The sequence below is a fragment of the Polypterus senegalus genome, chromosome 10, assembly GCF_016835505.1.
Source record: "Polypterus senegalus isolate Bchr_013 chromosome 10, ASM1683550v1, whole genome shotgun sequence".
Classification (NCBI taxonomy): domain Eukaryota; kingdom Metazoa; phylum Chordata; class Cladistia; order Polypteriformes; family Polypteridae; genus Polypterus; species Polypterus senegalus.
This window is the reverse complement of record NC_053163.1, coordinates 135,811,024-135,883,112: the sequence shown is the minus strand read 5'-3', so window position 1 is coordinate 135,883,112 and position 72,089 is coordinate 135,811,024. Positions and strand designations below refer to the sequence as shown.

The 72,089-nt window shown below is 41.1% G+C and overlaps 3 protein-coding genes across 6 annotated transcripts; 1 reads left to right on the top strand and 2 right to left on the bottom strand.

Moving 5' to 3' along the window:
• Positions 1-16,033: 16,033 nt before the first annotated feature.
• On the bottom strand, positions 16,034-29,713 carry LOC120537683 (mast cell protease 1A-like). The gene is made up of 5 exons (XM_039766788.1): positions 29,627-29,713; positions 28,809-28,968; positions 25,341-25,473; positions 17,831-18,085; positions 16,034-16,511 (listed from the first exon to the last, which is right to left on the bottom strand). Exons 1-5 carry the CDS (start codon positions 29,694-29,696, stop codon positions 16,326-16,328), a joined length of 804 nt encoding a protein of 267 aa, XP_039622722.1. The 5' UTR covers positions 29,697-29,713; the 3' UTR covers positions 16,034-16,325.
• Positions 29,714-43,035: 13,322 nt separating this feature from the next.
• LOC120537686 (granzyme B-like) lies at positions 43,036-59,677 on the top strand. Of its 2 annotated transcripts, XM_039766793.1 has the most exons (6): positions 43,036-43,153; positions 45,755-45,878; positions 49,455-49,611; positions 56,168-56,303; positions 57,169-57,396; positions 59,023-59,677. In XM_039766793.1, exons 2-6 carry the CDS (start codon positions 45,827-45,829, stop codon positions 59,197-59,199), a joined length of 750 nt encoding a protein of 249 aa, XP_039622727.1. In that variant the 5' UTR covers positions 43,036-43,153; positions 45,755-45,826; the 3' UTR covers positions 59,200-59,677. The 2 variants fall into 2 exon arrangements, with proteins under 2 accessions (XP_039622727.1, XP_039622726.1); XM_039766792.1 differs by lacking the exon at positions 43,036-43,153 and having other exon boundaries at positions 45,498-45,878.
• Positions 59,678-59,685: 8 nt separating this feature from the next.
• On the bottom strand, positions 59,686-67,512 carry LOC120537684 (granzyme-like protein 1). Of its 3 annotated transcripts, none has more exons than XM_039766790.1 (5): positions 67,381-67,512; positions 67,089-67,212; positions 63,399-63,534; positions 62,437-62,664; positions 59,686-61,347 (listed from the first exon to the last, which is right to left on the bottom strand). In XM_039766790.1, exons 1-5 carry the CDS (start codon positions 67,430-67,432, stop codon positions 61,171-61,173), a joined length of 717 nt encoding a protein of 238 aa, XP_039622724.1. In that variant the 5' UTR covers positions 67,433-67,512; the 3' UTR covers positions 59,686-61,170. The 3 variants fall into 3 exon arrangements, with proteins under 3 accessions (XP_039622724.1, XP_039622723.1, XP_039622725.1); XM_039766789.1 differs by having other exon boundaries at positions 67,056-67,212; positions 67,381-67,509; XM_039766791.1 differs by having other exon boundaries at positions 67,056-67,212; positions 67,335-67,429.
• Between the last annotated feature and the right edge of the window lie 4,577 nt (positions 67,513-72,089).

The following is a 72,089-nucleotide window of genomic DNA, read 5'->3' as shown; positions in this document are numbered from 1 at the left end:
TTAGGTGAGCTGAAGAGGCTGGGAATAAGCTGGGTCTGGCTGGTGTAGTCTCACTGACTGCTGCAGGTTTTAATTCTTGTGTTATAGCCTTGTTTTAACCTTATTGGGATTTTTATCTTTTTATTGGATTATTTAATTAATGAACATTTGACTGCACTGCACTAATTATTTGGACACTGTTTTTGGTTTTGTTTTTAATAAAAGCACTTTTGCACTTTATGCACCATCTACTTGTTTTGATGTTTCTTCACTGTCCAGCTCATCAGGTAACATTATCGATGGTGTCAGGTTCAAGAGCTCCCAAACTGGAGACGGGAGCCTGGAGCAGAACCCACATCATCACACACACATCCATGGAAGATGGGATTTTCTACATTGACCCTACAGAAGAACACAAGGAGAAACAAAGTGGACACTGAAGCTGACCTCAGCTGTGCACTCACTCTTGTCATCCCATATTTTAATATACGTACGAAAAGAAGACAAGTCTGAGCTCTCCATTAAAAATGCCTCAAATGTAAGCCAACTATATATGAAACATGGAGTCCTAAATCAGGTTATCAGTTCTCAAAGTAGTAATATCTATATTTCCTTCGTTATGCCTACTGTAGTTAAATATTGAGGGCCTATTTACTGTCATTATTTGTTAAAGCGTGATATCCGAGAGAACATGCTGGCTAGCATAACAAAACACCACCAAGACAGAAAACTCACTGAATATGATAGATAAAAACAGGTCACCAGGACAAAAAGGTTGAGAATGTAGGAATGGAGGGCATTTTTCTAGTAGTTGCATACAGTATAAAAGAGACGACCAACACCTTTAAATATTGAGGTTGTTCAGCCTTGTTTGTTACATTAAACAGAAGCCGAGATAACAGATAAGACTGGGGGGCTACAATTTTTCCTGTGACAGTGACTGTTTTGATTTTAAAACTGAAAACTCATATCACCTTACTGATGATAAGATAAAGTGGAAATGAGACCACCAGTCTCCAAGCACTTGAAGCATCACACAATCACAGACTTACAGCTTTAGTTTCATCTCATCTGAGTCTCAAACTGGTTTGCTCCAATTTAGGAGAGCAGAGGGCCCGTGTCTAGCCCAGCAGCACTGGGTATAAGTCAGGAAATAATCCTAGACAGGATGTCAGTCCATCACTGAGCCACTCATACCAAGAGCCAGTTTGGATTCATTAATCAGCCTAAGCAGAACACCTCTGAGGATGAGGGAAAAACACTGACACAGACATAGGAGGAATATGAAACTCCACACAAAGCACTTCCAGAGATGAGATTTGAGCTCGGAGAGTTGGATCTGAGAGGCTGTAGCACAACCCACAGCGCCATGCTTTGAACTGAGATTCTAATTAATAGTTTTGTGTATCAACGTGGTAAATAAATATCTTCTGTCCCAGGACTGTCTTGTGCTGGTTTTTGCTGTAGGTTTCCAAGGACCTGATTAGAAAAGTGGATTCTTTAGTTGGTGGAAAAGTGAAGAGTGGGTTATAGGACTTAATGGGTGAACTGATGACAATTACAAGTGAAGGCCATAAGGGAAGGTGACAGCAATGACTCTTCAACATGATTATCAGTGCCAAAGAAACAAGTCATATGCAGCCTAACCTACTTATTCCATCACAGAATTGCATGATGCTTGGATGTTTAAGTAAGTGGTTAACTCCAGGCTTAGTGGTTTGTCAGCAGCTCAAAGGTTTACTGTTTCATTTCCCAATCCATTTTAGGCTGTAGGCAAATATTTAACTTTTCTATGATCAAAAGGCTCCAAGTCAGGCAGATCCCAAATTTTTGTTTAATTTCAGTATCATACAACAACATAGGCAATTTAAGATCTCTGCTTTGCCCCTGATCATCTGCTACCTCTAGTGAATCAATCAGCCATCAGAGAACTTTGGTTTGGTTGATTGTAGTTTTTCTATGAATCCTGAAACTAACTATAGTGCTACAATTACTGTAAATGTTGATGTCCATTATTTGTTATCTATGTATGTCTACTTAGTCAAATGTATTGCACAAATATTTTGTAAGTCACTTGGGACAAAGGCATCCATTAAATAAATTAAAATAATTACAAAAATAACACATTAACATTTATATGCAGCAATTCAGTGTGGCTCTGGATATGAGGATTGTTTACATCTCTCGGACTGACCCAGACAACCTGACATTGTATGGAAAAAACTTATCAGAAACTTCAAAACACTTTGTTGGACAGTTATCTCATCAAACGATCTTCACTATACATTGGGCTCCTCTCTTGCTAACTGAATCTTATCTTGGAGAGGTCTATTAACTTTTTACATTTAAGATATCTCACTTACAGGTTTTCCAATGCTGTATCTGTGAATTCCAGTCTCTGTATTACATCTGGCCTGAAGAAGGGGCTTGAGGTGCCTCAAAAGCCTGCATATTGCAATCTTTTTAGTTAGCCGATAAAAGGCACCATTTTGCTTCTCACTACAATTTACAGAGCAGGAAGAACAACAGTGAATAATATAAAATGTGTATCGAAAATTAAAACCACTGACAGTAATGTTAAAAATCGTAAAACAATGAATTGTGCTAAAAATGAACAATTGGATATTGTTATATATCACTGGTTTGTTAAAAAATGAAGCCAAGGAACTCCACTATCGGGACCTATAACAATTGCAAAATCTATTGAGATGTATAAAAAAATTTGATGGGGATCATCCATTCAAAGAAAGCACTGGATGGTTGGAAAAAATTAAAGTTCCACCACGGTATTCGACAAATGGGCATTGTTGGAGAAAAGCTGAGTGCAGATAGTACAGTGAGTGTTGATTACTGCAAATAACTACACAAGGAAATAGCTCACCAAGGTCTAGTTAGAGACCAAGTGTATAACTGCTGACACCATTTCTCTGTTATAGACTTTGCCATATTTGGAGATCAGCAGGAACCACAGGAGGCCTCATAGAACGTAGTGTTGGCCCTGGGAAGTACAACAGCAGAGTGTTGCACAGCGCTCCCAAGTCTCATTACTGGACAATATCAATGTGAAGGATATCTTACAGCAGGTAAGCAACCTGTTAATAAAGGAGATCTTAATAATAATAATAATAATAATAATAATGTTTAATTTATGTAGTTACTTTCATACACTCATGGACACTTTACAAATCAATAAACACATTAATAAGAGAGTATAAATTACATACAAGAAAATGAATAATACTCATTGAAGTGATGTGTTTTTAACTGGAGTTTGAAATTAATAATAGATTTTCCTTGTGAAGGCTGAGAGGAAGAGAATTCCAAATTTTAGGGGCTATCACACTGAAAGCTCTGCCACCCACAGTTACTAACCTGTATTTAGGTACAGTGAGTAAGTTATCGTCGGATGATCTTAATGCACAAGCTGGAGAGTAAGGAAGCACCAGCTCAGACAGATAATGAAGGGCTCAACCATGAAGAGCTTTAATATATATTGATTCTTGAAAAGACTGGTAACCAATACAAATCATAGAGGACAGGAGTGATGTTAGCAGATTTTTTTAGTGTGTGTAAGTAAAGGAGCAGCAGAATTCTGAACATATTGTAATCTATTGATATATTTAGCCGGGAGGCCATCAAACAATGCATTGCAATAGTCCAAATGGGTAGTGATGAAAGCATGAATGAGTGCTTCAGTATCCTTCACACTGAGGAAAGAATGCAGATGAGCAATGTTGTTGAGATGAAAAAAAAGCTGTCTGTACTATCGAGCTAACATGTGGTTGAAAAATAAGAAGTTGATCAAAAATGACACCCAAATTACGGACTGATGCTGAGGGTTTAACTAGGATCCCATCGACCTCAATTTTTAGCCCATGAAGAGTAGAGAGGACAGATTTGGTACCAACTAATAAAATTTCTGGTTAATCAGGATTAAGTGGTAAAAAAATATCTGTCATCCAATGATTGATTTCCCAAATGCAGTCATTCAGTGCAACAGGTGAAGATGTAGTTGCATCAACACTTATATAAAGTTGTGTGTCATCGGCATAGCAGTGGAAGCTTAGACAATACTGAGGAATAATCTCACCTAATGGGAGTATATAGATATTAAAGAGAATTGGACCGAGAACTGACCTTTGAGGGATACCTTGTGTGAGTGAAGTAGCGGCAGATTTGTGTTCCCTAATGAAGACGTAATACTGACGATCACTGAGGTATGATGTGAACAAAGAAAGAGCAGCACCAGAGATACCATTCTTCTACTCACTTCAAGACATAGACATTAATATCCCTGTTGCATATCATTTTTAAGCTGTTTTAGTAATTTGCATTGGCCTGGTGATGCAGTGGTGTTTAAATCTTCTGTGAAGTTTGCATGTTTTTTCCTTGGTGTGTTTCTTTCTAGATACTTTGCCTTTTCTCTCACATCCCCTAAATGTGCAATTTAAAATTGACCCTGTATGAATGAGCATTAATACACAAGTACTGTAAGTGTACTCTTGGATTAAGTGAGTTCAGAAAATGGATAAATAACTATTTAGCCTGAAGGACATTGGTGACCCAGCTGGTTATTACTTTAATGGACTTTGTCTTGACTACCAGGCAGTTAATCATAATTATGTCTATTGTATGCTGTCACGTTTCTTTGTGATTGGAAAAAGAGAATTTGAACAGAGATGGCTGGTTGCATCTTGAACGTGGTAGAGGACCAGGGTACAAAGTGGTGCTCTAAAGTGCAAAGCTGTTCATATCCAAGGGATCTCAATGAGCTTCTATTGCAACATGAACACACTGAGTGGATGATCTTTGTGTGTGCAAGTGTTCTCTGGTTTCAAGTTCTGGTTATTGTCTCTGGAGAGTGTGCTTAGCAGAAGAATGGGATATTAGGGCATTAGAAAAAATATTACATGAGGAGGCCACTCTGCCCAACAAGCATGTCCAGCCTATTCACCTAGATTACATAAAATAAAATCAAGTAACATTTTGAAGGTCTCTAAATTCCTACTCCAAACCTCACTGCTTTGTAATTCATTCCATTTGCCTGTGATTCTTTGCGTTAGGAAAAACTTCAGAACATTTGTGCAAAATCTGCCGTTAACAAGTTTTCAAATGTGTCTGGCTGTTGTTGCAGAATTACTACATCTTTCCTGAAGAAGGGGCCTGAGTTGCCTCGAAAGCTTGCATATTGTAATCTTTTCAGTTAGCCAATAAAAGAGGTCATTTTGCTTGACTTCTCACTACATTCATGTTTTGTCTTGGTTGAGTAATATATTGCTCTACTTTCTCCTTTTGTATTATTATTATGTAGCCTCTGTCAGAATGCCTCAAATCTCACAGACTTAACACTGTTTTTAAGGTATTGTATCATATAACTTCTCCCCACCTTCCCTTCTACATCTATAACCTCAGGCAAACAGGTGTAGTAAAAGGCAAGCAGGAGTTACATTACAGTTTAAATGATGTATTACAGTATTGGTAATATTCATAAATAATAACAATATGCAAAGTACATTTGAAAATTGGCAACCATACAACCTGATAAAGGTTGATGTGTAGTTTCAGGTGGCACACAGACTTGTTAGTTACTTAAAATGTCTCTAGTTTTTGGTCAGCTTTCTTAAGAACAGGCCACATGCCTGTCTCAATATGACTGCTGAACTGTGCTCTTCATTGTGTTGTCCTTTTCAGTTCATGGTGTGAGATGGTCTTCATCAGTTTGGTAAGAGATAGAGAGGGTGAGGTAAAGCAAGCAAATTTATAGGTGTTCTGTCCAACCCATGCAGCCAATAGGGCATTGTAGTACTTGAAGGTTTCTGATACAAGCCAGTTCTAAACAGCCATAATTCAGACCAATATCTGCCCTTCAAACCATATGTTAAGGTAGATGTAGCTTGAAACATATACTGTAGTTTGAAGCCCTTCTCATTTTTAGCTCCTGACATTTGGCACAAAGTTTGAATAATGCGACTTACCATAAGTCTGGGCACGTCTTGAAGTGATTGGGTGAAAACACCACAGCTAGTCTGTTTTTCTATCGGTGCCAGAAGTGCAGCAACTGGCTGACGAAGAATCCGGAATAGAGTGTGCATATAGCTTATTGGCATCAGAAATCGTGTAAATCATTCAATGGAGGTCACCCGCCTTGTTTCAGTTGGTTGTAGCATAAATGCACCTGTATCTGGAAGGTCCAACTTGTGGTGGTCAGTATGGTGGCCTGAGCTACACAATGAAGACAAACAAACACTTCAAGAGAATCCATGAAAATGAGATCGAAGAACACAAGACAATGGCTTGAGACAAGAAAAATGAATGAATCATGTCACAGAAAGACAAAGTCAAGGTGATACAATCCCGTATTTAAACAATTCTGATGATATTACTGGACTAACCATTAACCCATGCTGTCTTCCAGCAGAAGACAACAATTAATTCAGCTGCAAAAGTACCCAAACAAAATAGCTTACGTTTAGGGACCACATAAATTTGAAGCCACAGAAGGGAATACTGCAAGACAGAAAGGAAGGTGACAAACGTGTGTCCAAAAAGAAAAGACAGGAGGACAGTGTCAGAACATGTGCTTCTTACCGGGACTAGCAAAAAGTCTGTGAAGAATTCTGAACTGCGTGTGCTGATAATTTGGCTTCCTAGAGCAAAACTTTACATTGGAGAAAACAGTGTCCCATGAGATGGGTGAAGAGAGAGTAGAAAGGTCTCTGGACCAAAGAGAAATCAAGGACAGAAGTTTTATAAGACGATTTACAATGTAAAGAGTAGAATGTAGACACAGTTTTTTTTTTCTTGGGAAAGAAAGACCAAAACAGAGAGCACAATAAGTGAATTGATGGAGGGGCAGTCAGCAAAACCCGACATGTTCTGAGCACTGATCAGAGGTGTAGGTAGAAAAAGAAACAAGGGAAATTAAAATGCTCTTGTAAAGACTAGAACGTCATAAGTCCTGAACTATTAAACAGATCCCCCAACAGACTAATACCCATATGTTGACAAGGAGGAAATACACAGGGTGGGCCACCTATTGAGAAAGCAGGGTTGTGAAATATTGGAGTGAGAGAGTGCCATTTACCAGAGGGTGCAAGTAACTCTCCCATACGGTACCAGATGTTGCATGCATATGACCAGATAGGTCCCAAGGAAATTTCGAAGCTTTAGACTTTAAATAACATCAAAAAAGCCAAATTAAATCCACTTAGACTCCATGTTGTATATGAATAAATGAAAAACTTTGAAGGGGGTGAATACTTTTTATAGACACTGTATAATGTTATGAAGCTCTATTAGTATATTTGTTTACTAATCAGAGTGTAATTTGTTTTACTATACACTCAAACTTATCTTGTGTGCTCATACATGTAAATAGTTTGTGTTTTGTGGCATGGCGGCTGGAAGCTTGTGCAAGTGCTCTGAGGCTGTGCCCGCTGAAGAGCGCTATACACAAATGAACTGAACCTGAAATTGACTGGCACTCCATCCAGCAGTGGCCCGATGTTCCTGAGATACCAATAAAAGTAACAGAATAAATTGTTTACTTGAAGTCAGGTTTTAAGCACTTGAACTCCAGTAGTTTAATTTAAACATGTGCTTTTCAACACTAATGGTTAAATAAACGTCAATGACCGCAAGGCCTCTCTGGGCACTTCCTGTGTTGTAAACACCATCAAAGCATGCAATATTATAACACGATTTCAGGCTGGGCTAATGACCCCCAGATTAATTTGAATCACCCCATCAATGACAACAAAATCATTGGTTGGATTTGCTGTAAAAATGTTGTGGGAATTAAATTATAAAATAAATATCTGCAAATGGACCGAATTTTAATTAGGGAAACTCAAGTCTCATAATCGATGTATCCATTTGTCCATCCAGTCATCAATCCTCCCATCTTCTGAACCTGCTTGCTGTTGAAAGCATGTCAAACATTTGTAAATCCTGTAGTATTTTCTGCTTATGTTTGTCAGTTTTGTCATGTGACCTTTGCATTTCAATTATAAAATAATGTATAATGAAGTTATTAGGTTGTGTTTAATGTCCCATAAATTCTGCAAAGAAACATCAGCATTTGTTTGAATACTGCACTTCCTTTTCACATACTGTACCTCAGTTCTGATTGGCAGCAGGTACTGGAGGGACAGGGACTCAATATCTTGTCAGACTCAGGGTCCTGTTAACTTAGGATCTGTCCATGAGACATGGGTGCAGTGATTAGCAAAGTTTCAGAAGATTGGGTACACTTCCTTGAGGAGATTACTTTTGTCTTCGTATCTTTTTGCTTTTTTTTCCACTTTTACTATAAAAACCCAAAGACATGTAGGGTTCATATATTGACATCTCCAAACTGGCACATTGGCCTTGCAAAATGGGCCCTGAGATGGATTGGATGACAACCAGTTTAGGGCTGGAAGGCTGGACCATAGACAAGGCCTGAATTCTATTTCAGAGATGTCCTACCCTCTAAATAAAATTGCTCAGTTTTAGATAGCAGCTCATACAAAACATAAAAACCAAGAACACCAACAGCAGGTCAGGACATTGACCTCAGGAAGCAACCTGTTTATTAATACGCAGAACTAAATTAAGGGGGTAGCATGGTGGCTCAGTGGTAGCACTGCTGCCTCACAGTAAGGAAACCTGGGTTCGCTTCCTGGGTCCTCCCTGCGTGGAGTTTGCATGTTCTCCCCGTGTCTGCGTGGGTTTCCTCTGGGGACTCCAGTTTCTTTCCACAGTCCAAAGACATGCAGGTTGAGGGTACATTGGAGATCCTAAATTGTCCCTAGTGTGTGCTTGGTGTGTGGGTGTGTGTGCCCTGCAGTTGGCTGGTGCCCTGCCCAGGATTTGTTCCTGCCTTGCGCCCTGTGTTGGCTGGAATTGGCTCCATCAAACCCCCTTGACCCTGTGTTAAGATATAGCGGGTTGGAAAATGACAGACTGACTGACTAAATTAAGACTCCAAACAAAATGGATATTAATAAATGGAATTGGTCTGGTCAGTTTCAAAATATCGAGTGGTGCATGTCAACTTACATGAGGAGAGATCACTGGGCATGTCAGATTATGTGACTGCATGACAGCTTTCAGCAGTTTCACTCTTCCAAATAGCTGCATGCTTGCACCTTTTTGTGATGGCCAATAATGCACTGCCTGACAGATCCATTGCTGTACAAAGGGTTAAGGGTTTGGGTGAGTTCATCTACAATCTCAGGCCTTTTTTTTGCATTTGCTCCATTCTGTTATACAGTAGTATGTTACAAATAGACATCAGACAGACAAGCTTCCCTTTTGTTTGCTTAGATCAAAACACCCATAATCCTTGTAGATACACTATATACATTGCAGTTCTGGGTGGGCACTCATTGGCTGTCAGCTCTCTTGCACACATAGCCTGCCTCTATGACTGTTTGAGTATGTCAGAGTGAGCCACAGACTAGTTGGGGAGAGTCTTTGTGTATGTCAAATTAGATGAATGGCAATCATGGGAGTTCCTCCATCTTCCTATGTGGCCACTAGGGGACGTACCAACACCCCAAACCCCCAGACATGATTGCACCGCAGCCGTCCAAGTTCAATTAAAGTGCTTTTAATTAACTCAGCAAAATGGTACAACTCCTTCTCTTCTTGTTCTTCCTTTTTTTTTTTTCTTCAATTATACTTTTTCCTCCATACCTGACTCCAACTCCCCCTGAATCCAGTGGAGGGTTCGCTTTTAACTCCAGAAGCACTTCCAGGTCAGGCAGGACCCCAACGGTCCTTGTGTTGTCATTATCCAACAGTAATAAAATACTTTTATTACTATTCGGTTTATTATTATTTTCTCTCTTCTTGTATTTTTAACTCTTATGCCTCAAACTGTGTTGATTGCACCTTCAGTTTCGTTGTTCCTTTGTAAAAGTGACAATGACAGTAAAGATCTATCTATCTATCTATCTATCTATCTATCTATCTATCTATCTATCTATCTATCTATCTATCTATCTATCTATCTAACTAACTTGTGGGAGGAAAGTGGAGCAAATCAAGGAAACCCATGCAGACCCACATGCAAACTCCATGTATGGAGTAAATGGGACACATCCCCCAGACACCTTATCAGTGCATCACCATGCGCCTGCTTTATTATTAACATAGTAACTGTTAAAAAATGGCGAGGAAAAAAACTCTCTTTACCATTGTCACAGATTAGGGCTTTCTTGCACTCTTATACCCTCAGACCACACGTCAGACACCAGATAAATGTCCCAAATAATTATTTATTATAATAATAAAGTGAACAAAGCACGCTCTTCTCCACAATTCTCCAATAATAATACACAATAACAAATCACAATAAATCAATCCTCCACTCCCAGACACGTTGCCATCCTACCACCCAGCTCAGCTCGTCTGTCTGGGATCTCCCACAGTCCTTTATACTCCTCAACCTGGAAGTGTTTCTGAGCCCTCAGTCCATGCGATTATCCAACACTTCCGGGTCGGGTAATCTTCTCTTTTCTTCAGCCCGGAAGTATATCATTTCTTCCATTTCCACGATTGTGAAATACTGCCGGGTTATAGGAAAAGTACAAGTCCCTGGGCCTCCCTGCAGCGTCCTCTGGTGGCCCCCATGGTATCCAGCAAGGCTGTGGTGAAAAACTCCAAGTTCCATGATGCCCTGCTGGAATTCGGGGCCCTTCCATGTTGCAGGGATGGCTCCATCTGGTGGTTTGGGTTTGTTGACCGGGATACACGGCTGGCAATCCCTCACACCAAACATCCATCCATCATCCAACCCACTATATCCTAACTACAGGGTCACAGGGGACTGCTGGAGCCAATCCCAGCCAACACAGGGCACAAGGCAGGAAACAAACCCTGGGCAGGTGCCACACACACACACCCATACACTAGGGACAATTTAGAATCACCAACACCCCTAACCTGCATGTCTTTGGACTGTGGGAGGAAATTGGAGCACCCCTAGGAAACCCACGCAGAAACGGGGAGAACATGCAAACTCCACGCAAATACTCTTTACTTGAAACTTATTTTAGTAACATAGTGGATCAATGGGGTTGCAAATCCACCCATGTCAGTAATACTTTAATTTCACCTTCACTGAAGTATTGTTTCCTCTGTTCTGTAGTAAAGACCACATTCAGGAACAGGAGCAAAGATATATGATGATCAGGGTTTTAATATTCAAAAAATGGATTTTTTTTATTTTTTTTTATGTATTTATTTTATTCATTTTATTGCACTCTATACAAAGCAATCAAGTTTTTACAAAAAGAAAAATTATGTTAAGAACAGATCGATCCCCACCCCTGAGAGAGAGAGCAAGCTAAACGGTGTAATATTTAAGGCTTGTAAACATACCTAAATTAATAAATTCTCTGTGCTTCATGAACTTATTTTAAAATATTACCGATTAGATCCTGCCACGTTTTGAAAAAAGTCTGTACGGATCCTCTGAGTATTTGATTTTTTCCAGTTTCAAATAGTATAACACATCGGTTTCCCACTGACTTAAAAGAGGAGAGTTTGGGTTCTTCCAGTTTATCAGAATAAGTCTGCGTGCCAACAGTGTAGTGAATGCAATCACAGTTTGTTTGTCTTTCTCCACTTTAAGCCCCTCTGGAAGAACCCCAAACACAGCTGTTAACGGGTTAGGAGGGATTGTGAGTCCAAGGCTGTCTGAGAGGTAATTAAAAATTTTTGTCCAGAATAATGTTAATTTGGTGCAGGCCCAGAACATGTGACCCAGTGAGGCTGGAACTTGGTTGCAACGCTCGCAGGTTGGATCATGCCCTGGAAACATTTTGGAGAGTTTTAGTCGAGACAGATGTGCTCGATATATAATTTTGAGTTGTATAATTGTATGCTTTGCGCATATGGAGCTCGAGTGAATTCTCTGCATTGCTACTTTCCACTCCTTTTCTGATATATTAATTGAGAGATCTTTTCCCAGTGTCCTCTTGGATCTTTGAAAGGGAGGGATTGTAAAATGATTTTATATATTGTAGAGATGGAGTCTAAGTCCTTGAGATTGAGCAATATTTTTCCAGCATGGATGAGGGTGCAAGATGAGGAAAATCTGGAAGGTTCTGTTTAACAAAGTTCCTGATTTGAAGATAGTGAAAGAAATGTGCAGCTGGAATGTTAAATTTGGAATGTAATTGTTCATAGGATGCAAAGACGTTGTCTATATAAAGATCTCTAAGCAAGTTAATTCCAAATTTTTTCCAGATATTAAAAACTGCATATGTTTGTGAAGGTTGAAAGAGATGGTTCTCTTGCAGAGGTGCCACAGATAGAAGCTTCTCCATCTTAAAATGCTTTCTACATTGGTTCCAGATTCTAAGTGAGTGGAGCACAATTGTTATTTGTATATTGCCGATAACGTGCGTTTATTGGAGCACAGAGCAAGGAATACAAAGTAGTACTGCAGGATTTTACTTCTATTGCGGTCCATGCCTGTGTATGTTCTTCTATTTGTGTCCAGGTTCTTATCGACTGTATATTTGCTGCCCAGTAATAAAACTGGAAGTTAGGTAGAGCCATGCCGCCTTCTGCCTTTTGTCTTTGTAGGGTCGCTCTTTGATGCGTGGATGTTTTGAATTCCAAATAAATAAGGTTATTGTTGAATCTAATTGCCTAAAGAATGATTTATTAATGTATATTGGGATGTTTTGAAATAAAAAAGGAGCTTAGGAAGAATATTCATCTTAACAGTGTTAATTCTTCTAGCTAGTGTGAGATGAAGGGTTGACCATCTATGCAAGTCTTATTTTTTTCCATTCAGACGATGAAATTTTCTTGATAAAGAGCTTTATGTTTACCCCAAGGTATTTAAACTGTTCTGCAATGATAAAAGGTAGGGTATCTAATCTAATATTATATGCTTGAGAATTCACTGGAAAAAGTACACTTTTATTCAGATTAATTCTGAGACCAGAGATCTTTTGAAATTCTGTGAGTGCTGTTAAGACTGCAGGCACAAAATTTTCTGGGTCCGGTATATACAATACCAAATCATCTGCATATAATGAGATTTTTAAGCTGTACATGATCGTGTGTGTTGTGCACGAGTGTGTAGTTTAAATCTTTTTAGCATTAGACCCGAACGTTACCCAAGCATCACGAAATGTCTCATATAAGACCCAGACTGTAAAAGTGCCAACAGCATTAGTGCAATGGCGTAGGCAAGTCTTGTGTAACTGGAAGGCCCGAGTGATACCTGGGCAACGGTGTAGACGCGTATTTTCCTAGCCTCATAATGTTGTCTCGTAAGAAACGCCTCTCATCAACAGTGATGACGAGACAAATCTGTCTTCAGGCAGTGAAATTCAAATGGACATTAATACCTAAAGTGATTCTGATTTGTACATATACAGTGTGCTGTTCATAGTATTATTATCATGTATCATTATTACTATTATTTGTATCATAATTATTCTTTCTACACTTCTAACTTTGTTCTTTTAGTGTTTGCATGTTTCACAGTAGAAGGATAAGATTTCAAGCTCAAAAATGCAACACATTTTACATTATTTTTGGGAAGAAATTTAACTATAAGAAGGTCATATTTGTAAAGGAATTTACCATGGCATGTGGCGTACATATGGTTTTATTAATTGGATTATTTTTGTGAATGTGCTGCTTTTGCTTTTCAAGTATAAGCAACATTTAAGCATGGAATCTAAGCCAGCTTTTATAAATGTACAAGCCATTTTGTGCTCTTATCACAACTCAAGAGGTCATCCATCAGCAGTGTGTCTGTTTGTGGAGAGAGTATCGACCTTGTTGAGAGGTTTACTTATATTGGCAGTGACACTCATGTCTCTGGTGACTCTTCCTATAAAGTCAGTAGATAGATTGGGAGAGCATGGGTGGTCATGGGGTCGCTGGAAAGGACGGTGTGGTGCTCCCGATATCTATGCAAAAGGACAAAGGTCCAAGTGTTTAGAGTCCTGGTGCTTCCTGTCTTGCTATATGGTTGCGGGACATGGACGTTATCCAGTGACCTGAGACGAAGACTACAATCCTTGGGTACCGTTGCTTTGACTTTGTGTCATATGAGCGGTTTCTCATGGAGTAATGAATGAGACACATTACCTGCATTGTGAGGGAGCATCAGTTAAGGCACTACGGCCATGTCGCGCATTTCCCAGAGGGTGATCCGGCTCGTAAGATCCTCAATGTTGGGGACCCGAGTGGCTGGACCAGGCCAAGGGGTTGCCCACGTAACACCTGGCTGCGGCAGATAGAGGGTCATTTCTGGAGGTTGGGACAGGACCCTGTGTCTGTCTGAGGGGGGTTGCAAACCGGGATCCTGAATTGTTTTGCCGTGCAGTGGGTGCAGCAACGCTCTGTACCAGTGCATGCTCCCCAACTTGACTAGTCTCATCACAACAATTATAATGTGTAAAATATTGATATTAAAAAACCTTATATGCCAAAACAAAAGCAACCTGGTAGTGCTAGATGTTCAATCTTTCAGCCAGCTCTGTCATTGCATCACTGCTTAATGTCTTAAGTTCTTGTACGTTGCACTGTGGTGCATCTGTGGTTGATGGATCTTATCTGGATCTCTCTTTTATGGATCTTATAAAGCAAATCTGATTGTGCTGTGGTCATCCTATCCTTGTTGAAATTCATAAACCTTTTCCTGTCTCCAAAGGCACCATTTGCCTTTCATTCTTGAGCTCTGTCTCTGGGATGCGGAGGTCATAAAACTAAACTCACCCTTCTCATGTCAGAAGCAAAGAATGCTTTTGTTACTTTGCACTCACAAGCAGCACTTTTAGAACATTAGAACAATCTAGACGAGAACAGGCCATTCAGCCCAACAAAGCTCGCTAGTCCTATCCACTTGTTTCCTCCAAGTAAACATCAAGTCGAGTTTTGAAAGTCCCTAACGTCTTACTGTCTACCACACTACTTGGCAGCTTATTCCAAGTGTCTATCGTTCTTTGTGTAAAGAAAAACTTCCTCGTGTTTGTGTTTGTGAAATTTACCCTTAACAAGTTTCCAACTGGGTCTCTGTGTTCTTGATGAGCTCATTTTAAAATACAAGTCTCGATCCACTGTACTAATTCCCTTCATTCATGTCACATCTTAATCTTCTTTTTCTTAAATATAACATAACAGGCCACTTTAGCATTCAATTGTCTTTTTTGTAAAAGTGCACGTCACACTTCTAAACATCTCTGTTCCTTCTTGAAACAATCAGCCATGTGGGTGTGCACAGTACCTGAGTACTGGTGACTGGCACCAGGATTGGTCCTGACCTTACAACCAATGAGTCTGAGATTGACTTTGCTTGTCTGTGACTGTAGTAATTGTGGACGAAGACTTTAGACAAGACAGCAGGTGTGGTTATAAAGCAGCTTTATTCTGCAGAGTCACGGTGAGAAGAGTTTCAGAAAAGCAGACAATCAAATATACATGACCGTGTCAGGGCTCTTCTGAACCCCGTCTGTTGGGTGAGGCAAGTTTTTATACCCCTAGAATGTGTGATTTAATATCATTATGAAATGTAACAGTCAACACTTTATTATACACAAACCTTTAGCCCTTTTAACGCCCCTTGTGCAACTTGATTTCTTGGCCCCTTTTGTTATGGCGTTCAGATGTAAGCTAAGGGACAACGTGATAAGGCAGACTCATGTGTGGAATGCTCAGACCTTGAGTCCTTTGTACAAATATTTTTCTGTTTGCTAAAACAAAGCATGCTGTTACTTGGTTTCGTAAAGCTTACTTCTCAGACATGAATTAGTACAAGGGAACGAAGAGAACATTCGTCTTCCACATAATCAAAAAGCATGTAACTAAAAAAAACAGATGTGCTTTTGTTTTTTATCAATTTTCTTTTCCTAAATATTCCATACTTTGAACTTAAGTATAAATTAAGTATAAATCTGTGACCTCTGAGCCTTGCCACTAACAAAAGCTGAGCCTGTCTAAATAATCAAGGTGAGAGTGGTGAAGACAAAAGGGCCTCAGAATCTCTCATGAATGGCAGTGAATATAAAGTGTATTAAATAACCAGGAAAACTTTTTATCTTTAGAAACCATGTAAAGTTTAATTCTACTGAGTTGCATATTCTTAAAGAAGTTGAGGCTGAACTCATAAACCAGAGACAGAAAACTTTATTTATGCAAGCTGGCAGGCAGTTATATTTATTAGCTGGCATTACTGCGGGATGCTGACTAAGTCATTGTGTGCTCTCCTTTCACTAATGCAGGCTGGCACATTGTGGATGTGAGTGGCATGGTATATATGCTCATGGTAGCGGGTAGATCTTTGCTGGGGAGCTCAGATGGCTTACTTCAGTGTGGTGTCCTCACCATCATGGGTTCGCCTTGATATTCCTTCTAATCCACTCCAGGTAGGCAGACACTTTCACATACACATTATCGCTGTTAGGGTCTTCACACTTTTTCATTTCATTAGCATAAATAAATGATGCAATCCCCACAGCTTTTGGCAGACAGGCTGAATTGACTGGACAGACCAATGGACCTCCAGAGTCACCCTGAAATACAAATAAAGGACTTTTCATTTAGAATATCTGAAAAATAAAAGGATGGTCATACCAAACGAGTCACTTCCTTTCCACTCTACGTTTATCAAAATTCTGGCTTCCTAGTTCAGACTAGTTGTAGAAGCAGGTCCTGGCAGGAACCAGTTCATTGCTAGACCCATTCATGATCACTTACATAATTTTGCTTTACGCCCTCCCCCACCATAACTTATTGTCTATTGGGGAAAGTTTTAAGTCAGCGAAAGATTTCAATGTCCAGTTTTCAATGGATCTCAACATTGTAGGTTCCCCTGAATACCAAAAACATTGATATCTTGATGATGAGTGTGTGCCTGTCTCTGTGTATGTGTGTGTGTCTGTGAGTTTCTTGAGGACGGTCTGAGCTAAAACAGCTGGATGGAAAATACCAAACTCGAAACTTAAGCCTGTGATGAGATGACAATGTGCTGATTAGTTTTTGAGCCAAATGGTGCAAGAGAAAGAGGCACTCTAGAGGAACCCTCAAATACTGTAATTCTGCAATTAATTATGAATTCTTCTCGTCAATTGCTATTGTAATGACCTTTTTTATGAACAGAAATATCAGCATCAGAGTGGTAAATAATTACTGAAATGTTATAGAATAGTTCAGGTAACTTGGTTCCTAGGGTGCAAAGCCTACTGTCATTCACCTCTGAATGTTTTGAAATTAATCTAATATGCACACATTTTGGATGTGGGGGAAAACCCTGTAGAGTAACTGAACAAACACAACATGAAGAGAACATGCAAATTCCACAAGCTGTGCAAATGACCAGAGGGTTTAGATCTAAGACGCAGAATCCATGAAATAGCAGTGTTAACCACTGTGTCACCCAACTGTAGTTGTACTTTGTTAAGAATTGTGAGTGCTTGTATTTATTGGCTTTTGCAGTTCTTTTGCAAAAATTGCTCTCTAAGTGACCAGTACACTTTGGGTATCTTGTTGACATACAATAGTAATTAGTAGCACCATGTCACAATTATACAGTGCATAATTCAAATCCTAACTTTTTGTGTGAAGGTTAGTGTTCGTGTGGGTAGTAAACAGACGACTTAACTAGGGACACAGGGGTTAGCATTCAAGGTTGCTCAATAAATCACATGTCTGTTTCTTTTCTGCAGTCAGGAAGAAACTGTCCTGGAAGAAGACCCATGACCTTGGCTAAGCTCTGCTGTCCACAATCTCTCTTTTTCTGCCTACTGGGGTATATAACAACCATGGATTCTATGTCTGCCATCTATTCCTTCTATCAATGGGAGTTTTTGTTGAAGCTAAGATGTATACTTACATTACAAACCCCTTTAATGCCGGTGCCTCGTGCGCAGATTGCTGTGGCTGTTAAGTTAAATTTTCTTGCGGCCTTGCAATTGCAAACGTCTTGAACCTTGACTTCTACTTCTCTCAGCACATCGCTGCTGCTCCCATTGTTGTTTGTTTTGCCCCATCCTAGCACAGAGCAGCTGGTGTTGGGACGGATGTCCACAGATGTGTTTGGAATCTTGATGCGTTGCACCTCCCTTGTCCATATGGCTTTGTGCTGCAGCTGATTAAAGTGAATTAAAGACATGTTGTGGTTAGTCTAATCAGTCCCCAAAGCTAACTGACTTGCAGTGTTAACAGAGTCCCACTTAATTCAACTCTCAGATCAAACTGAGAAGAAATCATGGTCTTCTTAACTGCGTAGTGTCAGCTAATGAAGGGATCTCCAGGTGGCACAAGTTTACTAGAGCAAGGGAAGCATAAAGTTGATAGGATCTACTTAAACGTTATTGAGAGCCTTGGAGAAAGTAGGGGAGGTCCTTCTGGGGTGAATACAACTGCAGTTCTGCTGGTGACCTCTTATGCTTAATCGGCAGGGCCATCAGCAAGGGAAGTGAGAAATTTATTTAGGGTGGAAATATTTGGGGCTGAGGTCACCGAGGTGGTTAAAAAACTCCTTGATTGCAGGGTCCCGGGGATGGATGAGATACGCCCGGAGTTCCTCAAGGCTCTGGATGTTGTAGGACTGTCTTGGTTGACAGTACCTCTGGATTGGCAGACCGGGGTGGTGGTCCCCCTCTTTAAGAAGGGGCACCGGAGGGTGTGTTCCAACTACAGAGGGATCACACTCCTCAGCCTCCCCGGAAAAGTCTATTCTGGGGTTCTGGAGAGGAGGGTCCATCGGATAGTCGAAACTCGGATTCAGGAGGAACAGTGTGGTTTTCATCCTGGTCGCGGAACAGTGGACCAGCTCTTCACCTTTAGCAGAATCCTGGAGGGTGCATGGGAGTTTGCCCAACCAGTCTACATGTGTTTTGTGGGCTTGGAAAAGGCATTCGACTGATTCCCTGGGAGACTTCAATGGTCACGTGGGCAATGACAGTGAGACCTGGAAGGGCGTGATTGGGAGGAATGGCCCCCCCAATCTGAAGCTGAGCTGTGTTTTGTTATTGGACTTCTGTGCTCGTCACGGATTGTCCATAACGAACACCATGTTCAAGCATAGGGGTGTTCATATGTGCACTTGGCACCAGGACACCCTAGGCCTCAGTTCGATGATCGACTTTGTGGTCGTGACATTGGACCTGCAGCCACATGTCTTGGACACTTAGGTGAAGAGAGGAGCGGAGCTGTCAACTGATCACCACCTGGTTGTGAGTAGGCTTCGAAGTAGGAGGGAGAGGATGCCCGTCAGGCCTGGTAGGTCCAAACGTGTTGTGAGGGTCTGCTGGGAACGTCTAGGAGAGTCCCCTGTCAAAAGTAGTTTCAACTCTCAGCTCCGGCAGAACTTCGACCACGTCCCGAGGGAGGTGGGGGACATTGAGTCCGAATAGGCCATGTTCCATGCCTCTATTGTTGAGGCGGTTGACCGGAGATGGACACCTGTGGTGAGAGATGCCGTCAAGCTGAAGAACGAGTCCTACAGGACCCTTTAGTCCTGTGGGACTCTGGAGGCAGCTAATAGGTACCAACAGGCCAAGCAGAATGCGGCTTCGGTGGTTGCTGAGGCAAAAACTCGGGCATGGGAGGAGTTTAGGGAGGCCATGGAGAATGACTTTGAGACAGCTTCGAGGAGTTTCTGGTCCACCATTCAGCGTCTCAGGATGGGGGAGCAGCGCAGTGTCAACACTGTATATGGTGGGGATGGTGTGCTGCTGACCTTGACTCAGGACATTGTGGGTCGGTGGGGGGAGTACTTCGAAGACCTCCTCAATCCCACTAGCATGCCTTCCAATGAGGAAGCAGAGCCTGGGAACTCAGAGGTGGGCTCCCCCATTTCTAGGACTAAGGTCACCGAGGTGGTCAAAAAACTCCTTGGTGGCAGGGCCCCGGGAGTGGATGAGATACACCCGGAGTTCATCAAGGCTCTGGATGTTGTAGGACTGTCTTGGTTGACATGCCTCTGCAACATCGCATGGACATTGGGGACAGTGCCTCTGGATTGGCAGACCGGGATGGTGGTCCCCCTCTTTAAGAAGGGGGACCGGAGGTTGTGTTCCAACTACAGAGGGATCACACTCCTCAGCCTCTCTGGAAAAGTCTATTCAGGGATTCTGGAAAGGAGGGTCCATCGGATAGTCAAACCTCGGATTCAGGGGAACAGTGTGGTTTTCGTCCTGGTCGCGGAACAGTGGACCAGCTCTACACCTTTAGCAGCGTCCTAGAGTGTGCATGGGAGCTTTCCCAACCAGTATATATGTGTTTTGTGGACTTGTGGAAAAGGCGTTCGACCGTGTCCCTCGGGGAATCCTGTGGGGGATGCTCCAGGAGTATGGGGTACTGGAACCCCTGATAAGAGCTGTTCGGTCCTAGTACAACTGGTGTCAGAACTTGGTCCGCATTGCCGGTAGTAAATCGAGCCCATTTACAGTGAGAATTGGACTCCGCCAGGGCTGCCCTTTGTCACCGATTCTGTTCATAACTTTTATGGACAGAATTTCTAGGCGCAGCCAGGGTGTTGAGGGGGTCCAGTTTGGTGGACTCAGGATTGGATCATTGCTTTTTGCAGATGATGTTGTCCTGTTTGCTTCATCAGGCCGTGATCTTCAGCTCTCTCTGAATCGGTTCGCAGCTGAGTGTGAAGCGGCTGGGATGGAAATCAACACCTCCAAATCCAAGACCATGGTCATCAGCCGGAAAAGGGTGGCGTGCCCTCTAAGGGTTGGGAGCAAGATCCTGCCCCAAGTGGAGGAGTTCAAGAATCTGCGGGTCTTGTTCACGAGTGAGGGAAGAATGGAGCATGAGATCGACAGGCAGATTGGTGAGGCATCTGCAGTGATGCAGGCTCTGCATCGGTCTGTCGTGGTGAAAAAGGAGCTGAGCCATAAGGCAAAGCTCTCAATTTACCAGTCGATCTACGTTCCTACCCTCACCTATGGTCATGAGCTATGGGTAGTGACCGAAAGAACAAGATCGCGAATACAAGCGGCTGAAATAAGTTTCCTCCGCAGGGTGTCTGGACTTTCCCTTAAAGATGGGGTGAGAAGCTCAGTCATCCAGGAGGGGCTCAGAGTAGGGCCGCTGTTCCTCCGCATCGAGAGGAGTCAGATGAGGTGGCTCGGGCATCTGATCAGGATGCCTCCTGGATGCCTCCCTGATGAGGTGTTCTGGGCACGTCCAACCGGGAGGAGGCCCCGAGGAAGACCCAGGACACGCTGGAGGGACTTTGTCTCCCGGCTGGCCTGGGAATGCCTTGGGATTCTCCCGGAAGAGTTAGAAGAAGTGGCTGGGTAGAGGGAATTCTGGGCCTCACTGTTCAAGCTGCTGCCCCCGTGACCCGACCTTGGATAAGCAGAAGAGGATGGATGGAAATATTTGTTGGAGGGCAGGCAGCCCAGCTGAAGCTGGACCCTCTCCTTAAAGAGAAAGACCATTTATATCTGACAAGAGTTTACAGGACCATCTACCCAACAGTAAGTGGCCACAAACTAGAAAGGCTTTGGTCATGTTGTCCATTTAATGGCAACTCTGGTGGAGACTGGCCAGAGACCATTGCTTCTTTGTTCATCTACTTTGGGGGGTATGGTAAAGTTAGTTACTCTTTATCAATAATTTAAAGGCTACATGAGAGAACAACTCAGGATTCAGGGGCCTCATATAGAAAACCTTGCTTTGATTCCATACTAAAATTTTGCTTATGCTAGAAAGGTAAAAATGAAGTACATCCAAAAAGAAAAAAAAAAGCTGGATTCATAAAACCATACCTATGCCAGGTACACAAAAAGTTCCTTTATAAATCTAAAATCAACTTAAAACTATGTGTTCATGCACTCTCGTTTCGCATTAACCATGCATATGGCTTAAAAAAGCTCTTTTTGAATATTAATGACCTAATTACTATTTAAATTTGGCCATGTTGTTTAAACTTCAGTGAAGGTGAACTTGAGATACTACTGATATTTGGCAGAGTTTAAGCAGTGGCTAGGGGGCCAGCTGACATATGTCCATCCATCCATTTTCGAACCTGCTACTAAAGTAAATGCCAGATATTTAAGACCACAGTTAATAATCAACCAATTCGGGATATGGTGACTCAGTATTAATGCTGATGCCTTTTATTAAGGAGGCCAGGATTATCCCTTCGAGGAGTTTTCACGTTTGTCCATGTGGCTTTGCGCTAGCTTTTTTACACAGTCCAAACATTGCAACTTAGGTGAATTATTGATGCTAAATCATCCATGGATGTGTATTTTCATCTTTATCGCACCCAAACACAATCCTGTTGGCAAAATGGACCCTCAGACGTCGACACAAGTGATTGAAACGGTAGTGTGTGCTTGTCAGTCATTTATGCTTGCCTGTACAAACAGCGACATGGTGATGTGAGAAAATGTCTTTCACACGTCTGCACACACCGCTGTTGTGAAATATTTAAAAAGGAAAAATGTGATATCTGTCTCTTTGATGAAGCATATAAATAACAGAAAACGCTTCAACTTTCAAATCACTAATGTTATGCTCCCATGTTGTTGTATGATATGCTATGCTTATCTAAATTCTTCAAATAAAAAAGATGATTATTTTGCCTCAATCGAAATATGTAGACAAACAAATGTAAAAACGCAGTATTTTCTGTCATTTAAAATAATGTTAACAAGCTGTCCTCCGCGGCTCTGCCCATGTAGTAGTGAATCAGAACAAACATTAAAAATCAATAAAAAAAAATGTAATCTGGCCAAGTAGAAGGTAGGCACGCTCCAATGTCAAACGTTGCCACTGTATTTGATCGTATTTAGCTCTGTCGGGAGAGCTTCACCTGTGTGAAGAGAAAAGCATGGGGCTGTGATATGTCTGCCAATCAGCTGCTACTCTCTAAAACACATGTAGCTCTGATCTCTCTCTCAAAAATGTCAAACGTTACTCCTTAACAATCTCTTGATGACAATGTCTGCTGAACAAACAGGTATAGCTAGATAAGCGGAGGCAAGGTACGCTCCAACATGTGGCAAGAGGTAGAGCAACTCGAACATAGGCTGGCGCGTGAGTGAAGAGAGACCCCCCCAACCCCCTTGGCCCGCAGCATCTCTCTCAGATTGGCATCACAAGTGAACTATGATACATAGAGCAATGAGAGAACTTGCAAAATCAACCGGAATGTTCAAGCAAATTATATAAAAAAACCTGATCTAAATCCGTTAAGTGGTTCTCTCATGAAAAGCGGACAAACAGATAGACGTTGGATATTATATATTAATAGATAGATAGATAGATAGATAGATAGATAGATAGATAGATAGATAGATAGATAGATAGATAGATAGATGGAAGCCCAGCCCTGTAGGGATCCGTGGCCACCGCCAGGCGGCGCCCCGATGCCGGAATATCCCGTGTGTTCCCCGGCCGGGACGCCCAGGAGGACCAGAGGAGGGCTTGTGCCTCCTCCAGACCGTGAGGGGGCCTCCGCCCTGGTTATGTGGGGGGCCTCAGGTAAAGGGCTTGGAAGCCCAGCCCTGTAGGGACCCATGGCCACCGCCAGGCGGCACCCCGGTGCCTGAGGAACCCTGGAGCCCAGCACTTCCACCACACCAGGAAGTGCTGGGGAGAAGAAGACAGGAGACACCTGGCTTCCGGGTGCACAGCCGGCACTTCCGCCACACAGGGGTGTGTCCAAGAGGGAGTGCCAGGAAGCAGCTGGAGCCCATCCGGGTTCCCATATAAGGGGCCGCCTCCCTTCAGTCGATAGTGGATGTCGAGTGGAAGAGGACAGAGCTGGAGAGAGGACGGGAGGCGGCCAAGAGAAAGGCACTGAAGGAGTGAGGCCTGGACATTGGGGGGAATCGGTGCTGGAGGCACTGGGGTTAGTGCACTGAATTGAACACTGTAAGTACTGTAAATAAAAGTGTGTTGGGTAGAACTATGTTGTCCGTCTGCCTGTGTCCGGGTCCCAGTCCACAATAGATAGATAGATAGATGGAATTTGTGTCCTTTTTTGTGATTATCATTGACTTAATAAGCTGATTTAGACATCCTAGAGTCATCCTCTTGGAGTTGTGTGCTGAATTGGACCCTACATTATAGAAGCCATCACCCAAAAATATTGTGATCCCTAGATGGATGGACATACATCAAAATGTTACTGATGTGTAACTGAAATATGAAATGAAAGATTTTTTGTTCATAGCATTGCCGTACTGCTTGGAGTTGCTACATTGCCAACACCATAAAAGTCTTTCTAGACTTTATAGATGGCTGAATCCTTCTGTCACTTTAAGCCAATTTCCATGCCAAGCAAAGGTTTTATAATCTCGACTTTTGCATAAAAACTGACTCAGGCATATTTCTGAATGCAAGTAAATGCAGAGACACCCGGAACGACTACAGGAAGACATATGGAACAAAATCAGGCCCAGGCAAACTAATGGAGTGTAAGGAGTGGGAGCAAGAGGTTAAACCGCCCCACCAGGCAGTCAGGGACTCAAGCCCTCTTGTAGGATGTCCCAGTAGGTTTTTTATTTTTATTTTCGGTCATCTACTTTGTGTCCTCCTTGTACTAATTCCACTTTACGTGTTTTTGTAATAAAGGCTCCAGTTCTATTTACTTTTTGGTCTTCTGATGTCCTTTCGGGCTGCAGAAGTCTGTCCTTCCTACTATCGAGACCATTAGTTAAAATGAAGAAGATGCCAGATATGGGGGCACGATCATGCAGTGCTTACTGATGATGCCTTAGAAGTCCTGGGACACAGATTTAATTACTTGCACAGTGGTCAAATGCAGTTTGTATGTTTGCATGACAAAATGCAAAAGTGGTCAGGTATGAGTAAGTACAAGTGTGGGTTTCATTATGTATGTAGATGGGTCAGCTTCACATCTAGGTTTGGTTCCATCTTTCTCTCCTGTGCTGCTGAAAGAGTCTCTGTCACCTTTGAGACACTCTGGCATTGAAATGAGTAGGTTTAGAAAATAAACAAATGAGTCAAAGTAATTCTACACCTTCAGTTACATGAATGATGAGCCACAATCACAATCACTGAAGCTCATGGGAAACACACCACAACCATCTGCCCTGTAGCCAACACACTGAGGACTTATCTCTAGCCACACAATCCAATGAAGCAAAACTAGCTTTTGAGTGTCTTCCTTTGAGCATGCTGGGATATTTATAATTAGGATTCAAATGTTTGTATCCCTCACTGTGCCACCCTTTTTTGATCTCCACCTTTGTCTGCTAAAGCAGCAAATATACCTGTCAAAGCAACCCTTTGCTAGGGGACAGCTTCCTGTTACTTAAAACTAAGATGTCTGAAGAAGTATCTGGGAGACTGGAGCCACAGGGCCGCTGTGCCTTCTATCTGTTTTCTGTGCCCGTGCCAAAACTCACCTTGAGAAGCATGATGTCATTTTCTAAGATCTTATTATATTTTTCATGAACAATGATTTTCTGTACTGGAATCTCCTGCCAGGACTTCTCTCTTTCAATGCGATTATGAGCCCCCAGAAGTGCAGTGATATGTCTGTTGACCAGAAAACATCAGATGAATCAGGAAAGAGTATAGGGAGAGCAATCCTGTGACCATTCATAGTGGGTGGATCAAAATTAAAAAGGCCAGAACACCTGCTAAAATGTTACTCTTATCTATCCATTTTTTAAAACCATAATCTGATTCTTTTAAATAGTTACTTAATTACATGTTGCTTTCATTAAACTATTGGTAGTCACCAGATCAATTACCCCCAAGAAAGTACAGAGGTGGTTATAAGAGCAGATAATGTCAACATTCTACAAGCACTACAGAATCACCCCATGGGATAATGATTAAATCAGTGTGGCCAAGTGGTTAAGGCAATGGCCTATAAGCCATAAGGCTTCTTCTTCACTCTCTGTTTGATTTACAGTTGTAAATGTGATCATGTCTAAGACTCTACCTGAAAAACGTACAGTCAATAACTACAGCACAAGTATACAATTATTTGTGATAGAATAATTATAAACCTTGAACCTGAAGTTAAATTACATAAATTGTTCAGTAAATGAACAAAATAGGAGTTTGTTAAATAGCTGGATAAAGTAAATGAAAGAATGGCTGGGTTCAGTTGATGGATGGAAGGATGGATGGAGGGATGGATGGGATCCTAGTCTGTTCACAATAAGGCTACTGGACACTTCACTTAGCAAACTGTCTCTTAATTATGAGGTGAAGGAGCTGCTACATACTGAACTGCATGCAATAGATTTTGTCTTCTCATTAAATCAGTTGTCACATTAGGTGCTCCCGGTCTAAAGTTGAGTAAATACAGACATAATTGGGGAGGCACAGTAGTAGAACAGTTAGCTCAAATCCCTGTCTCGGTGACGTGTATGTGTTTTTTCCTGTTCTCCTCATGTCCAGGTTGTAGTGTTCTTAAGGCTGAAGCAGGGACACACTCAGAATAACATTTTTAATACTGCTTATTCACTAACACTATTCAACTAACTCCCCGTACAGCCTTCAATATTCACACCCTTCCCTATAGACATCATATGTCCCAAAAGACGCAGACCATAATAATCAATAACTGAACATAAAATAATTGACAAAAGCATTACTGAAAAATCACATACAATACAGGTGTTGCTATGTCAAAGTACCTTCATGTTATTCCACATTATAAAGGCGGGTACAATTGCCAACACTACCTTGTCCCACTGTATGTATGTGTTTCAGTGTGCCCTGTGGCAAACTGCCAATAACAGGAAGGACAGAATGATTTTAAGACAAAAGTAGAATAACTTTCTCAAAGAAGTCAAATTTATCTTAAACATCCATAAAAACATAAAATATTTGAACTTGAAAAGCTTGCAATTTGAAAAAGATGGGCTTCTCATTAAAATTGGGATCAATCAGTTTAAGAGTCTTCTCAAAATTGTAAGTGTCTGAAACATTAAACCTCAGATGTGAAAAAGAAAACTCCCTACAAAATGTCCTAGTGGTTCATATTCAGTGAAGTCTCTCAGGCCGACACATTTCAGCATCTTGTTTTCATCATCAGGGTCTAATGAAGCCTTAAAACAGTAGATAACTCTTATGACATGTTAAACAAATTTTGTACAAATCTTAACATTTTTAACATGTCTCATCATAACATGTGCTTATTCAGAGTACTTACAATGTAAAAACTAAACATCATAAAGATCAAAATTTGAAAAAGCATCCTTAAGACACGTTACCTCTCAGATAACCCAAGGCTTGTACACTTTGGGGATTCTTAATAATAATAATAATAATAATTCTTTACATTTATGTAGCACCTTTCAAGGTACTCAATGCACTTTACATAGTGAGTGCGGGGGGGGACACTTCAACCACCAGCAATGCTCAGTATCCACCTGTATGCTGTGACGGCAGCTATTTTGCACCAGTATACTCACCACACACTAACTGGTGAAGGGGTGAGAGAGATATCCAATTAGAGACAGGGGGTGATTAGGGGGCCAGAATGACTTGGCCATATTGGGAAATTTAGCTAGGACATCAGAATACATCCTACTCTTTATGAAGCATGCCCAGGTATCTTTTATGACCACAGAGAGTCAGGACATTTGTTTTATGTCTCATTTGAAGGATGGTGTCATTTTTACAGCATGGTATCCTTGCCATTACAATGGGGCATTGAAATCCACACACAGACCACAGGGTAAAGGCCCCCTGCAGACCAACAACACCTCTTATTTTCCTGGTTGGTCTCCTATCCAAGTACTGGTAAGGCCCGAACATACTTAGCTTCAGGTGGATGACCTGTTCTGAAGTGCATGTGGTGTGGCTTAGCCAATTATCATTATAAAATGACCTGATCTAATCTAGTAAACATATTAAAACTGTTCCCAAATCTAATTACCTCAAGCAAATAGCAAATTAGCCACATTCCTTCTGTACATCAAGCATTTGACCCCAACTATATTAAGAAGCCAGTTATTCTCAAATTAATGGAAGCTATTGCCATCTGAATTTATTATTATTATATGGAGGTTGTGGCATATGGCCAGAGCCCTTGCCCGGCTGGGATGCCTGTATGCTAGAAGGACAGAGGGAGAGAGTAAATCCAGAGCATTACCTCCCCTGGAGTGCTAGGTGGCAGCCCCCCTGGTTTGCAGCAGTGCCTCAGACTCCCGCAGGACTCCATGGGAGCTGGAGTTTGGTTCAGCCCAGTTGGGGTCTGTGGGCACCACCAGGGGGTGGTGCACCTGCTGCTGAGCCCTTAATTGCAGCACTTCCGCCACACCCAGTAGTGCTGCCAGAACTAGGTCATTGAGCACCTGGAGCATTTCCGGGTGCCTTATAAAAGGAGCCAACAGCCACTACCCCAGGAGCCAGGGTTGGGTGGGAGAAGATGACGCTTGCCAGGAGGAGTTAGTAGAGGAAAAGAGAGAAGGAAAAAAGAGAAGTGTGTTTTGTGCTGTGCTGGGACTGTGCTGTATAAGTGGGAATGAGGGGAAGGCGTTTCCTATGTGGAAAAAGAAAAAAAATAAAAGCCTGTGTGTTGCACTTGTGTCCCACGTCTGTCTGTGACGGGGTTGGGGTGGCTGGTACTCCCCATGGTGGTCCACACCATTTAAGTTGCATATACTTTGTTTTGATAGCTATTTGACATTTGTATTAAATCCTTCTGCTGTTCTTCTTTTTGCTTGTTTAAAGTATTGCAGTAAGTGTCTTTAATAAGAAGATGCCTGTGATACACCGTAGCCCCAAGCTGGGTGGGCTCCTGCCTTGCACCCACCAATGTCAGGAGAGGCTCCTCCATCTCCCCTATGTATCTTTGTAATCTGAATATGAAGTCGTATTTAAGAGATTAAGCAGATGATTTCACTTACTCTCCACTGCAGTGGGCGGCCGACAGGATGAATTTTCGATGAATGATGAAGCCTCCACAACTGTAAAAGTGCTCACCTCTTTTAATCTTCAAGAAAGCCATGTAGGGTCGGCTGTGAGGTATGGCCTCTTTGCCATCAATGATTTTCTCAGCTGAGACACCTAAATGAGAAGAAATGCCTATGTGAGATTGAGCAGAAATCTTACAGTGTTGATCAGTGCAAGGATGTCATTGTTCCCCATCACTTTTTGAATAAAAAAGTCTCATTTGTCCTCTTAGCTTTTCATGGAAGATTAAACAATACAAACATTAAAAACAGCGCAAGATGGTCATCCACTGAGATTACAGTCACACTCGTCCTTACAGTCTTGGCTAGCATTTTGGCGACATCAAGAATTAAGGGTAGAAACTGAAAAAAAGTAGAATGTCACAGTCACTCTGTTGGTCACCAGTTTAAGGTGGAAGATGGTAGAAAGCTGCTATTCTTATAAAAAATATATTATTTTTATTTATGACACATGAATCGGAAACTGGCCCTCCACCTGAACAGATGAGGTGCAATGTCATTAAATAATCTGCATTCTGGTGTGTCACTTTAAACTGTGCGGCACACCTTCGGAAACCAAAGTCAGATCAATGAGTCAATGGGAAAAAAAAACTAATAATATTCTGTCTTGAGCAATTTTCAAATTAACATACTTTTCAGTTTTTACTCTTTTATCCAATGGGTCATTACTGTGTACTTGTTCACATTATTCAGAACTACCACCATTCATGCGTGAAGTACCCAACATCTCATCCCACCCTATCCCACTTTACCTGCCAGTCCAAGGCAAGCGGCAATGATGGTGCTCCAGCAGACTGCTAGCATGGCTTTGTGTCTTAACATCTCTGTCACTCAACTTCCCAGATCACATTTTTTATACTGGGGCGATGGTGCTGAGCAGTTTTAAACTAACCACACACCACAGCAACAGCCAATGTATAGAAGAGGGAAGATAGCATTTCCTGTCTCTACAAATGATAGTTCAATTTTAGATGATGAATCAGTCAAAGAGTCCACTGGGAGAACATATAACTAGTGGTGTTGGTGGGGCAGACCATATTTTGATATTTGTGCAAATTATTAACTCCTTTTAAGGTAAGTGCCAGTTCTGATGTGCACATTGGACAGCTCAGCATTTTTGTAGCCTAATCAGCATCTATGCAGTATGGCACTGTATCATGGGGTGACAAACAACAGGCTCACCGGAGGCCTCCATGAATAGCAGATATCATAGCTTCTAAATAAAAGAAGAGTTGTGATAAGATCATATGATGTTTTTTTAACTGGTGAAAAAACAGCATTTACTGAAAAATAGAAATACAATCATATTGTGCACTGTTTGGACTAAAGGAGCTGCCATTGAACTCCAGTGTGCTTACAGTAAGTGTGCAGGTATTAATGAAAGTGCTCAGGGTTGGGATTGCAGCCCAGTGCTATTCTTGTTTACTCAATGATCCACTACCTTACTTTCAGTTTTATTACTGGGCAGCAAATATACAAACTATAAAAACCTGGACATTGACACAAATAGATGAATACACACACAGGCTTGGTCCGCAATAGAAATAAAATCCTGCAGCACTTCTTTATGTTCCTTGCTTTGTACCCCAATAAATGCAAGTTATCGCCAATATACTAACACCCCAATTGGTGCTTCACTCACTCAGAATATGGAACCAATGTAAGAAGTATTTTAAGATAAATAAGCTTTTATCTGTGGTACCTCTGCATGAGAACCACCTTTTTCCACCCACTCAAACATGTGCACTTTATAATGTGAGAAAAACATTTGGGAGTAAATGACTTAGAGATCTGTACACAGACAACGTTTTTGCATTCTATGAACAATTACATTCCAAATTTAACTTTCCAGCAACGCATTTCTCTGGAAACTTTGTTAAATAGAACCTGCCCAATTTTCCTCACCTCCCACCTACCTTTATGTCGGAAAAAATATTGATCAGTCTCAAGGACTCCGAGAGCATTTCTGTAATATATAAAACCATTTTACAGTCCCTCCCTTTCAAAGATCCAAGAGGACAGTGGGAAAAGGATCTCTCACTCAACATCTCAGAAAAGGAGTGGAAAGTAGCAATACAGAGAATCCACTTGAGCTCCATATGAGCAAAACATACAATTATTCAACTCAAAATTATATATCGAGCGCATTTCTCTCACTTAAAATTGTCCAAAATGTTTCCAGGGCAAGATCCAACCTGCTAACGCTGCAATCAAGTCCTAGCCTCACTGGACCAAATTAACATCATTCTGGACCAAAATCTTTAAATGCCTTTCAGACAGCCTTGGTGCCACAATCCCTCCTAATCCACTAACAGCTGTGTTTGGTGGGCTCATAGAGGGGCTTCAAGTGGAGAAGGACAAACAAACTGTGATTGCCTTTACTTCACTATGAGCACATAGACTTATGTTGCTCAACTGGAAGAATCCTAACTCTCCTCTTTTAAGTTAGTGGGTAACTGATGTTTTATATTATTTGAAACTGGAAAAAATCAAATTCTCACTTAGAGAATCTGTGCAGGATCTAATCAATAACATTTTAGAATAAGCTTTTAAAGAACTGAGGAAGCAGATTTTCTCCTCTTTTTTCCTTTTTTTTCTGTTCCATGTATCTTTATTCACTTATTAATCCATCTACTTACTTATTTTTACTAGCTTTAAGTTTTACTCTGCTGGCCTAGCTCTCTTTCTCAGGGGTGGGTGTTGATTTGTTTTCAATCCTATTTTTGTAAAAATTATTTTATTTGTATGGAATTTTGTGTGATTTCAATAAAATCAAAACATAAAAATTTCATGGTCCAAGCGCGTTCTGTCTGTATATCTGTCCACTTTTCAGGAGAGAACTACTTAACGGATTTAGATTGGGTTGTTTTCCATAGTTTGTTTGAACTTTCTGGTTGTCTTTGCGACTTCTCTCATCGCGCTCAGCACCAGAGTTCGCTTGCGGCACCAATGTATTTATGCAAATCCAACAGAGTGGCTGTGGGCCTTCCTAATTCACTTGCCACCCGTTGTTCGAGCTAGTCTACGTGTTGGAGTGCACCTTGCCTCTGCTTAGCTAGTAATACCTGTTTGTTGAACAGACATTATCATCTACAGATTGTTAAGGAGCAACGTTTGATGTTTTTGAGAGAGAAATCAGAGCTCCATGTATTTTAGAGGGTAGCTGCTGATTCCCAGAGATATCCCGGCCATGTGCTTTTCTCCCCACACGGGGAACACTCTCCCGTCAGAGCTGAACACGATCAGATACAGTGCCAACGTCTATTGATTTTTAAAGTTTGTCCTGTTTCATTACTATGTGGGCGAAGCCACGGGGTACAGCTAGTATAACATAATATAATATTATCAACATAGCTTAATCCAGTTCAGCATTGCAATGTGGATCTGGAAGCATCGGGTTCTTGCCTGGAAACAATCCTGGACAAAACACCAGTCCATAGCTGAGCACACCAACACTCACCAATTTGAAAGCACCAAATAACTTAACTTGCGCATCATTGGAAGTGTTGGAGAAAGCCAAAGAACTGAGAGGGACATTCACATAGACAGTGGGAGACCCTGGAAAAACCTCACACAATTACTTGCCATGGTGTTCAAACTCAGAACGTTAGGCCTGTGAAACTGCTGCATTTATTACCCCTGTGCCATCCACTTTTAAAACCCTCTCAGCAAGCATAAGATTTAACGGAGAAACAACACCTCGACAAAGCACATTTCATCTCAGGGTGAAAACACACACACACACTAGGGCCAGTTTAGTATTGGCAGTCCACCTAACTGGCATATCTTTGGACTGTGGCAAGGAAACCTGGAAGAAACTCACAAAGACAAAGGAAGAACATGCAGAACTCAAGCAAGCAGGCTACTTACTGAAAGGCAGCAGTGATAAAATATAATATAATATTATTTTTTCAAGCCTCTTCAATCCAATTTAGATTTATTTGATGATGCCATCTCTCAACAACAAGCATAATAAAGGAAACAGCCCTAGACAGTACACCAGTTCATCACATCACAGGGCCCTTTCAAACACATAACCACACACAGCCAATCTATTCTTTCACTCTACAAGATACTGTAAACCTCACATGAACAATGACCTGCAGGGTGCAATATAATATAATATAATATACCGTATATGCTCCAATAAATACAGAGTCTCTTATTGTCGCCGGTCTCTAATAAGTGCCGGGCTTCAGAGGTGATGCGGCCAAATAGTAGCCAGTCTCTAACAGTATCTGGGTCTTTGATATTTGCCTACTGGCGTATATTGTAAGCGTCTGTATCTTTGCGTGTGTAATACATGTGTATGTCAGCACATTGCATATATAAGAAATACGGATATACCGGTTTTCTAAAACTGCTTCATTTTCATGCTGGATTGACCAAGATACAGACAAACCTTGAAGAAGAGGAAGACGATAGTGAACTGGACAACAACAAAGCCATCATTTCGGATTCGGACGACGAAAAGCAGCGAAAGGTACAAAAAGACATTGCCATTTATCTTTAACAGTCTTATGCAGCATGTGAAATTAAAATAAAGTAGCTATTTGTAATATTAGCGGATATTTTTGTGTACCTACATGTGCTAACACGCGCAAAAAAAATATTGCGTTCTGAAGGTTTTTGTTAATAATGGTCGGTCTCTAATAGCAGCCGGTCTCTATTAAGTGCTCAGAGCCAAGGATTGTTTTGCAAATAAACGCTGGGGGCCACTATTGGAGCATATACGGTAATATAATATAATATAATCTATACTAATAAAAGGCAAAGCCCTCACTGACTGACTGACTCATCACTAATTCTACAACTTCCCGTGTAGGTAGAAGGCTGAAATTTGGCAGGTTGATTCCTTACAGCTTACTTACAAAAGTTAAGCAGGTTTCATTTCGAAATACTACACGTAACAGTCATAACGGTCGATAACGGTCAGCAACGTCCGCCATGTTGAACTTTCTTATTTATAGCCCCATCTTCACAAAATTGGATAGGCGGCTTCCCTGCGCTAACCGAAACCAATGTACATACTTATTTCGATGGTATGATGCCACTGTCGGCCGTCATATTGAACTTTCCAACGTCACTAATTCTCCAACTTCCCGTGTAGGTAGAAGGCTGACCCCATTTTCACGAAATTTGGTAGGTGGCTTCCCTGCGCTAACCGAAACCGATGTATGTACTTATTTCAGTGGTATGACGCCACTATCAGCCGCCATATTGAACTTTCCAACGTCACTAATTCTCCAACTTCCTGTGTAGGTAGAAGGCTGAAATTTGGCAGGCTCATTCCTTATAGCTTACTTACAAAAGTTAAGCAGGTTTCATTTCAAAATTCTACGCGTAACGGTCATAACAGGTGACAACGTTCACCATGTTGAACTTTCTTATTTATGGCCCCATCTTCACGAAATTTGGTAAGTGGCTTCCCTGCGCTAACCAAAACCGATGTACGTACATATTTCAGTGGTATGATGCCACTGTCAGCCGCCATATTGAAGTTTCCAATGTCACTAATTCTCCAACTTCCCGTGTAGGTAGAAGGCTGAAATTTGGCAGGCTCATTCATTACAGATTACTTACAAAGGTTAAGCAGGTTTAATTTCAAAATTCTACGCATAACGGTCATAACGGTTGACAACATACGCCATGTTGAACTTTCTTATTTATGGCCCCATCTTCACAAAATTTGGTAGGCGGCTTCCCTGCGCTAACCGAAACCATTGTACGTACTTATTTCAGTGGTATGATAGCCATAGCCTGCAGCTCGGTCACTGTGTGAGGTGGTGTTGGGTCCCCCATTCCAGCGCCTCCCACATTGTTGGTTGCCTGCCTATATAAGGCCGTCCGTCGCTCTAGTCTCTACATTCCCTTCCTTGCTTTGCCATGGGATTCACATCTCCCTGCTGATAACTGCAGCCTTTTTATTTAATCCACGGCTTCTCCGCTGTTTTATTGTTCATTTATTACGATTATAGTTATTGTGTAGGTATTTTAGACTTACTTTACATTGTTCAGGTACCCATTTCCTTTATCGTTCCAACCGTACCCCCATTAACATGTCTATCGAGGTGATCACCATCGATCAAAGAACTGTCACTTACCGAGTGGTTTCCATGCCCAGAGATGGCACCTGCCTTTTCCATTCTCTTTGTTACATATGGCACGACCATATCAGGCTCACTCTTGATATTCGGAGGAACATTGTGTCTTATGTATTGAATGACTGGGACAGGTTCAAGGTGTGGACTGATGACGGTACAGGAGATAATTATACTACACAGGAGCACTAGAAGAGTGAAATGCTTAAGCCCTTCACCTATGGTTCTGCATGTGAGTTGATAGCTGCCGCTGAATTGTTCGGTTGTCGCTTTCAAGTGTACCGAAATGGCCAAATATTTTACACCTTTCGATGACCGCCAATGCCTCTTAAACATCTTAGATTCACAGGTGACGATTTCAGTAGTGGACACTTTGATGTTTATGAATGTTTAAACTCTCAAAAGCTGGATATGAAGTTATCAACGAAACCGGTTGTATACTTACAACTCTTTGCAGATGCCGAACGTCTCTTCAAAACAAGTCCTACAAATACTGTCGTAATTGAAACAAACCATGAAACTCAAACCGATTATGACAGCAGCAATCCAAGGTGTGAGATTTGAAACAAGATTACTGTTCACATGGCCAACTGTACATTGCATGCTCAAGAGTAAGCTCAGCGCACTACTTGTGGCATACAAAGAGATCCTTAACAAATAATTATTGGTATATTTTCCCTCAGTTTAAAAAGGTTTAATTTTCTTCTTAATAAAAATTTTAAGGTAGTACTTTGCGGCTGCGAAGTGCGGGTATTTTGCTAGTATAATTTAATATAATATAATATAATATAATATAATATAATATAATATAATATAATATAATATAATATAATGGGGACAGCACGGTGTCGCAGTGGTAGCGCTGCTGCCTCGCACTTAGGAGACCTGCGTTCGCTTCCCGGGTCCTCCCTGCTTGGAGTTTGCATGTTCTCCTCGTGTCTGCGTGGGTTTCCTCCCACAGTCCAAAGACATGCTGGTTAGGTGGATTGGCGATTCTAAATTGGCTCTAGTGTGTGCTTGGTGTGTGGGTGTGTTTGTATGTGTCCTGCGGTGGGTTGGCACCCTGCCCAGGATTGGTTCCTGCCTTGTGCCCTATGTTGGCTGGGATTGGCTCCAGCAGACCCCCGTGACCCTGTGTTCGGATTCAGCGGGTTGGAATATGGATGGATAAAATAATGGCCATCACAATGGCAAATTGGTTAGTGTTGTTTTCTTATTAGGCCAACTTCCCGTGTTTGAGTTGTTACAAAATGTAACAATTTTTCCCAATGTCTGCACTGGTTGTTCCCAGATTCTGCAGTTTCCTTCTTATATCCCAAAGGTTTTTTTTTTACGTTAATTGGTCTCTCTAATTAGACCCAGAATGACTGTGTACAAAAGGGTACCCTGTGATGGACTGGCACCCTGTCTAAGGTTATGTCCAAGTTTGCACTAATGCTGCTGGGTTAGGTTACCAACTCCTCATGCAGCTGAACTGGATAAGCAGTTTTGAAAACAGAAGGATTGATGTGTGCATCCTTATATTTATTATTTTAAAACTGATATAAAATTCCTAGCAAACATACAACTATACCAGCAGAGTTGAATTAATTTAATATTTTTGGAAATGCCTTAGTGTTAAAAGAAGGAAGAAGGGAAGGTTGGAAGCATGTGCTGAGACAGAAGTAAAATCTGAACTCATTGTTGTGATGACCATAAAACTGAAACTCTTTAATTATTCTCATATCAGTCATGAAAACAGATATTTGTGTGGTAAAACCCATCAGGAAATAAATCATTGTCCATTGCCAACAAAAAACTGGAGTTTTAGGCAACTACATTGTACAAATTCCCAATACAGGGTGCTGTAGTTGATGTTCTATGTGGAGTGCAGAGGAGCAGATAGTCAGTTCAAATATTTTTACTGTTCTGAGACTGTATATATTTTGTGTTTAACAAAAGCATCCTCAGTTTTTTCCTGTGTCTCTGAGGAATTTCTCTAAGACTTGTCCAAAGACATGCAGCTCAGGATGGCTGACAAGTTTCTTTTTGGCCTGACTGACTGTGTCTCGTGAAAGACTGTAGTTCTGTGTAGAAATGATTCTGAGGGGTGGGGGTTGATTTGTTTTCAGTCCTATTTTTTTTGTAAAAATTGATCTATTTGTATGGAATGATTACAATAAAATCAATAAAAAAAAGAGAGATGGTTCTTGCCTTGAGCATAAGTCTGTCTCTCTTTGTCTTGTATTGGAATAAGCGGACTTACAAAAAATTGTGTGTGGGTGGCATGCAGACCTGTGCCTCTTATGTCCTGGCAAACCTAACATTTTAAAAATCCAATGACATTCTTACAGTGTTGAAGAACACAACTAAGAACAGGGGTGTTAGAGAAGAGCCAAGGTGTCATTCATGATGATGAACTGAAGGCTGCCCGGTGTTGCCAGGATAAGCTGTGAGGTACCAAGCACAACTTTTAACAGCATACACTGTTCAAATGAAGGCAGATTTTAAGCACTTTAACTGCAGTAGTTTTATTTTAAAATATTTGCTTTATAACAACCTTTTCAAACTTGTGGTTAGATAAACATTAATGAACTAAATGGCTATTTAGAGTTAGGACTTCCTGTGTTGTCATTGCTATCATGGTTGTTTGAAATGTCAAAATGAAAATAACAGGTGCAGGACAAGGGTGTGATGATTTCCAGGGTGGTATGAAGGCTGTGTAAATTTGGTGGGTGTATATATAGTGTCTTGGCAGTGTTGTATGCTAAATATGGTTTCATTGGCCATGAACAAATGCTTCATGGCCTCATCGTGTGTTGGTCATTATGGCATACATTGAATCTAAATCTGTAACACAGGTGCAAAGAAGATTTTGCATTCAATTTAAATGTGCCTTTGGTGAGGAAGAATTCTTTCTTGTAAGGCAATCTTAAAGTTTTTCGATTAATGTCCTGTGTAATGGATGGCACACATGGGCCGGCATGGGCAGAACTGAATAGGAACTCTTACCCAGCAGGGAGGTCAGTGCAATGGAAGGACCAAGAGAGATGAGCACTACTCAAATTTTACTCCCCTAATATACTAGATGGCAGCCTTACTGGGTTAGAATTCCCACACAGGCACACAACAGGGCATGATGGGACCTGTAGTTCTGTGGGGCAGCCCTGCTGGTTTTCATGGGGGCCACCAGGGTGAACTGGCACAATTTACGATCCCTACTTTCAGGGAATTCCATTTGACCCAGAAGTATTTCCAGTAGGTTATGCACTAGCACCAGAAGTCATGGATAAAAGGAGCCACTCAATCTCAGCCAGCCAAGTCGGAGTCAGGGGGGGAAAATAAAACCTGGAGAAAAAGTCACACAAACATGGAAAGAACATACAGATGCTACACTAACAGTGATCAGGCCTGGATTTGAACCCAGGGTAGTGGATCTATAAGGCAGAAGATGTCTTGCCCATTCTACCCTTCTCCACCTTCCCAGTTCAAAGCCCTCAATCTCCCTTTTCTCTTCTTCTCTTCTCTCTTCCTCCTGCATGCTAAGTCTTTTCCCAACATACCTCACAACACAAGGCTCATTTCTGAACTTGTAAAGAGAGGACTTTAAACCACATCCTAAGCCCTCACAAGTGAAGCTGTAACGTCCCCAAGTCAGAGCTCTATCACTGCTGGTTTTGTTCCTCTAGCCCCTGTGGAGACTTTGAAGAGCTAGGCTTTGAAAACACCTTGTGCACTGACATTTGTCAAAAAACAGGATTTCCTTTCTCAGGAAGTCATTTGTCTAATCTCCAGTCAATCCTCAAACATCTTACTCTGCCACAGGTTGAACAAGAAGTTCGCAAATTTTAATAGGCATTATGTGCTGCCCTCCTGCTGGAACCTCTCAAGCTCCTATCACAATTTTTCTGTTTATTATGCCTTTGAAAGATTTATTGCTAAGACAGCAATCATGGTGACTGAGTCATAATGGCAGCCAGAGGTTCTTTGTGATTAGCAGGGTCCCCACTGAGGTACTCTCATGCCAGCTCTCATCTTGGCAACCCCTTGTTAGCCAGACCTCTCTTCTATACTGTGAATAAGTAAGTGTCTCTGGGGAGCTCAAAGGTAGGTTAAAAGGTTAGTGGAATTAACTTACAGTGACCTCTAGAGGTTTCTCAAAGCATGGCATCCTGAACTTGCTCCCCTTTGCACAGAAAAACTCAGATCTTGTCTGTACTTGTAGCTTTCATTCAATATCTACTGCATCTCAATGTGAAAATAAAAAATAAATAAATAAATGTCTGTGAAATGCTGATGTGCTGAGGTTGGCAAAGCATTTGGATGGCAATCTTTGCAAAAAGAAAATCAATTTTGAAAAGGACTCGTGTGGCAGAATCAGGGCACTTAAAAAATATAGAATTAAATAATGGATTTCATTAACAGCTGAGCAAATAATTGGCTGGAGAGAAATAGAAAAGTCAGATGAATCCTGTAACTGGTGTGGACCACCCAGGCTGGCACTGCTACCTGAACCCAACAGAGACAAGCGTGGGACACAAGTTCAAGGCACACACATTTTATTTTTTATTTTTCCTCGTGGGAAACACCTTCCCTGTTTCCCACAGGCACAACAAAGGTCAGCACAAGCACAAAACAGTTCTCGGCTTTCTCTCTTTCATTACTCCGATCAAGCTTTGTCCTCCTCCCCCCAACTCTGGCTCCCCGAGTAGTGGCTGCTGGCTCCTTTTATAAGGCACCCGGAAGTGCTCCAGGTGCTTGACGACTTCTTTCCGGCAGTACTTCCAGGTGTTGATTAAGAACTGCATGCACCGATGTGTCGGGGCCGGCTACCACAACAACTATACCAGTAGAGCTGAATTAATGCATTTTTTAATATTTATGGAAATGCCTTAGTGTTTAAAGAAGGAAGAAGAGAAGGTTGGGAGCATGTGCTGAGACAGGAGTAAAATCTGAATTCATTGTTGTGATGACCATTAAACTGAAACTCTTTAATTACTCTCATATCAGTCATGATAACAGATATTTGTGTGGGAAAACCCATCAGGAAATAAATCATTGTCCATTGCCAACAAAAAACTGGAGTTTTAGGCAACTACAATGTACAAATTTTTTTTAAAACGTTTCAAGGGTCACAGTACTTTTGCTTTATTTTCAATCACTGAACACACAGTACTTTTATATCTTAATGAGTGACACCACTGGGGGTCTCTTCATCCCAGAGTAAAAAGCCAGAAGAGCTCAAAATGTTCAAACACAGTCATAAATTCAAAACTCGGGAGTGGTCTCTCCTAGACTTTTTCGTATACTCAGATATGGGGATGGATATTGGAGGAGTAAACCACAAGACAATGATCTTATTTTTATGTTATGTACATTAAAAAACCATAAACAACAAATTCATCCATCCATCCATTTTCCAACCCGCTGAATCTGAACATAGTGTCACGGGGGTCTGCTAGAGCTAATCCCATGCCAACTCAGGGCACAAGGCAGGAACCAATCCTGGGCAGGGTGCCAACCCACCGCAGGACACACACAAACACACCCACACTCCAAGCACACACTAGGGCCAATGTAGAATCACCAAAACAACAAATCAAATCAAATTAATAATATATTGAGCAATTATTATAAAAGTAAAGCTGCATGAAATAAAATGGCACCACTCCCGGTTAGCGGAAAAAGCTCAAAAGTTGATAGAAATCTACGTTTTGTACCTAATACTTGTATGCAAAATTTGGTTGACCTAAGTGAATGCGTACTCAAGTTATTGTGTTTACATGCGCACACACACACACACATACATAATTCCAAAAATGGTATTTTCAGACTCAGGGAGGTATGAAATGTCAAGATTCATCAAAATCTTGAGGCCAAATTTTTGGACAATTACAATACTTTCCCTATGGCAAAGTAAATCAGACTCAGGGAGGTCTAAAACTTTGAGATTCATCAAAATCACAAAATTGAATTTGTGGATGATTACATTTCTTTCCCTATACTTTGTGTACGAGAAAGCAAAAAGGGAAACACAAAGCATTAAGAAAGAACAAACAAAACAAGGGCCTTGCTCTCCCTCTGTGGAATGAATTATGGGTTCCTTGTGCCCTGTATGTGATGGGGTGCCCTCACTTTACCATGTCTGTATACAGCAGCATTCTCTTTTCTTTATATCTTACCTCTGTTTGCTCTCCTGCCTCTTAATTCTACCTAATAAGATTTGGTCCAGCTGACCTTCCAACTGTAAGCTCAAATTCAAATCTACTGATCATTCAAACTTGAAATAAAAGTTGTGTCTACAAATGTTTCCCAGTCAAAGCAGGGCCATGGGGTCAGGGGAGGCAGATGAGTCTGACCAGTCATCATGAAAAGTAAAAAAAACTAATAATGATAACATAAAATAAATGTGTCCACTGGTCTGTGCTATAAATGTTCTTTTCTATGTGATTCCAGTACTTTTGATTATTTTTATAGTGAAAAACCACTGAATTGGCACATTTGCTGTTCAAATACAGGGGAGAAACGTAAGGTGTGGCAGCGACAAGCCTCACCTCACCTCAAACTGCACTCTCCTTCACACACGGGGTTGATTCACGAAACTGGCATGTGCCTGTTGCTGTCTCTCTTTATGTCATCAATATAATTTTTGCAGACATGTTTATTATACACCCTAACTTTCCACAATCTAGCTATCTAGCTAAATTCTTTAATGATTGTGTGTGACATATTTAGTCTTGCTAATCGGACATAAAATGGCAGTGAAAAGGCACAAGGTGAGGCAGACAGTACCGTGCTGCACTGAAGAGGGCTCATGTTAGCCCAACAGGTGCTCATTGCTGCTGTTCTTCAAAAGGTTAAAATTGAAATCTGTCTTTTTTTTCTACACCACTCTATACTTTCATTTGTATTGAATGAGTGTGAATTGTGGAATTGCAATGGTAAATTTGCAGCACATGGAGGGTGAGGAGTAAGTGCGCTCTCTCCCTTTGCTATAAATGTGACGTTCTTTCTTAGCCAAATATGAACCTCACCTATGTGTTTGTAAAGAATTCTGATGAGATACGAAACATAACCAGTAGTTAATGTGTATGCTGGTTGCCAATTGAATAGTGAATAAGCTACTCTTTTGGGTTCATATATTTGTAAATCTAACTCTGAAAGAGTCCGTGCCTCACCAGCCGTGAACCTCACTGCACGTCACTGAGTCAGACAGTCATTTCACTTCTGATTGATCTTGTTTCATTAGCTGGTCCTATTTTCTTTGATCTTATTTTCATTCACAAAATTGTAGTAGTGTAATTTTTACGTTTGTAAGTCATTTGGAAATATTTGTATTTTGCTCTAGCTGTAAATGTTTAACTCTGTTTAGTTATTTTCCTGCTACTATACCTTTTTGTGCAGTTTGCTCCCTTAAATTTTATCTTAATAATGACAATTAGCAGCGAACTAAACAGACATTCAGACAAACAGCACTCCAAGATGAAAGGCTGCAATTACTTTGATGTCAGACCCACTAAGGTGCTCATTAGCAGAAAATGCAATAAATAACCAGAAAATTTGGAAAGGTAGAATAGAACTCATAATAATAATGAAAATCCTAAAAACCAATCAAAAAAAGCACACTAAATTATCCCCATGTAACATACATATGTCTGGTATTACTCACTCACTGACTCACTCGATGATCAACAAAAGCACTACTAGCTGTCTAGCTAAAAAGCTGAAATTTGTCAGGATGGTACAACTAGGACACTAGGTATCTGCTAAGAAAGGACATTTCAATAAATCTGTATCTAGAGGTTGAAAACACCCCACCACACACACACACACAACACAAAATAGAAAATCTAAGCACTGCTGAACACCGATTATGCAAGGTAGTGGGGACTGATATTAACTCAAATAAAACAGATGGCCACTGTAGTGGCAATGCTGCACAGAGAAAGTGAAGCCTGACACTGAGAGAGAGATCAGCTAACATCCTAAGAGCAGTGCACCGCTCACAGTGCTCAGAGACTGGCTCTGAGTTGCAGTTGCAGTCAGATAGATGGAGGTCTTCTTTTAGCTCACACTGAAAAGCACGTGCCTCTGAGCTGGAGAAAATGGTTTCACAGTTCTCCACCAGCAGTTCACCCAGACCTTAATGATGGATGGATTAAAAGGCAGAAGTCTACGTGACCATCATCATGCCCTTCCGTGAGTACCCTAAATCCAAAGAGGACTGTTTCATTTATGTTAGGTAGATTGCCCAGAGGGGACTGGGCGGTCTCATGGTCTGGAATCCCTACAGATTTTATCTTTTTCTCCAGCCGTCTGGAGATTTATTTGCTTTTTCTGTCCCCCCGGCCATTGGACCTTACTCTTATTCGATGTTAATTAATGTTGATTTATTTGGTTTTCTTATTTCTTATTATTATAAAATTGTGTCTTTTATTTTTCTATTCTTTATTATGTAAAGCACTTTGAGCTACTGTTTGTATGAAAATGTGCTATATAAATAAATGTTGTTGTTGTTGTTAATCCCATTGAGAATGTGTGGTCAATCCTGAAGAGGCAGGTAGACAAACAAAAACCCACACATTCTGACAAATAGCAAGCATTTATTATGCAAGAATGGGCTGTCGTCAATCAGGATTTGGCCCAGAAGTTGATTGACAGCATACCAGGGCAAATTGCATAGGTCTTGAAAAAGACAGAAGGACCAACACTGCAAATATTGACTCTTTACATAAATGTAATTTTCAATAAAAGCCTTTGAAACTTATGAAATGCTTATAATTATACTTCAGTATACCATAGAAACATCTGATAAAAAGATCTAAAAATACTGAAGTAGTAAACTTTGTGTTAATCAAACCATTTGACAACGAATGTAGGCTGGACAAAGCTCAAAGCAGTTTCAAGCAGTTAGTAGTTCTTGGAGTATCAATCATGGAGCCTATCCATTCTTCTGATCCAGTCAGTGAGTGGCAGTGAGTCAAAGTGATCTTATTAATGTGAGGGGGTGACACTGCAGGCCATGTTTTAGGTGGGCTACATCTGCAGGTTCGCATTCTGTTACAGTTTGTTCTCATCTGGTGCTCTGGATTTGCATGGAAGCATTAACTGCCTCTTATATGTATTTTATTGAATTTTTTTTATCACACTTGTTTATTTAGTATAAGTTTGGATTTGTCAGCGGTTAATATTTTTAGCTTTCATTGGTGGGACTGTGTATTTTCATGCATAAGCAACCCAAGATTTGCCTCACTCAGGTAACTGAGCTGCTTAACTGAACAGCAACACTTAATGTTTACAAGAATAACATCTGAGAAACTGTGGCTGTGAACATAAGAGCGCAGTGCAGCTCCATCCATGTGGGCATCGCCTAATGTGACCACAAAGTGCTCATCGCTCTCAGCTACGTGTAGGCCAAGCCATGAAAACAATGTGCCAAAAACCTAAAGCAACAGGAAGTTGTTGCTTCTTCAGCATTCATTTTAAAATGTGTCTTGCATTATTTAATTTTTTTTTTAATATGGAAACTTTGATGCCTTCCTGATGCCTTTCAAATTTGTGTTCATTTTTATTGTTTCCTTTAACATTCATCTGAGAGTATTTAACTATTCATCCATCCCTCTATACACCCACTTATCTATCCAACATTTAATCCATCCATTCTAACAATCCAACAATCCATCATTTTACATCCATCTATACGTGCATTGATCCTTGATTAATCCACCCCCCCCCACTTATCTATCTACTGTTACTCCATCTTTTTCAACAATTATTCCATCCACTTAATCATGCATTTATTCCCAGACCAAAAATTCATTCAACTATAGAGGAACCCATGCATCTAACAATCCATCCATCCAGCCATGCAGTGATCCATTATCTAATAATCTATCCATCCATCCATCCAACCATCCATCCATCCAACCATCCACCAACCTTCCCAGCCATCAATTCATGCATTCTGTTATTCATCCAATAATGCATCCATTACTATTTTATCTATCTACCCACCCATCCATCCATTATCAATCAAAAAATTCACCAATCAATTTTATTGCTGCACATTCTTCTTATCAGTCCATGCCTTTATCCAATGATTCAACCAATCAGACAACCCGCATATTCACCTGTCCAATCATCTTTCCATTCATCCATCTATCCATCCATTCTGTTCAATGAGTTACTGAAGAGCACCATGTATCACCATTGCCTAAATTACATTATTTTTGCGCATTTTATATACTGCACAATACCCATTGCATGTATTTTAGTCTCCTGGAGTAAATCATGTTGACTGCTTTATTATTTTTATGTCATAAATTTGCAGATAGATAGATAGATAGATAGATAGATAGATAGATAGATAGATAGATAGATAGATAGATAGATAGATGTGAAAGGCACTATATAATAGATAGATAGATAGATAGATAGATAGATAGATAGATAGATAGATAGATAGATAGATAGATAGATAGATAGATAGATAGATAGATAGATAGATCCCTTTAGAGTACAACTACAAAGCAGACTTGACTTGCTGATGTTCACCACAGGAATGCTACCTTCATGTCCTGCACACAATTGATTTATTAATTAAACAATTTACTGTACATGTTGATATGTCCAAGATCACTTAATTCACATAAATTTTAATCTTTATTGACCATGAACATTTTTTAAAATTTTACTGTAAAATAAAAAAAGTGACTGTAAAATGTCTGTCTTGTCACCTCCTCCTCCTCCTCCTCCTCCTCCTCCTCTCTGCCTGAGCTGTGGTTTGGGGCCACCCTAAAGCCACTGCTCTGACTACCAGTATGAAAACAGGCTTTGAGCAGGTGAGCTGTCAAGACATTCAGGGGACGAGCCATGCAAGTGGTGTACTGGGGTGCCATCGTCGCCATCTGCTTCAGCTTAGCAGGTAAATGGGAAAGGAGGACAAGTTGTGTTCATTACTTAGTGATGGATTTGTATTATCTAATAATGTTATTTTAATGTTAGTTAATAATGTTAACAATAATGTGAGGAAAGCCTGCCAGAAGAATTGTTCAGAAGTGCACCAGCTTGCAGCAGTTTCTTTTAAGGCTACTTAGTCTCAATGGCTGATGCTCTTGGGTTTGCTTATTGCATGCATATCCATGCTAGTGAATGGGAGCCTCAATGCTCGCACCTGTTTTGGCCTAGTTAATAAGTTAAGGGTGGTGCGGGTACAACTGGTACTGCTGCCTCATGGATCCAGTGGCTTGGGTTCAAATCACTGCCAGCTTGCAGTTTTCATGTGTGTTTGCAGGGGTTTTTCTCCTAAAGACATGAGGGTTTCAGGCAACTGGTGATATTTAACTGATCCTGTGTGGGTGTGAACAAACCTAAAGCATTTGGTCTTAAACTAGCAAATCAAAAGTGGTGACATTTAACTGAGACAATAATAATCAAGTACATGTAAGAAAGGTAAATGGCTTTGATATACTTTAAAATTTACGTTTTTGATTTCTAAGTATCTTAAGTATCATCCAGCCATCTCTTTTAAGGGGTAAACGCAGAGATATGCAGGTGGATAAGCCTAAAGTGTCCTGATAATTGAGTATCTATTATGCAGACCTCAGTACTGTATGTGAGACTCAAGGGCTGTGAGCAACACTGGAGCACCACAAGGAACAGGCCTGTCTCCTTTTCTCTTCACTCCGTACACCTCAGAATATAAATATAACACCAGATCAGTCATGTCACTTGCAGAAATTCTCAAATGATTTTGCACTTGTGAAGTGTATCAATAAGCAGGATGACACAGAAGATCGTAGCCGGGTGTAGAACTTTGTTTCTTGGTGCAAAAACAATTGTCTGCATCTTATTCTGCATCCTGAGACTTTGCAGGATCCCCTCAAGGTGGCTGGATATCACGGCTGGCCTGTACTCTGGTACAGTGAGTGCTGTGCAGAGTGGAGGCAGAACCTCTGTGTTTTTCCCAGTTGATTCTGGGGTTCATCAGGGGTGTGTTTTTACTCTTACTCTGTTCAATGCTTGCATGGACAGGGTGTTGGGCAAAGCCATGTGGTTCAGCAGCTGTGGGGCATCTGTTGGCAAAGAAAGGTTCATTGATCTTGACTTTGCCGACGATGCTGTGATCTTTGTGAAGTCAATGGAGGCTCTGATTGGGGCTCTCAAGAGACTGAGTGATGAGTCTGTGTGTCTGGGCTTGCGAGTGTCCTGATAAAAACCAAGATCCAGGCCTTTAATGACCTCTTGGGCACAGCCATCAGCAGTGTGTCTGTCTGTGGAGAGAATGTCGACCTCATCGAGAGGTTTACTTACCTCGGCAGTGACATTCATGTTTCTGGTGACTCTTCCTATGAAGTCAGTAGACGAATTGGGAGAGCATGGGGGGTCATGAGGTCACCAGAAAGGGGTGTGTGGCGCTCCCGATATCTCTGCAAAAGGAAAAAGGTCCATGTCTTTAGAGTCCTGGTGCTTCCTGTTTTGCTATACGTTTGCGAGACATGGACGCTTTCCAGTGACCTGAGACAAAGACTGGACTACTTTGGTACTGTGTCTCTTCGGAGAATCCTTGGGTACTGCTGGTTTGACTTTGTGTCAAATGAGCAGTTGCTGATGGAGTTAGAAATGAGGCACATTGCCTGCATTGTGAGGGAGTATCACTTACGGCTCTGCGGGCATGTGGTGCGATTCCCCAGGGGTGATCCGGCTCACAGGACCCTCACTGTTGAGGACCCGAATGGCTCGACCAGGAAAAGGGAACACCCACATAACACCTGGCTGCGACAGATGGAGGGTCATATCCGGAGGGTGGGACTGGACCCACTGTCTGCCTGGGAGGTTGCCAACCAGGATCCCGAGCTGTTTTGTTGTGTGGTGGATGTGGCAACGCGCTGTACCAGGGCATGCTCCCTAACCTAACCTGACCTGACCATAGCATCAACAAGACCAAGGAATTGGTTACTGACTTTAGCAACACTAAATAGCTTCTATGTATAGTCACTGTCCAGGAAGTGGATATAGAGGTGGTCTACTCATACAAGTACTTGGGGGTCCCATCAGTGACAGGTTGGACTGGTCTCATAACACTGAGGAAGTACAATTATACAGTAAGGAAGGACAGAGCAGGCTATTTTTTCTTAGTAGACTGTGTTCCTTTAATGTGGGTAGTGACTTTCTGCACATCTTCTACAACTCTGTGATGGCCAGTGTGATTTTCAACTCTGTGGTGTGAGGGCTGATAACATCAATTCAAGTGAGGCCCACTGATTCAACAAGCTAATTAAAAGGGCAAGCTCAGTTATGGGACACACTCTGGACCCCCTGGAGGGCAAAGGAGAGAATGAAGACAAAACTGAGTGCCATTATGAAAAAAGCTGAACATCCTCTTTGTGACACACTGAAACTGAAAAAATAAAGTACCAAATTTTGATTTTGATAGCACCACATCAAAAGGCACTGCGATCGACTAGCACCTCTCCCAGGGTTGGTTCCTGCCTTGCACCTAGTACAACTCCCCTGGATTATATTGATGGAGATTGTGAATGTTGTGTTATAACAAAAGTGTCTTTTGAACTGTAAGTTAGCCCAGGGTGCTCATGAGGGTATCCTGCCATCAGTGTGCCAGCTCGGGACAACCCTAAAATTTGGTGAAGTGGTCCTGGATATCAACTAATGTATTGAATTGAAACAAATTTTACTGCCATGAGACAGGACTTGGTCTGAGAGTTACATCCAAAATTCACATAAAAGAGAAAGCACAATATGTAGGATATGACGTTAACGTGATATTACTTTCAACAGTATGAAAAGAAGAAAATAAGAGGCGCAATGTTTTGTCTGTTTCATCCCCATCAGGTGTGACACCTAGATTTAACCTTCAATATTTTTCTTCATTTGTAGATGCACGCTGATGCAGACCTTTGCTCACTCCATTATGTGCAATAACAACAAATGGCAGTCTAACACAGATTATACAATAAAGGTATAAAAATACAAGATAATCAAGCAATGCGGGAACCAACCCCAGAGGACACTCCAAGCCATCACAGGGCCCAGAAAGAGGCACACCAATAATGTGCCAAGTTATTGGTGCTGATTAACTTCACACATATTGTATGCCTTTGCAGAAGTACATCCAAAGTATCAGGAAGAAAGTCCACACAGACATGAGGAGAACATGCAAACTCCACATAGTAAGTAAAAAGAGAAAGGGGCCAAGTCCAAGATTCTGGATCTATGAGGTAGCAGTGCCAAACACTAAGCTTCTAACAAATTTATGCTTCTAAATTGGAAGTGTCTGCACAGTCACTTTGGGAAAGGCATACCATATGACAAATGATCTAAAATCAAATCATCCACCCATTAATCCAGCTCAGGTCCCAAAAGTCAGCAATATAATAATTGTCCTAATCAAGCTGAAGATTATCTTGAGCAAAGTTGGATGCATGGATGTTGAATTCATATTCCTGCTCTTCCTCATATGTTCACCTTTTCACCCTTTCAGGTGCTTCAGGAGACAAGATCATCAAAGGACATGAGGTCAAACCGCACAGCCGACCCTACATGGCTGCCTTGTATGCTGGGAAGCCACAGAAGTTCATATGTGGAGGGTTCCTAATTCTCCCTAACTATGTCCTGACAGCTGCTCACTGCAAAAAAGAGTAAGTGCCTCAGTGGCGGTCCTCGGGGGGGTGTGTGGGTTTTTAATTAAAACCAAAATCAGAGGGTGATATCAATGGATCTGCAAGAGGATCTGACAGGGATACCACACTTCTAGTTCACTGTCATGCAGATGAGCACGTCACTGGTTTCACACCAGCTTGCTCTAATTAGTTGGGTTGCTGGAAGGAAGAGGAAGGCAATCTTGTCAGAGTATGGTAGTGTATTAGTTATTGAGCATGTGACACAAAGCAAATTCAGTAATCTCTGTTATAACTGTAGAAATGACTAACATAATCAATCTGCCTAATCCAAGTCAGGGTCATGGGGGGCAGGAGCCTAGCCTGGGATCATCGGATGCAAGGCAGGAAGCAGCTCTTCACAGGGTGCTAGTCAGCCAGAGGGTAAGATTCATTATATTTAGCAAAAGCAGGCAGTGGTCCCTTTATATTCCTTGCGACCCAGTTTTGCTTATTGCTTATCTTTGTGAACCATAAATCAAGTAAACACTGAGCCGTTGATTGGGGCCTCCTTGTAGAATCACCGCCGACTGTCATCTGGAGGAGTCTGTGACAGCTGTGTAAGCAGCGACCCATTGTGAGGCTTTCCACAAACCATTCATGACCCTTTCTCATTTACTTCAATTGTCATTCAAGACTCAGCGAGACCCAGTTAGAGATAATAATAATAATAAAAATAATACATTTTATTTATATAGATGTCTTGTGACCCATAGTTTAAGATACACTGCTGTATGGAGATGAGAAATGATATGCAGTCCAAAACAAACATACAACGAAAGTTACTCCACATATTTCATAACCTGCTTATCCAGAAGATCACCTTGTGTAAGGCAGGGCCAACTGTCAAAAGTGTGCCAGTCTGTCAGAGGGCATTCTTAGTCACCATGAGAGTTGCCATCTAAAGGCATTTAGAGTAAGGCATTTGGAGGAGAAAAAAAAAAAACTTAATTCAAACATAGCAGGCTGTGCACAGGTTTTGAACCCGTGACTTGGAAGCTGTGAGGCAACAACACTAACGTCTGCAATCACAACACAACCCATAGAGCTAAAAAAAAGGAAATGAAGCTATGCAATATAATATCCCTCCATTGTCTAAACTAACATATTTCAACCATGCATAGTGGCATTGATTTCAAAAGAGCAACCTACCTAGAACTGAGTACCACTTCATCACAGGGCATGGAAGATAATAATGTAATATAAATATAACAAAATAAGAAGAAACAAATGATAGTATGCACCACTCCATGAGAAGTTTCAATAATGTAATTACATAATTAGTTACTTTTAAGTATAGATTTACTTTGCTGGGAAAGGTGCTATATTATTATTATTATTATTATTATTATTATTATTATTATTATTATTTTAACACTTAATATCAAATTCCTAATAAGCAAAAGCAATCTATAATATGTAGACAAAGTCAGAGAAGACTGTTCATTGGTGTGCCACAAGGGGCTTTGGGGGTTAGGGGTCAGTATACCCTGTAACATCACATATTATCTCACTGCCCAAGGTAGTGTTTTCACTTTTCATTGGGTTGTCTTTACCATCTTTTCTACATCCATGTGCATCAGATTTCAAAGGAGTGCATCCAGTTTTGCATTTAATCATTTTGACATTATCTAATTTGATAAGTATCTAGTCCACTGATATCGCTGAATACACATGTATAATGAGATTGTACAGAAAGGTTTTACCCTGTGCTCATTTTTAGCACATGCAATGTGCTCTCCACACACAAGACACACATTTATGTGCTCAGTAGGTGTCTATTTAGGTGTCTTTTCGGCTTTAGACAGCTTTCTGTCTGTTGGACCAAGTTAATGAGAGCACCTCTGCTCTTTGCAGTTCAACATCACCGTCCTACTTTGAGTGCTGCCTTCATGAGGCATTGGATTGGTTTAAAAATGCGACACTCAGTGAGCTGTTTAATTGTTTCTCACCAGCTTTTCACCACAATTTACTCCTGGTTTATTCCAGACATATACAGTATATTAGTTGTCTGGCCCTGCAAGACTACTGTGACATCAGGGCAATGATCCTTGTATGAGAAATACTTTGACCTTTTCATCAGACGGATTTTATCTGATAGGCCTTAAGCCTGTGTTGTGATGTGAGATTTTGCATATAAGTTGCTGAATATTTATTTGTAACTTAGGCAAAGTAATGTAATATTAGTGTTACATTAGTGAGAAGCATTAATGTTTACAAACCCCCTTTTTAGGAATGAGTCTCTTTGAATTTTAGTATAGGGTTGTGGGGGAAAGGGAAAAAATTCCTCAAGCCAGTCTGGCAAGTGTTTCTCTGCTAAAGTCTCTCTCTCTCATCCCACCCCACAAAGCCAGGCTTTACCTTAACATATGGTTTTGGGTGGGGTTGTGGAGCAGGTGTGAAGATGTTCTATCCCCCCATTGGGCTGAAATATGGCTGTTTGGAATTGGCTTGTATCAGAAGCCTTTAAGTACTATGATGCCCTATTGGCTCTAGGGGTTGGACAGAAAATCTTTAAATTTGCTCACTCACTCCCTCACTCTCTCTCTCTTACCAAACTGATGCATTAACTGAAAAGGACAACACAATGAAGAGCACAGCTCGACAGCCATGTTGAGACAGGCATGTGGCCTGTTCTGAAGAAAGCTGACCGCAAATGATGCCTTGACTAGAGACATTTTAATACTAGAATTACCAGAGCCTACGAAAAAACTCATAAATCCGTCCCACCTTAAATCGCTTCTTAAAATCGTTCACAGCTCTCCACCAGCGTCTTTTGTCATCTAAATGTGCTGACAAAAATCAGGCTGCAAGCAACCGGCTATTCCATCCCCCCACCAACTTAGAATGTGCACCAACTTCTCCCAGCTCATGCCTTGATTGATTTTCTGGGAGTGAAGTGGAGTTTTAGAGTGGAAATAATAGATCGTTTTTTGGAACACACGCATTTCATGTCTGTTCCATTTCTACAGTAATCTGTGTAAACACATTGTTAAAACAACAACAACAACATTTATTTATATAGCACATTTTAATACAAACAGTAGCTCAAAGTGCTTTACATATTAAAGAATAGAAAAATAAAAGACACAATAAGAAAACAAAATAAGTCAACATTAATTAACATAGAATAAGAGTAAGGTCCAATGGCCAGGGGGGACAGAAAAAACAAAAAAAAAACTCCAGACGGCTGGAGAAAAAAAAAGATAAAATCTGCAGGGATTCCAGACCATTAGAGTGCCCAGTCCCCTCTGGGCAATCTACCTAACATAAATGAAACAGTCCTCTTTGGATTTAGGGTTCTCACGGAAGGACTTGATAATGATGGTCATGTAGACTTCTGCCTTTCAATCCATCCATCATTGTTGGAGCGTCATGAAGCTTTGAGTAGGTGGAGGTGGCGCAGGCCACCACCACAAAGAAACCGGAAAAAAGAAACAGAATAGAGAGTAGGGGTCAGTACAGATTTTAGAGCCTCCATGAATAGTTATTAGTTTAATAGTTATTAAATTTTTTAAAAATTTGGTCTACCTTGATTGACACACTTTATGTGTATGCAATGCAGGGTACCTGTCAAAGACAGGTGTTGGAATAAATAAAATATGCTTGCTATCTGTTGTTTTAAATAAATAAAATATGCTTGCTATCTGTTGTTTTATCTGTACCTCTGGTGTTTCTCCTCTGTATCTGCGTATGTGTAAACGTCTCTTCACCAGCGCTCCTTCTTTCATCCATTTTTCTGTAAATCCAGCTTCTAAGACTCAGACTTATTATTTTCGAAGCGCCTTTCTCCCCTTAAATCTGGTTTTATACTCTCAGTTTTTCAACTCAACTCTGTCAGCATGCCATGCGTCTTATGCCTATACTAATGTTTCTTCATGGGTGCTTCTTTTCTTGAACACATTCCCATAAAGCCTGTTTCTCAGACTCACCTCCTGCCTGCTTTGATACTTGCTGCCTTTGAAGCCCACACTTTTCTGCATGTCTTGTATGCCTTTACTCTTCCTTGTGCATCTCACTTCCTCTTATGATTGTGTCACCAAAAGCCAAACTGACCAATCAGATTGCTCTGAGGGACTAGAAGCACAGACACTTGTGTTTTATTATAGTGTTTAAATCATAGATTTTGGGTTATTTTATAGTTATTTACCCCGTAAAACCATAAAGCTTGATTTTATTTATGCTTTGCTTCTTTGTTTATGCAACATAGCTTAATGCATAATGTTGATTGTGATCGTCATGTTAATTATGTCATGGGATGAAATGCTATAATTATGGTGGCAGTCGCAAAGTGGAAAAACTCCTTGTTGATCTCAAATCTAAATAGGCCCTAGTGTCAGGTATCATATTCAGTCTCTTTTATTTGAATTTGACATCTGATTCTCATCTTGCCTTCTTGTTTTGGTTACCTTCTCTTTTGTTTTTTTTTTTCTGGCTTTGACCAATTTTCATCTATGATCTTATCTCATGTAACTACTACACCTCCTGGCTATTTTCCTCACAGTAATCCTTCGATACCAGCATGTCATAACATGGCCTTTGATTCCCATAAGAAAAGAACCTTGAGATTGTGATAATGACTTAGTAAAATTTCTGTATTTTGAGATAATGTCAGTGTGCACTCTGGTAACGGAGATGAAAACAAGTTAGGCAGGCGTTTCCTGTGTATGAGAAGGGAAAGCAGCTGCCTTTTTATTAAACATTATTTTTTAAAAGACTTCTTCCTGGGTGGCATGGTGGCGTAGTGGGTAGCGCTGCTGCCTCGCAGTTAGAAGACCCGGGTTTGCTTTCCGGGTCCTCCCTGCAAGGAGTTTGCATGTTCTCCCCATGTCTGCATGGGTTTCCTCCCGCAGTCCAAAGACACGCAGGTTAGGTGCATTGGCAATCCTAAATTGTCCCTAGTGTGTGCTTGGTGTATGTGTTTGTGTGCGTGCCCTGTGGTGGGCAGGCACCCTGCCCGGTGTTTGTTTCCTGCCTTGCGCCGTGTTGTTTCTGATGGGAGTGTTAGCTCCTTGGAAATATGTTCTTTTATATTGCAGCGTTTTAATAAACCTATATTTAAATAATTATAAATTATAATGGCGATATCCCTCTTTTCAGCAATAGGCAGCGACAAAGTCACAGAAAAGGCAGAATATACTTAGTTTGTTTAATGCGGCTCACGTTGCTGTACAGACAGGAGAAACAGGCCAGTTTCATTTCACCGAGGATTTCTTTGGGGACTCGATTGTGTAGAAACTGCTCTTTTTTTGTCACAACGGAGGTGGATTTTAGACCAATCTCTTTCGTCCACACAGTTTCTCAAAGTTGGCAAGGCTCCAGCTTATTTTATATTGTTTTCTACACGAAAAAGCTCCCATTACATTTCCAAACAAGGCAGACAATTTCGTGCTGAACATCAAACAGTCAATTCAAATAACACTTTGTCCTTTTTAGTGCTTACAACACAGCCTTCCAGCTGTCCCTTTCTGTCTTTATGCTTTGCTTGGCCCAGCAATTCTAAATGCTGACACTCTGTGCTAAATCTGGCTCAGCTCTTCATAGCATGTTACACAGAAAAAGAATAAAAAATACATTTAAAAAGATCTAAAACAGATACAGTGACACAATTCTTAATATTATAACAAACTTATTATAACACGTGTGTTGGCTGGGATTGGCTCCAGCAGACCCCCATGACCCTGTAGTTAGGATATAGCGGGTTGGATAATGGATGGACTTCTTCCTCAGTTGCTGTTTGTTGTAAAACAGTATCTCAGTCCAGTTCTGTTGTAGTTTTTTTGGCACTTTTGTAAAGAGCTCAACTCAGTTGCTGTTTACGATAAAAACACGGACACATTCATAGAGCTTGCTATCTACTGCTCTTTAGCTGCTGAACACTTTCCAAGGGGCTCTGTCTCTGGCAAGACATCTTTTCGATTATGGATATGTAATTTGCAACTGAAGTAAAGAAGCTGTCTGTGAACTGACATTTGGAATTGAATGAAAATTGAAAATGAAAATTGAATAAAAATGAACCCACCCGTTAGATACTTCTTTGTATTGGTAGTATTGGCTGTTATGGGTTTTAATACAAATAAATATAATATTTAGGTGAAAGCTTAAATCTAGTGTCTCCTTGTCTGATTGTTATTAATGTACCCGAGACACTAGATTGTCCATTCTTTGTCAAGCTTAAAGGCACAAGAGGACACCTTTGTGAATTCTTCTATTTGTGGTAAAACTGGGTTGAAGCAATTTTGAACTTAAAGACATCTGCAGTCATCAAGCAGCCTTTCATTAGAGGTTCCTAGGTTTTAATATGCAGGATACAAAATTAACAGGAAGACAGGTAAGAGACTACTGATAAAAGGTACATAGCTGGTTTTAACATTTCTTCATATCCTCAATTAGGAAGCCATCCTAAGAGGTTAGTTGGTACCTTTCATGTTAGGTGCATTTGGTAACAAAACTATCTCTTTGCTACAATCATTCATGCCAACATGCCAACTCACCATGTTCTTCCTTAACTCACCTGCTATTTTGATTTGTTCAACAGTAAAATCATTGTCTACCTGGGATCTCATAATATTTCCAAAAAAGAAATGTCCAGGCAGATGATACCTGTACAGTCAAGTATTCCTCATGAAAAGTATGATCGAAAGACTTTGGCAAATGACATCATGCTGCTGAAAGTGAGTGCCGATGTGGGCATAGAGGGGTGGGTGGAAAGCACTAACAGAGCTTCAAGTTTATCTGCTTAAAACCTCCTGGATGTGGTGTTGAAGCTCAGTCCTCAAATGGGCAGACATCCCATCCCTAGAGGTAGAGTGGTGGCTCTGAGTCTAGGGATCTGGACTGGCAATTAGAAGGTTGCTGGTTCAAATCCTGTAAATGCCAAAAAAGGGACACTGCTCTGTTGGATCATTGAGCAAGGCCCTTAACCTGCAATTGCTGAGCGCTTTGAGTAGTGAGAAAAGCGCTATAAAAATGCAAAGAATTATTATCCACTTCAGCAAGAACGTTTGGGAGTTTAACTAGCTCAATAAAGGCATCGTATAAAATATCTGAGATTGAATGATAGCTTTTGCAATTTCCTTGTGATGAATTTTTATTTTGCCTGCTAAATAATTTAAAATAAACCATGCAAAATAAACAAAAATAGATCCCCCTACTGGGCTATCAGAACACGTTTGGGACTTATGGCCAAACTCTGAATGAATTTTGTGTGTCATCAGCACCCAAGTGTCTTTCTCAAATGAACGAAATCTGTTGTAAATTGACTCCAGTTTCATTATCTGATTATATAGCAATGTAATTATTATGTATTCTGGGAAAATTCTGGTGGGGCTGTGCCCCATTGGCTCTTAATGCAGAAATGCCACTGTTTTCTACACAGACTATTAGCACACATTTTTATTTACACTTTCCTTCAGTGGATATGACATTTGTTTTTAAGGAATGCCTTTGACTTTGGATAAATGAGACTTCAACTGTGATAGGAGTGATTGATGAGAACTTACATGGATGGCACTCTTAACTACTTTTTATTTGAAACAGCTGAAGCATAAAGCCAAGCTAACAAATAAAGTGAGAACAATTGGCATTCCAAAGAGAGATGTACCCGTTTGGCCTGGCACCATCTGCTGGGTGGCTGGGTGGGGATTCACCACTGAAAATGGGAAGGAAAGCAGTGTGCTCAGGGAGGTGAAGGTGAAGGTCCAGGCACCTTGTGCGTCTGCATCACAGATCTGTGCCAGAGGTGCTGGCATCAAAGGAGCCTGTGAGGTGAGTGTTCTCTTTTACACAAACTCTGCAGCAAAAGTTTATCCTTTTATGGGGGGGAGCTTTGGGGGCTCATGAAGCCAGCATAATGTGTTCACCTCCTGGCCCAGTTATTGCACAGTAGATGTAGTAGTGGAGTTGGCACGTTCTCCCTTTGTCTCTTGAAGTAGAATGGCATCCTTTCCAGGGTTATTTCCTATGTAACACCTTATACTGCCAGGATAAGTTCTCATACGCCTGTGATCTTCAGTTGGGTTTACTTATGTGCATGTTGTGAATGAATATGGACATCTGTGAGTGTGATAAACAACCCTTGGTCAATCCAGCATTTGTTTCTACCAAGATGAACTTTTGGTTATTGAAATACTGAATTTGATGACATGGTGTGACCCACGAGTCACTGTTTTGCACTCAAGAGAAGACACTGAGTGCACAGGCTTCAGGAAAATCAATTTTATTTTCCTCAAAACTGGTACAGTTGAGGTCTTTATTCGAACAGTAGCTACCACTTTAATATACACAGAGACACAGCAAACAAGCAGTAACAGTGTCAGGTTAGTGGTCCGGTTAGACTGTTCTCCACATCAACCCTCGGCCGACTGGCGCGTTACGCAGTGAGGCTACAAACCTGCAGTTGCCTCGCCGATAGACAAGCAGCCCCTACCTGCATTGATAGAGTTTCAGCACACCGCGCAACTGGGGGAGTTTCAGGGTCTCAAAAACCTCACACTGTGTACAGATAGCAGATGGAAAACATGCCCGGTGCATTTGTACATTATCCTTAATGAGAAGTTGGCAGTAATAGAAGCCATTGATAGAAATTCTATCATAAAAACCAAGATAAGCATCTGGGTGGCAGAGGGCAACGCTTATGGGTCTAAAATCTTTGAGTGATCCTAATTTGCAACCTAATTGTTCAGTTAGCAGAACCAAACATGCAGTCAACATTCATGAGACGTCCACAAAGCATAACATTCTTAAACGCATGTAATCCAATGAGGGTTGTGGTTGCATGAAGCCTACCCTTGCAGTGTCAGGGGCAGCTTTGGATGAGGTGCCAGTCCATCACAGAGTCCACTTACACTTACATCTACAATCACACTCACACATGGCCAACATAGAGTTAACCTGGTGCTTGTGTTTTAGGAATTTGGGAGGTAAACCAGAATACCAAAGGAAAAATCCACATCCACCTGAGAATAACGTGACAGCAACCTGCTGCACATCTGACATTCTACAACTCACGAGCAAATCTACAAAGTAATGGTGGGAAATCCAGGATTACTTGTTTGTCATCAAACCTCAATAAGATGATAAGAATTCCATTAAAGGCAATATGACAAACTGATCAGACTATGGGATGGAGGTCACAAGATATTCACTTCTAGACATGAATATTGGATCATTTGAAAAAAATTAGTGAAAGTTAGATTTGAGTGCTTTAGAGTCAGATTAGGTCAATTTTATGTATTCTTTTTACGTGTGAGGATTAAATGAAGGTCAAAGTGGTGTAAATATGTATGAAATCATTATTTCTTACCATGTCCACTATTATGTATTGTTGGGCACAAACACACGATTGCTCAGACATTCATGACATTCAAGCCTGTGGTCTTTTTTTCTTTTCAGGGAGACTCTGGAGGTCCACTGGTTTGTCCAGACAACATGAAAATCCCCACTGCTGTTGGGATTTTGTCCTTTGAAACTGACACCTGTGAGAATTCTCTGAACAAAAACATCTACGTCAGCGTGTCAGCCTACCGGGAGTGGATTGAAAGAAAAATCAAGTCCAGCTCATCTATGTGACGTGTCACCCAATGGCGGGGTGAGACATCATAACTCAGCAGTGAGAAGAACAAAAAAAAAATGAAATCAAGCTGAAATTGTATTTGCAATATTTAAATAATGCACTGAAATCTATATTTGTGCCGTACTTGTGATCAGGAGAAAGCATCACAAGCTTTATAGGAAATTAGAATTTGCTAAAAAACAAGTGATGTTAGTTAGATGAGTAATTTACATACTAAGTCATCCATTTGTGAATAAAGAAATTCAATAATTTAAGGAGTCTATTTGATCCTGGGTTCAAATCTTAGTCTGTGTGGGCTTTTAAATGAACACAAGGCATCAGTGCAAGTAAGGATCCTGAAAGACAGGCAAGAGATCCAAAAGTCCAAAAGTAACATGGACGGCTCTGCTGGCAGTTGCCCATATCTGACAAGAATTTTATGCATATGTAAATATGTGAGTGGTTAAAATGAAGAGGATATATCACAAAGCCAGACAACGACCAATGCTGCTCACCACCTTGATGGACTGATTTGTATAGCTGTGATCATCCCCCACGAAAGACTGACTGTATGTTTTATTAATTCCTCTCTGGCCTGGATATGTATGTGCATAAATGAATTATGCATTGTATTCTTTGGGGCGGAAATTACATTTTAGAGCAAGTTAAATACATATATCTTTTGTTGTACCATAGTTCTCTTGTCAAGTCAAGCCAAGTCAGGTCAAGTTGGGGAGCCTGCACTGGTACAGCACGTTGCCACACCCATCACATAACGAAACAGCTTGAGATCCCAGTTGGAAACCCCCCAAGCAGACATGTGGACCAGTCCCACCCTCCAGAAATGACCGTCTATCTGCCACAACCAAATGTTACGTGGGCGACCCCTTGGCCTGGTCCAACCACTCGGGTCCTCAACAATGAAGATCCTGCAAGCCAGGTCACCCTCAGGAAATCATATCGCCATATTGTCATAACTGACGTTCCCTCTCATTGCAGGTAATGGGCCTCATTCTGGACTCCATGAGCAACCGCTCATTTGACACAAAGTCAAACCAGTGGTTTCCAAGGATTTTCCAGAAAGACACAGTACCACAGGAATCCATTTTTCGTCTTAGGTCACTGGATAGCATTCATGTCTCACAACCATATAGCAAGACAGGAAGCACCAGGACTTTAAAGGCTTGCACCTTCGTCCTTTTACAGAAATACTGGGAGCACCACACATCCCTGTGTTTACTGTCTACTGACATCATAGGGAGAGTCACCAGAGACATGAATGTCACTTCCGAGGTAAGTAAACCTCTCGATGAGGTCGATACTCTCACACTGCTAATGTCTGTGCCCAAGAGGTCATTAAAGGCCTGGATCTTAGTTTTTATCAGGACACTCACAAGCCCAAACATTTAGACTCCTTGCTCAGTCTCTCAAGAGCCCATGATCAGAGCCTCCATTATTTCCGCCATGGTTACAAAAGGGATGGGTATTGGCTCTGGTCTAGTCAAGAAAAGGACACATACCAGAAGGGAAACCATTTACCCGTGCTGGACTCAAGCTCATCACTGATTAGCAGTGCAGCCTGCATCTTGGGAACAGGTTTACCTCCAGGAGACCCAAACCCTGACTCATCTGTGTCTTCTGCGCAGAGATGGTGTATGGATCTGGGTAATTAGATGACCTAATGTGAAATAAGCATTGAGCTCAGCTGAGGAATATCACTGCACAGAAGGCGTAAAAAGGTTAAATGCAGAGCTTAAGAGAAGTGTGAATCATGATGCAAAATGGGCAACCAGAAGCAAAATGGGCAACCACACATCAAAGGAAGAGGCTTCATCGATTTATTCATTGAAGCAGGTCACAAGAGCCAGAAGCAGAAGATGAAACCCTTGTGTGCTCCTCCCCTCTCTGCCCCTGCCTTTCTGGCTGAGCTTGGAACAGACGTGCCAGTACCAGATGGGTGCAGGGGTGTCTGGCTCAGGAAGAGATATTCAGACTGAAGAGCTGACTTTGATTTTCTTTTGGATCCAGTCCCAGTACGCAGACACATTTGTGTAGATGTTTAAAAATCGAGGATCTTCACAGTTATCGGCACCATAAGACAAAATCCCCACAGCTCTTGGAATGCGCCTGCGGTCCAAACAAACTAGTGGGCCTCCTGAGTCTCCCTGATGTAAGAGAAGAATCAGAAATAAAATGTTATTGTCTATCATTTATACTTGCAGTTATTAGAAAAACAAATGTTTAATAATTATGTTAAAGACGTTAAACATCTGTCGTAAACCTGAACTGGTGTAGGCATATCTAGTAATGAATGGTTTGATGGACAGATGCATGTTAAGTCACCTCCAGGGTTCTAGGTTCTGTATCTTAGTTCACATTTATATTTATTTGTCTAGCAGATGCTTTCAACCAACAAGGTCAACATAATCGAGTAAACATAAGTCTTGAGAATGTTTGAGAACAAGTGTTACAGGACAAGGTGACAAGATTGATCATCACAAGTCTTGAATAAGTGGTGGAAAATTAATAAATGAAAAGATATGCCAGTAATTGGCTCCAGCAGACCCCCGTGACCCTGTATTCGGATTCAGCGGGTTAGAAAATGGATGGATGGATGGATATGCCAGTATGCAATTTTGTGTGTGCTTTTTGTTTAAATGCCACTGCTTTGTAAATTCATTGCTCTGGATTCAGTTCCCATACCAGCTCAATGACTGTATCGATGTTGCATATTCTCTAAAATGTGTGTGTGTTTTTAACTGGTGACAGTAAATTGGTTCCATGTGTGCCAGTCACACCATCTAAGGTTGATTCCTGCCTTGTGACCAGCGTGGCCAGAATAGGCTCCAACAGCTCTGTACCCTGAGTTGTTATAACTGGTTTTGGAATATTATGTTATTTGTTCAGTCACACTGTCTTTACTAATCACTTCTAGGAGTCATTCATATTGGAATTCAGAACATCTCACAGGGTTCAGAAGCTATATCTCACCACTTTCTTCTTATTTTCTAAAGACATTTAATTATATTGGGTAAGTTGAACACTCTAAACTATGTAGCTGTGTGCATGAGCCTGACTCTCTACAGACTGGCACTCCATCTTAGGCCATTTCCTGTATTGCGTCCACTGCTGCTGTAATAGGATACATCTATCTTTGTCCTTGTGATACAAAAAATGAGTTCCAACATTAAATGAAGGCTGTAAATAACATAAGTATGTGCAGTGACTGAGAGAGGCAATCATTCTGTACTTACATGACAGGCCCCCTTAAGGCCCGTGCCTTTTGCACAGATCTGTGTTTGAGTCTTACAGGTCTGGCTGATCTTCACCTCCACCTCTCTCAGCACATCACTGCTTGGTCCACGACTGCCAGTGTGACCCCAACCGGCTACAAAACAGGAGGCGTCTTGTCGGATTGAAGCGCTGCTTTTTAGAATGCTGATGGTGTTCACGGCACGTGTCACTCTGGCTTTGCGCTGCAGCTATTTCAAAAGAAAAAAAAGTCAGAAGGCAGTCAGTCAGTGGTGCCTGCTGAACTTGCTGGGTGATGGAACAAGAGAAGCCCCTCTGTGCCACTGTATAAAGAGATGTCCCACTGACTGGGAAGGACAGGACAGCTTCTTGCTAAATTCATGAATTAAATCAGCACCTTTTACAGATGCAGTTCTACAATAAGGGCTAATGGGGCATAACCCCAACAAACATTGTGCAAAATAAGTAACAAACCTCACTTAGTAATTTCATTTTATTATTAAATATTTATGACAGCCATCAGCTTTGTCTTCTTAAGATTTTTTTTTTCAGTTTTATGTCATATGCTAACTGTAATTACGTATCTAGAATAACTTTAATTTTCTTCCTTTCTAGTTAGTTACAATTCACTTCTATTTGCACTTCTGGTTAGATTTAAAAATGCATTTCCTTATCTTGGTACATGTACCGTGTTAAAAACTAAATCAAATCAAATCAAAATTAAGCCAAAGTGTTCAAAAGTCCTTCTATTCAAAACTAACAGGGCAGGGCAGCTGAAACATCAACACCTCCCTCTTCATCCCTGTGGTTCCAGGCCTGCTAAAGTCCTACAAGTCCTTGCTGCAGAGTTCCCCACAGCTGTTAAACTAAGGATTTCATTATAAGGTCAGAGAAGACCTCAGTGTGACTGTTGGTCCATGAAGCTCTCCATGCACTGTCATAGCCAACAAAGGTTGACACTCACCTTCAACAGCATGATATCGTTTGCGTTGATCCTCGCATTAAATTGTTCATGGGGGATGATCTCCTTCACGGGTATCACCTGCTGGGTCCTTTCCTTCTTTGTGCGATTGTGAACTCCCAGGTGTGCCGTGATCTTCCTGTTAACAGGAAAACTGTAGGTGAGTCAGGGAGGAGTACAGGGGCTGTGGTTACAGCGTTGACAAAGTGGTCGTCACTCAGTGACCTCAGGGATGGGGCGTTGGGTTTGACATGACTCAGAAGGACAACTAGATATGACGTCAGGAAAAAAAAATAAAAATGATGGAGCAGGAGTACACTATTGGGAGGTTACCATTATTTATATAGCACACCATCCAAAGGGGTTTAACTCTTTTAGGGCCAATTATTTTTTCCCCAGGCTGAATATTTTTCAGAAAAACTCAGTTTTCTGAAAAGCACACAAAGCAATGCTTTCACACATAAATCAATTTCTTTATGACAAATGTCAATTTTATTTCCATTGTGATAAAGGCACTATATAGGCGCCCGACCCGGCACAGAATCTCACTGAGACATGTATATAATCAACAGGTTTTTATTTCGCTCTTCAGCCATGAGGCACATCTTCCCCATGTCCCACTGGCCCAACACAGTCCCAAAAGCACTTAGGCAACTCACAGACACTTTTCTCTTCACCTTGGCACCACCACCACCACCACTCCTCCCAGGTAACCTCATCCTCTTCCTCCCGATTCTGGCCCTTTTTATAGCCCACCCAGAAGTGCTTCAGGTGCTTGATCACCTGTGGCTAATTGCACTTCAGGGCGGGGCTGTAAAGGTGTCCATACAGGCTCCAGGATCCATGTAGCACCCCCTGGCGGCCACCCCAGATCCCCACAGGGTTGTGGAGAATTCCATCTCACATGGAGCCCTGCGAGAAACTGAGGCACCAACGTCACCCAGGGAGGCTGCCACCAAGCATCCCGGGGGAGATACTGAGGATCCCATGGCTGCTCCCCGGGAACATATGCAGAAGGGGTGTCCTGGCTGGGCATGGGATCCGGTCGCCCGCCAAACCATGAGCACCTATAGTATATAAATTCACATACTAATGACATACTTACTACATACCTGTTTGTCTCATCACTCATAAGCTGAAAGGCACTTTCTGGAAAAAAACAGTAGTCAAGTGGCTGGTACTCTGAAGTGTCCACTAGCATGCCATGTCGTTTAATGAAGTCCAGTTGCCAGCTTGTCTCCTACAGATCTATGTCTGTGTAATCCTCACAGATGAACGTTGCCGTAGGCATTCAGCTGCACGATCAGCTGGAGACCAATGAGCTGATGCAGATATCTGACTTTCATTTTCGATCTCCAGATCACTTGTATCAAAATTGGAGTTCGATAAGTCTGATTCAGCAATAAATGCAATAAATAAATAAACACGTAATACACACAGAATACTTTGCTTCGTGCATTCGCTTTGCTCTCTCACCCGATGTCAATGCCATTCTGCATGTTGTTTACTCTACGCTGCTTACGCACTCTCAGGGATTCAATGTCAAATCAACAAGTCTAACAGTCCTCTTAGCTGTCGTGATCTAGGAGTCCTAAAAGCACAGGTACCAATAACAATTTCAAGGTTGCCCACTAGAGGTGAGGAAACACCATCAAAATACCCAAACTAGAAACAAAAGGGCTTGATAAAAATGAAAGGTTTATTTTCACAGTTTTATTTCCCCTGTAAAAGCTCCAAACCTCTGAATAGCACAAGGAGATGCTTGAAGAAGCAAACAAAGTCCCAAAACAGAATTCAAAAATGGTGGTCAAAAAATAGAATAGAGGTTCAAAATAACAATAAATGCAGACCAAACACAAAAACCAAAGACAAAGTCAAAAAGCAGAGCACAGGGTTTAATATCCAGGAAATCAAAAGGCAAGGCAAAAGGCACAGTAACACAGGACACTCTCCACACCAAGCGGATTCAATGAAGCGCCAGGAACCACGAGAGGGCCGTTCCTGGCGTGTGATTGGCAGGTGGCCCTGCCCCTCGGGGAGCCACCCACAAAACACAAGGGAGATAACCAAGGGCAAATGAACAGAAAGAAAAATATCTCTCTATTATAAAAAAAAATCTTGGCAGGGAGACCAGGGAGATGAGACGTGATCTTCTCGGAAGACAATTTGACACCCCAGCTCTTAAAACAATGGCAAGCGGCGACAAGCAGAACATGCAGCTCGCCAGCAGCATGTTCATAACATGACATGAGCAGTGTTATACATCCCGCGAGAAAGAGATGTTACCACGCCCGGGGCAAGAAATAAAGGACAAGTAATGTTTTTACAAAAGTTTTAAAGTAAAAGTGAAAAAATACATATGTAACAATTCCCATGAAAGTAACAATCTCTTTAAATTTTTTATTTAGTAAACCAAACCCAGGGGTGGGCGGGCGAAGTGAGCAGGGGGCTGAGCCCCCTAGTACTTAATAAACAAAATAAACATAAATACAAATAAATGGCATAAAATAACACGAAACAAACAAGAAACACAACTTTGAACACCAGCCAGGGGGAATATGCTGGCTGAGCCCAGAGCGGGTCTACCTATGACGTACCAGTGAGTTTAATTGACGTTTACAGCTTTTTTTCACCCTCTGCCCCTGAATGTCGCCCATCTTCCCTAAAAGAGTTAAACAAGCATAACATTCATAACAGCTTAACACGCTTAATTGAGATGAGACTTGTAAGGAGCCTCATCCTGTACCAAGGCTGGAAATAATCTGTAGAAGGAGCTCCAGTTCAACACACACGCTTATAAAATGCCAATTTACACATGCCATTTAAAACAAGAAGAAAACAGTTAAACAAACCATTCAGACACAAAGATAACACATAAAAGAAATTGTATGACAAATAAATATGAACTTGTGCCATGCAACCAGAGATATGATGCCATTGCTTTTTTAATATTCATTACAATGGAGTATTAGCAAGTTACGTGACATGCTGAGGGTCACACAGTGAATCAAAGGCAGGGATTGACCACTAAGTCTTCAGTCCAGCTTGGCCAGTCATGCCTAGTGAAATGGTAGGTGACCGAAGTAAGCCAAAGGTTCAAACCAGTGGAAAAAAAACCAATAAGAAGAGGCAAGAAATCTTAATAGTAAATGCTGGACTATTGGGGTGTTCTCTCTGACTAACTCCACTGTCTCACAGTGGCATTACCCAAATCCACCTTGTGTGACATTTTCATGACCTCCCCGTGTCTGTGTGTATTTATTTAGAAAACTGATGGATGAATGAGCAATCTTTTTACCCAAAATAGCAACTTTCGATTATCCCTTTCATCCTGCAGAGGGCACTCTGCACATTTCCTCCAAGACTCTCCAATTACTTTACTTATCGTGAGATTCACTTACATTGTTATAACATCAAAGTCATGGGTTGTGTGGATTTACCAAGCATTTGTAATCATATAAGTCCAACTTCCTATGAGGGGCCTCAAATTCTAAGTGTCAACCACCCATACCACAAAAAATCCCAGGTAAAGGAAAAAGCCTTTACTGAGCCTGCACTGAGCCTGCATAGGCCTAGTCCCCCATGACCTTCAATTAAACAGATCTTGAGATGTCTATTAAGCTTTCTTCAGTTCTGATCCCATCAGGCTAATCAACTTACCCCAGATTACAGTGAGCTGCTGTCAGGATGTACCTGGGTTTGACTAAGAACCCTCCGCATATGAACCGCTTTTCCTCTCCAACATAAAGCGCGGCCATGTAGGGTCGGCTGTGGGGTTTGGCTTCGTTCCCGTGGATGATCTTGATCCCAGAGGTACCTGAGAAAAGAAAGGCTGTACATGTGAGACAAGTCCAGCAGTGTGATCCTCTTGGTTTAATGATCAGAATATTCAGCAAGCCTGAGTCAACTTTGAAACTTCTGTCTTTCAGATCCTTTCACCTGATAGGCAATACAAATTGGCATCTTCTGTCTCACCCCTGTTTACCTGCTAGGCTGCAGCAGGCGATGATGACAGGGCTCCAGTACACTCCTAGCATGGCTCAGCTCTTTTGTGATTCTGCAGCTCAGCTCTGTAATCTGCCTATTCGTATGGAGGAGCTGACAAAACCACAAGCGGTGGAGCGGCCTAAACTGTGCAGGAAACTAGTTATGAAGCCTTATTTGTTGACAATCTTTCAATACAATAAATCATTTGTTCATTTCTGTGGAGGTGAATATTAAAACAGTTGGTGTCACTTGATATTGTCATCATGTGCACTAAGGGCTTACATGAAGGCAATGAAGACAATATGTGGAGCAGCAGTTCTCAACAATAACAACAAATATGAAGTCTCTGTCATTAACAACAGCAACAAAGAGAAAAAAGGGTCTGATAGAATACAATTTAAATTATAGTAGTAGGATGGTGCAGTGGTTAGTACTGCTGCTTCATAGCTTCAGCACATGGGTTCAACTCCCAGTCTACCACTCCTTTTTCTGAAGTTTTCTCCATGTTTATATGAATTTTCTCTGAGTACTCTGATTTACCCTCCCATAATAAAACTCCCAAAAAACCCTAGCAGGGAATAAAATGGAAGAAACCTTGGGAAAGGCAGTTCAAAGAGAGTCCAAGGAGCCAGGAGTCAGTGTAAGGATTTAAGAACTGGGGTTATGTGTTTGTATTCTCTTGTTGTAATAGTTCTTGCAGCATTTTGGATTAACTGGAGGCTGTATAAAGAACAATTTGAACATTCAGTGAACACCGCATTCCAGTAGTCAATCCTACTAGAAATAAATGCATAAATTAATTTCTCAGAATTCCTGTTAATTTTGAAAGTGCCTTAATTTCCCAACATTTTTAAGATGAAAGAAACATGATTTGGACAACTTTGTAAAGTGTGCTTTAAATGACTAGAATACTAGAGTCAAAGATAACTCCTAGATTGCAGGCTGATTCAGTAAAATTAATGGTGATGCCAACTGAGTTAAATGATGACAAAATATTGTTGCGATCAGTGTCATTCCCTCCAATAATTAACAATAATTAACATCTTTGTTTTATCTGTGTTTAAAGACAAGTAGTTCTCACCCATCCATCCATCCATTATCCAACCCGCTATATACTAACTACAGGGTCACGGGGGTCTGCTGGAGCCAAACCCAGCCAAAACAGGGAGCAAGGCAGGAAACAAACCCCAGGCAGGGCACCAGCCCACCACAGATATCTCATTCAGGTTGTTGTTTTCTCTTGATAGAGTAATATTTTACTCTAATTTCCCCTTTTGTATTCTACATTGTGTAGCTTTTGTCAGAATGCCTCAGTTCTCACAGACTTACCAATGTTTATAAGGTATTGTACCATATAACTTCTCCCCACTTTCTCTTCTACATTTATAACCTCGGGAAATTAGGTGTAGTAAAAGACAAGCAGGAGTTAAGTTACACTTTAATAATGTATTATTGATAATATTCATAAATAATAACAATATGCAAAGTACATTTGAAAATTGGCAACCATACAACCTGATAAATGGTGATTCGTAGTTTCAGGAGGTACACAGACTTGTTAGTTATTTAAAATGTCTCTAGTTTAGGCATCATTTGTGGTCAGCTTTCTTCAGAACAGGCCGCATGTCCGCCTCAATACAACAACAACAACAACATTTATTTATATAGCACATTTTCATACAAACAGTAGCTCAAAGTGCTTTACATATTAAAGAATAGAAAAATGAGAGACACAATTATAAAACAAAATAAATCAACAATAATTAACATCGAATAAGAGTAAGGTTCAATGGCCAGGGGGGACAGAAAAAACAAAAAAACTCCAGACGGCTGGAGAAAAATAAAATCTGTAGGGATTCCAGACCATGAGACCGCCCAGTCCCCTCTGGGCATTCTACCTAACATAAATGAAACAGTCCTCTTTGGATTTAGGGTTCTCATGGAAGGGCTTGATGATGATGATGGTCACGTAGACTTCTGCCTTTTAATCCGTCCATCATTGTTGGAGCATCATGAAGCTTTGAGTAGGTGGAGGTGGCGCAGGCCCCATGTTAAAGAAACCGGAAAAAGAAACAGAAAAGAGAGTAGGGGTCAGTACGGATTTTAGAGCCACCATGAATAGTTATTATGATGAAATTGAACATATAGAGTATCAGGATTAAGTTAAATTACGATTAAAATGAAGTTATAGAAAGGCCATGTTAAAGTAATGTGTTTTCAGCAGTGTTTTAAAGTGCTCTACTGTATCAGCCTGGCGAATTCCTATTGGCAGGCTATTCCAGATTTTAGGTGCATAGCAGCAGAAGGCCGCCTCACCACTTCTTTTAAGTTTTGTTCTTGGAATTCTAAGGAGACACTCATTTGAGGATCTGAGGTTACGATTTGGAATATAAGGTGTCAGACATTCCGATATATAAGATGAGGCGAGATTATTTAAGGCTTTATAAACCATAAGCAGAATTTTAAAGTCAATATGGCTGCTGAGCTGTGCTCTTCATTGTGTTGTCCTTTTCATTTCATGGTGTGAGATGCTCTTTCATCAGTTTGGTTTAAAACAAGCAAATTTATAGGTTTTCTGTTCAACCCCTAGAGCCAATAGGGCATCATAGTACTTAAAGGTTTCTGATACAAGCCCGTTCAGAAACAGCCCTAATTCAGACCAATGGGGGGACAGAATACCTTCACACATCCCCCCCAAACCATGTGTTAAGTTAAAGCTTGGCAGTCAGGCAGCCTGGCTTTCCTGAGGGGGTTGACTGAGAGACTTCAGCAGAGAAATATTCGCCAAACTTGTTTAGGGCACTTCCTCAAACTCTGTCATCAAATTACAAAGACTCATTCCTAAAAGGGGGAAAGGGGTTCAAACCATTGCTGTTATTATCAATAATATAGCACTAATATTTCATTGCTTTGTCTAATTTACAAATAAAGACATTTTACAAATAAAGACAAAATATTTTTCAACTTGTATGCAAAATTTCACATCACACCAGGGTGAAGGTTGTTGCTTCAACTATAGTACATATCTCCGCAGTTTAGTCCAGAATCTTACAGCTTTTTGTGCAAATAACTTCTTCCTTGCTTTAGTTTTAGGGTGTACTCATGCTGTCAGTTTGTTCCATGCCCAAGTACTTTTGTCCACATGTAACCACACAAAGTCTAGTTCATTTGACTAGCGTGATCGCTCCAAGCTAGGGCAACCATACCATGTCCTGGCCTGCTTGGACGAGATGGGCCCGAGCACAGTTCAGTAGCATTTGGGAGCAATGTGTAAATGTGCCCAAACACGGAAACCAGACATGACATCAATGACAGCGCTTTTCTCATTTCATTCAATATCTTTTGAATTAAAAACAGGTTTTTATTCTCACCTTACAAATGAACGTGAATTGTAGTTTGCAAGAAATGCTGCAAATTCCTTCCTTAACATCATTTATCACTGTAAAAATCTTCTCATATGTGCTGCACTGCACACTCAATAAATCTGTCAGAGGGTAGAGCATTATCCTGTCCTTCATGACTCCAAAAGAACCACAAAATAAGGAAAATCATTCTGTCACTCCATGTTCGGATCTTGTTTTGGCTTTACATGAAGTCCTGTGGTCATGACGAAAGCATGCCTGGGCCCAGAATGTTAAGCACAGTGTGAGTGTAGGCCAGCAGGGGAGTAGGGAGGGGGGATAATCGCGCTTGGGAACAGTATGGAAGAAACCTGCCTAGTGTGAGTACACCCTTAAATGCTCTTCTCCTAATTTCCACTGATGTTCTCGAGTATGCAATTCACCCTTGAGCTGAAAGAATGTTGCTGGATCTACTTATCAATGCCTATGAGAATTTCAGATATCTGGATTCGGTCCTCATACAGTCTCCTTTGCTCGAGCCTAAGTAGGTTTAATTCCCTGAGTCTGTCACAGTAGGTATATGGCCTTAACTCCTGGAATGCACATGACTGCTGCCCTCTGCACAGCGTCAAGTCTTTCTTGTACGGTGTTGACCAGAACTGCACACAATGCTCCAAATGTGAACTCACATGTGCTTTTTATAGTTTGAGCATAAAGTACGATATAACCAAACACTTTATTTGCTTTTGTTAATGCTTCTGCACACTGCTTAATCGATGAAAATGTGTTAACATGAACCCCTAAATCTTTTTCAGAAGTTGTGTTCCTACAGCTCAGTATCTCCCATTTTGTATTTATAACTGACTAGCTGTGTTCCTTGGCTCCACTCATGTAGCAGTGAAACAGGACAGCGAGGAGGGCCCTGCCTGGGTCCCTACTACTGATGTGACACTCACCCCTACCCTCGGCCCGGAGCCTCTGTCTCGAATTAGCACGAATATATTGCTTCTGCAAGCGAACTATGATTCTTAGCTTGATGAGAGAAGTCGCAAAATCAACCAGAATGTTCAAGCAAATCCTAGAGAAAAAAACAGATCTAAATTCTGTTAAGTAATTCTCTTGTTAAAAACGGGGAGACATACAGACAGAGAGACAGACAGACGATGGATTTTATATATAGAGAAAGATTATCATTTTGCCCACATGTAACACTCTGCTCTTTTCTACATTAATAATAATAATAATTTATTTTATTTATAGGTGCCTTTCTAGGCATACACGGCCACCTTACAGAGCACATTACTAACAACAGTCACAATATAAAATTAATAAAAATATTACAGCACAATAAAACCAGAATAAAAGC

Excerpts from the sequence above, each read along its gene's own strand:
- LOC120537686 (XM_039766793.1), top strand. The coding sequence starts at position 45,827 with ATGCAAGTGGTGTACTGGGGTGCCATCGTCGCCATCTGCTTCAGCTTA. Across the intron at positions 45,879-49,454 it reads CATCTGCTTCAGCTTAGCAG|GTGCTTCAGGAGACAAGATC; the intron begins GTAAATGGGAAA and ends TCACCCTTTCAG. Across the intron at positions 56,304-57,168 it reads ATGACATCATGCTGCTGAAA|CTGAAGCATAAAGCCAAGCT; the intron begins GTGAGTGCCGAT and ends TATTTGAAACAG.
- LOC120537683 (XM_039766788.1), bottom strand. The coding sequence starts at position 29,696 with ATGTTAAGACACAAAGCCATGCTAGCAGTCTGCTGGAGCACCATCATT. Across the intron at positions 28,969-29,626 it reads CGCTTGCCTTGGACTGGCAG|GTGTCTCAGCTGAGAAAATC; the intron begins GTAAAGTGGGAT and ends CTTCTCATTTAG. Across the intron at positions 16,512-17,830 it reads GCATTAAAGGGGTTTGTAAT|GGTGACTCTGGAGGTCCATT; the intron begins GTAAGTATACAT and ends TTTGTATTTCAG.
- LOC120537684 (XM_039766789.1), bottom strand. The coding sequence starts at position 67,432 with ATGCTAGGAGTGTACTGGAGCCCTGTCATCATCGCCTGCTGCAGCCTA. Across the intron at positions 67,213-67,380 it reads CGCCTGCTGCAGCCTAGCAG|GTACCTCTGGGATCAAGATC; the intron begins GTAAACAGGGGT and ends TTCTTTTCTCAG. Across the intron at positions 61,348-62,436 it reads GCCTTAAGGGGGCCTGTCAT|GGAGACTCAGGAGGCCCACT; the intron begins GTAAGTACAGAA and ends CTCTTACATCAG.